Here is a 71,131-nt window from a genome sequence, read left to right on the forward strand (position 1 = left end):
ACCAGGTAGTGTCTGCCAGCCCTTCAAAACACACAGTTTATACACAATTGTCACCAACAGCCTTTTATGCTCAGAAAGGAAAGGAGAAGGCAGTGCTGCAGGCCAGTTTTCTGGGAGTTTTCCCCCATATCAACAAGCCCTTACTGGAAGTTGAAGAGAAATGGGATGCAACGTGTCTTATAGCGTGAGGACTCCAGTGAGCAGGGGCCCTGCATCCAAAGTCCACTAACGCTGATGGATGGCTCCCAAAGCTTTTGCAGATTCCTGATCAGCCCATCGTACAGTCAGCTCCCTGCCTTTCTCAACTGCAGCATACACCTTCTGCTAGTTCTAGCTGCTTTTTTTAGTAGTGAAGAATCATTTCTCAATACCACTAAAAAAATAAAAAAAGCCGTAGAGTCTTTATTGCTAACGTAGCCCCAGAAGTGGACAAGAACCATTTGCAAGTCTGACATGGGTTTCTACAGCAACCCGTTCTCACCTTGGCATTTCATTCAGACTGCTCTAGAGCACTCCCAGCTGCCTCTGGAAAGTGAAGTGATTGTCTTTCTGGTAATGGAAAGGGATTTGATACACGCCTCCCACAGGACAGGCGGATGAAAATGAGCGTATCTGAAGGCAGTCGATGCAGTCCAGCCTCCCGAAATACAAACCTGACCTCAAGGCAAAGTCTGAGGGGAAAATGGTTCTTTCCTTTTCCGCAATGATCACAACAGACATTATTTCCGACTCCTGCTGCTGAATTCAGAGACAACTCTCCCCTTACCACACACATTGCGATGGTCACAGTTTCCCTCCACTTCTCCCCTCGACTGATTTATGCTGTTTCACCCTCCTCCCTGTCCTCCTTCAAGGGCAAGAAGTCAGCTGTGACGAACAGGGGAAAATAACTACATAAAGAGATCTGCCACTTCTTAGCTCAACGAATGCCATTGAAATTTGCATCCTTCAACTGAAAAACAAGTATATGAATGACCAGCCTTTGAGTTCCAGTACTGAATGGAAAACCGGGACCCAATCCAAGACGTGTTAGTAAGATTCTGCTCTTACTTGTTACAACAAAGGTAGACTATTTTTATTTCTTGTCCCCACCCTCAGCTGCTGGGAACTTGCCACCGAAGGCTGGTACAGGGGGACAGAGAAGGAGGAGACGAAGAAACCCCCAACACAACCCACCCACCAAAGCGGTTACCCCAGGACTTACTAAGCAAGTGCCAAGCGCCATCCAGTTTCCACAGAAACAATCAAGGAAGGAAGCAAAGTTAATATTTTAATTAGAATAATAAATCAACCACCTTCTCTTCCTTTCTGAAATGGCTTGATATAATTCTCATTAACAATATTTTTGCTGTATCAAAAAGGGGCCTGCTCATTTGGCAAGGATATTTATTGTGCTCAGCAAATGCTAGCACATTCCCCCCTTTAACACACATAACCCATCTCTAAAGACTTGTCTTCTCACTGTGTCCTCAAAATTACTGAGTGGAAATTAAAAAAAAAACAATAAAATAAGGACATAACAGACTCCAGTGATTCAGAATAAGCCACTCCAGCTTGTGTTTTTAAAAATAGCTTTAAAGTCACACCAGATTTTTTTGTTTCATTTTTACCAGCAAGCTCAGACTTGTCTCAAACAGTTTCTTGTTCTTCTCCCATTCAAGCCTATGGAAATTTTGCCTTCAGTGTCACCAGAAGAGGAGATTCGGTCATATTCACTTCTCCGGGGGAAAGGAACCAGACAGGCACTAAAGGGCACGGCCTGTGAGTGCCCTGAGCGTCTGTAACGTCACGTCACAGCGGTCCTTCCCCAGACTCTGCCCATGCTGCGGTACAGAACAGATCTCAATTTCTGGGACCTAAACACCACCAGGTGCCTACTGAGCTCGCAGATTTGCTCGGGATCAGGAGATTAAAGTCATGGCTACAGCCCTGCACAGGTCATCCTTGCAGCATCCTGTATCCTCATCACCCTGAAAACCCCAGCCCCGCAACGCGAGCGGCTGACATCGCACCCCCGAGCTGTCAGATGGCACATGAGGTCTAAGAATCGCACACCGTCCCCTTCCTCTCCCCAGGGCTTGCAGGGTTTGGCCCCTGAGTGTTTGCAGAGGGGTCGTGCTGTGGTGATGCGCAGCCAGCCCCCCGGCGCCCGCAGAGCCCTGTGCGATGGGCAGTGGTGCTGCTGGGGAAGCCTCTGCTCCTCAGCAGGATGCTCCGCTCTGTACCTCCTCCTGCTGCTTCTGTGCACAGAGCCCCGACGGCCTTCAGGCAATTCCCGGAACAAATCGGATGGTATCTATTTTCAGCAGGAGCCACTGTCATTGCTTGGACTCACGTCAAGGCAATACTTTTCTTATGTTTTTTCCAAGTCCCAAGCGTAGGGAAAGAAGAAAGACATTATCCTCTATGTAACTTGTTCAAACTGATGTGCCAGGTCTTAAATTAAGAAGCGAGAGCTGCATTCCATCCCAAATACTTTGTTTAAAGCTCTTCCAAGCTGACCTGTGCAGTCAGTGGTGCGTGAGTAACCATAGCAGCATATTTGAACAATGCCAAATACTTGTGAACAGACATACAAAAATTAAAGAGGTGGAACACACAAAGCATGGATCTCAGTAAAAAGCAGAACAGCCACTAGAAAAAGTACGGGAGCTGCTGACGAACACGAGAGTTGGAGTCAGAGCTGCTGCTCACCAAGGCCAAAAGGAGAGTCACGATGGCTGAGCGTGCTAGTGCCGCCTCAGGACTGAGGTGACAGCACAGATACAAGTAAAACTGTGACCAAACCAGCTCTGGAAGCGCCCTGAATTGTCTGGAAGTCTGTGGCTACCACGGTTACCCACAGCGCAGGTTCTGACCCCTTCCTTGCAAAAGCCTTGTAGGCTCTGGTTCCCACTTGACAAGAGCCCCCAACAGGCCACAAGTCCGAAGCACACACTGACAGTTGTTTTCCAGCTACATTAAATTATACTTGTTGCAGAGAGGTATTTACCTACTGCAGTTATCCCTGGAGCTGGAAGTAACTCCAAGACCTTAGAAGCCTTGAAAAAGCTAATTAATGCACTGCCATAAATAATTTGATCTCTTAGGAGGATATGTACTGTCTACACAGTAAGTAGCAGCTTTCTTTAATGGAAAAAAGATGATTTGCCAACGCATATCTCTATTTTATTATATGTGTTTATCAACTGTCTCTAATTTGCCATAAAGAAAGCAGAAAGGGAAAAAAGAGGAGCCTTAGCCTAAAATGCAGCACATCCCTGTGAGCTGCACCGTCCCTGGAAAGCAAATCTGGGTCCGTCCTGTTTTGTCAGACACAAATATCTCCCGCAGGGAGCTCTCACAGGAAATCAAGAGTCGGCGCAGACCACTTCTCCCAGACCCTTCTGCGGTTGCAGAGGGAGAAGGCGGCTGCAGAGGACAACCCCTGCACCAGAGAGGAGCCACCGACGGGGGGGCACCAAGGGCCGCCTCTGCAGAAGCGACAGCAGGAGGGCACAGCAGGCTTCCACCGCAAACCAGCAGCCAACACCAAGTATAAGAAAAGAAAGGAAAGTTAGAAATCACCTGCTTAGCTAGGGCTGTTACCCAGGAGGTCTTGGCACACTCTGTTTAACACATGAGGTTGCCCTTGAACCACGTTTCCTTTTGCCCGGGAGGTCAGACCACAATCGTTTGCTGTGCGGAGAAGCCTGGGTGACCAACTCCGTTGCAGTAGCATGAGGATTTTAAGCTACTCATAAGCTGGTTTAAGTGTTTTGAAAGATATGAAGTAAAAGAGCTTCTAGTACCTCAAAACCCACCTAAACCCTCCTAAGAAATATAGTCATCCAGTTACCTTTCTGAATCCTTACCCTCAATAAGCACTCCAGAACGGCTGGTGGGAACAGCTTGGTGATCTGAAAACCAGGGCAAAACGCTTGCAAATGTCTTTTAGCGCAGAAGAAAAGCATACACCGTGCCACGGGCGCTCAAGCCCGCCCTTTGCGAGCAAGATCCGCTCCCCGCCATCAGCACAAGCTCACGGCGGCAAGGGGAGAAGTGGGTACTACAAGACGACCGCTCCACATCCTTCGCACGGTGGGGGCACCCGGGGACAGCCCCGCCAGGAGCCGGGCTGCTCGGAGCCACCTCAGGTGAAACGCCAAAGCGCCTTTAATAAATAAAACAATTTCTCTCAAGTGGCATCAAGCCATCAGGGAGCTTCTGTATTTGAAGCTTTGTGAAAACATCAGGCCAGCCCTCCTGCGGAGAAAGAAACGACCTTTGTGCTCCTTGCGTAAATTTATACTTTTCTAAGTGCAGCCTTTTACAAACAGCTATAGCCAGGGGTGCAATTAATTCAATTCTTTCCAGAAGATTTTTAGCTCCATAGAACTCATGTATTATTTAAGCCTTATGGCTAAACCATGAACATTATCAAGGTCCAGCTTTTTCTTTGTGCACGCACACACAGAAAAAAGAACAAAAAAGTTTTGGTGAAACATCTCTGGAAAAATCCTGCGACGCCTTCAAAACCCCCAGATTCCCTGGCTACCAACAGAGACCTTTCACTTCTGCAGTGAGTCTGATGGTACCAGACTCTCCATCAGCAGCTCCCCGTTCCAGCAGCAAGGGAGCATCACCCGTGGCGACGCCTCAGCCAGGTTGTTTTCTCCCGTTCCCGGGCTCCTCGCGAGATTCAGGTCCCCCCAAGGACGACACAGTAGAAGGCGGCTGATCTTCCCTCCCAACCCGGGTAACTGAAACCAGCTGGATGAAGAATCCTTATACATAGAGACAGGTGCCATCAGCAAACATGAAATACATCTACTCTGTAGTTATATAAACACTTTTTTTAGAACAGTTACCCCGATCGAGACCGCACCAGCTCAAACACCCGACACAAGCACCAGCTCTGCTGCTGGCCCGCATTTCGCCCCCAGGAGAGGCCACAGGGACACCGGCTCCCTGGGGCAAAACAGAACCCGCGCTCCAACACCGGGGAAGCATGTCTGAAAATGAGGGCAGAGCTTTACTGGCAAGGATTTCTGTGGTCTTCCTCGCAATTTTGAGACCTAAACCAACAGCTTAATGAGGCAGCGCTGCCTGGCAGAAGGTCACTGCAGGAGGGGGTTGGTCTCCCACCCAGAGAGGATCCCAAGGGCTCCTCCACCCCTCAGCAACCTTCGGCTCCAGTCAGACAGTGAGCGCGGAGCTGAAGCCTTCAAGCAAATACCAAATTATGAGATGATGTTATATTTTCTATCTATTATATTATATTTTCATTACATTTTCTAATGGCCAGCCACTTAGTCAAAAAACTTGTCTTTGAAGAAATATAACCTGGATTTAAACATACCAAACGCCAGATCCTTTGCTGCTCAACAGCCACCAAACGCATCGCGTGTGTACAGAGAAGAGTGCAACAAAGGGAGTGACCAGGATTCACCCCAAGAAGCCACCCCGAGAGCCAGCCCGTTCACTGCTCCCAGGTGGGCGACTCGTCAGGAGCCCTGATACTGCTTTCAGGAGTCCGAGCTCTCTCTGTTCTGAAACAGCAGCAGATTTTCCAGAAATCTGCATTACTGCATGTTCCAAGTGCTGTAGCTGTCAGTCAGCTTTCCACAAGTTATTACTTCTGTGTATTCAGAGCAGTTTGGGAGCTGAAGGTTGGCTTGTCACTTCCACGCTCCATAAACACTATAGATGCTGGAATATGGTAATATTTACTCCTGTTTTGCCATCTGCTTATATATGCACATAAAACATGTGACTCCCAGAACGGGGAGCAGCAGAATAACAGCCGTAGCTTTTCATCGCAAGATAAAGGTACAAAAATCAATACATGTCTTTTCTTTTTAATGAAAAAGGTGCTATTGCACAAAAGAAAGAATACCTATAGTAAAAAAAAACAAACACTTTTCAAGAGAATGTATACTCCTTAGCATTGGCTTTTACTAAAGAGTCAGTGCCTAAAAACAAACCAAATGCAAACCCTCCCCCAAATCCCCACCATCTTGGTTGTGTAACCAGCAAAAACCAACCCCAAAACCAGGGACCAAGTTGTTCATCTCTAGAAGAAAGACCCAGCTCTAGGTCAGGTTCGACAGGATGAATGTCCCCAAACACCCTCTCACCCTGACATACCTTAGAAAAACCCCACTTCCAGCCTGGATTTCCACACTGAGGAGAAGCTTGGCTCCTGCCAGGCCGGCACAGGGGGAGGACGCCCAGAGCCAGCCCCCAGGTGAACCCACTGAGCTCCACACACACTATCACCCCCCAGCAGGGGGCTTGGCACAGGTGCACATTGTTCAATCAGAGCCAAAGGCAGCTCACCTCAGGGCTGTGCTTAAATAACCCTCTAAATAACAACCAACGCAGCCAATTGCAGTGTAGAGTCCCTCTGCTTCCCTCAACCTCCAGGTGAAACCAAGCACTCAATTAGTGTTTGAAACGACAGACCACGGCCGCCCCTAGGCTCCTCGCCGTACAGGAAAGTGTCCAAGCCAATGTCACCATTGCCCCTTTCAAGCACAGGGTCAAATCTGTAAAAGCTATTTCCTGAAAGGGCAGAACCCACCACAGGTCGCTCCAGAATTCAGTTTATTTTGAAAAGAGCTGATAAAGAAAGGTGGATTGACTGGAGGGCTGATGCCTCTGCTGGTCTCCAGCCCATGTGAGATGAGAATTCTGCATTCTCCCTGACCTTAGGAGACACAATCTTTGGATATCAAGGGCTTTTTAGTTGTGGTTTTCTTAGGGCAGGGAAAGTACTGTTGTGGGGTCGTGTGTCTGCTTTAAGGCCAATGAGAAGGGGAACGCTTGAAATTGAGTTGTGTAATGTTTCATGGAAACCTCAAACTCTCCCTGGCCAGAGACAGATGGCAGAGCTGGACAAAGATTTCTGCCCCCGCTGGTTCTTCTCTTACAGACAGCACCCTCAACGTGTTAGTTACCAAGCGGAGCATTTGGTTACTGTCAGACCCCACGGACACTGCACTTGACAGCTCGCAGACATGGTGTGCCAGGCTATCCCATTGCAACGAGTCACCTCACTGTTGCGCGGTTCTGTTCACAGTGGTTACCTACAACCAGTACTTCCACCCAGAAGAGCTCATACTTTCAGTTTCCCATGGCTGTAAAAATAAGTACAAAGACGTGTTACTGCTGCACTCCAGGCCCCGTGCACACCAGTGCCCATCGCAGCAGCAGGAGGCAGGTCTTGGGGGGAGCCTCACCCGCTCCCCAGATAAGGTCACACACACCTCAGCCCCTTCGGGTTGGAGACTGTGACTTAAGACGCTTAGGGAATAGAGACAACTTCTTACAGGTCTGCACTTCTGTCAGTCTAGAGAGACAGTTGTGTGCTTGGAACAGCTATGAAAGAGAACATCTGGTGTCTTGTGTGACTATAAAGGAATTAAAAGACTCATTTTACAGTGCATTTTAATTAAAAGTTCATTATAAGAATTTTCTTTTAAGAACAGCATACTACATATTAATGGAAATATGCAACTTTACCCTACAAATGGGACTGTCACCATATTATTCTTACAGTTCAAACATATGAAAAATAAAATATGATATTTAGCTTTATAAATTCCCCCTCCCCCCCTTAAATCCTTTTTCTTTTAAATAACAAAAGTACAACTCTTTCCCAGTACAGTGCATTTGCTATCTGCGAGCCACGAACCAAGAAGTCACATCAATGTCAAGGAAACAGCAACATTGTTTGCAAAATATTGAGAGAAAATGATAAAAAAAATATAGTAGTCAGCCCAGTGCTTACAGAAGAGACAGTCAACAAGAACTGAAAAAACAGCACATTTTCATCTTACATAGGACCATTATAGTAACATAGAAAACAGTGCAGAAGACTTATGCTGGAAAAATATATAGCGATTCTCAGCAAGCAGAAACTGACCTTTGGCACTTGCTCATAAAAAGGCCTTTCAAAGCAAAACAAAATGGAAATTCACTTAATCACAGCTTGTATATTTTCAAAAATAAAGACATTGACTAAAGCAAGAGAAACAATAGAGAAAAGTTTACAAGCCGGGTCACTAGGAATTCAGTACATTCAGCCTACAGAAAATACAAATACAGTCTCTGACCCACCTACGCTGGGATCCTGGCTGGCGAAAGCCAGGCTCTGGGACAGAACCTCACCTGAAGCATCTATTTCAATGGAGCCGTGCTGCTTACACAGCCCTCTCTTCTAACTGAGCTAGAATACGTCTCAGACACATCGCCTCCTTATCATAAAATAAGGGTTTCTAGTCTGCAAATTAAAAAGCAAGACCCTTGCACTCAAACAGTGGCTGTTCGGCTCTGCCCATAGTTGCACCATAACCACTGTAGTGTAAGGATTCATGTCTTTAAAAAGGGCTAAAAAAGAATGGCTTTGATTCAGTGGGGAGACAATAGACTGGAAGGAAGGATTCACATTCAGCCTGCTGATCTTAGCACTTTGCCAGCGCTGCAGATTGTCAAAAGGAGTACTATGGATAACATGGATGGCTGTTCCCCTCCCTGCCAGAAGAACTGACACCCTATGCTTGGCCCTAACCGAAAGGCTGCTGCTGGCCAAAGCAGATTTGGGATCAGGCCATAAGAAAGCAAGGGCTGCTCTAGCCAAAAGTCCTTCTTTCAGTGTCAGGCCCAACGCCCCAGACTAGAAGCTATCTTTGCGCTGAGGCAGTTTACTCAATTTCTTTATTCTTTTGAGGAGTTAAGATTGGGGAAGGGCAGAAAGAAAAACAAGTGCTTTAGATTGCACAGAAGATTGTCCTACTAAAGGGGGCACTTGAATGGGAAACAATTGCAGCTATAAATCTAGCAGACGCTCTTCGCATGTCTCCACAGGCCATTTCGTAGCACCTCCAAACACATCAACGTTGTTATCGACCCAGGGTATGATGTTGCCAGGCATGTTGGTAGAGCAATTAGCAATATTCGTGATGTCTTCAGCTTTTAAGACCCTGTCCCATATATTGAACTGGCTCATCTCCCCAACGAAGGCTTGAGTTGCATCAAATCTTCCTCCGACTGTGTCCTTTAGGCACACAAGAGTTAGGATTAAATGAGAAGGTTAGTCAGCATTGTCTTCTGCAAACTTGAAGACCCTCCCCCCCAGACACGCTGCTAGAAGGAGATGCAGAGCCAGGTCACACAGACCAGCAACCTCAAGTTTCCAGAAGGGCTACTTTGACTGAGGTGGAACAGTTAAAAGCTCCAATCTGAAGTGTGTCAAAACAATTCGAAACAACAAGTAGCAACTGTACAGCATCACACAAAGGCTGTGCAGAACTAACCCTGCCCCCAAGCAGTAGAACAGGAAGGCAGCTTTAAATATTGAGGTTAATTCAGGAGGCATTTTGCAAGCCTGGCACAGGACAACCTCAGAAAGAACTGCAAAGATGTGTGAGACTACTCCCAAAGCTTTATGGCTATAGATTAAACTGCAACTGCAGCCCTCGTCAGCAGGGCCATAGATGTGACCTTGGGATCTAAAGGCACAGGCGGCTTCTGGTTCTATCAAATGACTACATCGAACTGCTACTGCATAAGCCTAGAAGTGTTTGCTCACTCCATCCACTACTCAAGGACAGAAATCACACGTTTTGTGGAATCACGCTAACATGAAACTGATGGCATAGGATAGACCAAAGCATAGTACAGGCAAACAGCACGAGAGAGTTACAGAAAAGCTGCCGGCCACTTGATACTGAGCTGGAGTATCTGCTCTGCAGAGTGCATTAGGATTCTGAATTTACCATTCTGTCATGGATAAGTATCTATTAAAATCAATATCAGGACAAAACTATTTTTTCATTGCCCCACTTTGAACCTGGGAATCCTGGAGAAAGGCTATTTCCTGCTACTCATTACTTTTTTTTTGTATATGTATAATCATACAAAGAACAGGCAGAGAAAAAAACCATGAAGGTAAGAGTGACACGATTCACAGGCAACAGCTTAGCAAGATGTTAACTGGAAGAGTGAGATTCAAAATATTCAAAAAGGACTTGTCCTTCACCTCATGAATGCTTTTTGTTGGCAGTACTAATATTCAAACTCTATTAGCATTTGCATTAATAAAGTTATTTACCTACATTTTTAATGAGAAACCAAACATCTGATTTGGAGTTCCTCCCTTTGACTTCAGGCTCTTTTTTAAAGTAGACATCGAATTCCAAAGGAGTGACAGACTCCACTACTCTAAAAACGTGTTACATACCTGAAAAGCTGTAGAATTCAGTCTGGAGGGAGTTTGGCAGAGCAAGCCAAATTACAAAAGATTCTGATATACCCACATGCACTCCAGTGCACATAGGTGTTGATCCCCCTCACGCCCATACGCACGCTTTCCTTCATCTATTCTGGGGCTCAAGGACTAACATTCTTCCTATTCTTGGGATAAAGAGGACAGGAAGGGGAAAACCCAATAAACTGCCATGGGGGACAGTCAACTTGGCTTCAATTAAAAAAAAAAAAGTTAAATCAAAGCAATTTTACCTGGTCTACTTTCAACAAGCTCCTTTTTGACTGCTCATACAACGGATACACCAATTCTGTCCTTTTCTGTAACTTCACTGGCCACATTGCTAGTTACCAGCAATCTGCCTCAAAGGATTTAATTTAAGGCATTATTCAGGTCACTGATGAAGCTGCACACTGTAGCATTAAGAGTGGGAATAGGAATAACTGCAACATTAATATTCTGAATATTTAAGAAGTGAAACAAAATACACCAGTGCGTGATTGCATTACATAGTTCTTGCTTTGTTTTAATCTTTCTGATACTGTGTATACAACAGGACAAGTGTTTGCCAAAGAAATTTCTCACGGCTGCTGTTTGCTTGGGGAGTTTGCGGTTTTTTTGTTTGGTTTTATTTTGTTTGGTTTTATTTTGTTTGTTTGAGGTTTTTTTGTTTTGTTTTGTTTTTTCCAAACCCTGGAACACGCTGACATTCACTGACCTGTTCCTGACCCAGGATCAAGACTCCTCCAGGTTTAATCGGGTGCCAAGGAGCAAGATTCTCCCCAGTGCCAAGCTTCTCTCCATCCTGAAAAGCCTCCCACATTCCATCTCTGGTTGTCCACGTTATACAGATATGATGCCATTTTCCATCACTAATGAAGAGAGGGAGCTGGGCAACCTACGAAGACCACAGAATAATGCATGTTGCAAACCAAGTGTCAAGCACAACATTTGAAAAGGGACAGTATTTACTCTGTCCTCAGAAGCAAAAACTTCAGAGGCAGAAGTCACTCCGCATCTTTCTACTTTGTCCCAGCTGTCCCATGCTCAAGAATACAGCCATGCTTTTATTCTAGATGTGAGCTTTTGTTTCATCTAGAATCAAACGACCCAAGTACCAGAGTCTAAGCTGCTATCACTCCACTGATCCTGCGCATTAATCTGTGGCATTTGTTGCTTGAATCTCAGTGCTTAGTCCTAAATTTCCAACCGCTGCTCACGTTAAGTTCCTCTTAAAATCTGGGGTTGCTCATTTGCAGTAACAACTCTGACAAACAGATCTGCCTGCTTCCAGTAAAACTTGTGGGAACTGTTATGAAGGGCTCCGAATAAGGAGGAATGAATTTGATCTGGAAACTTACTCAAGTCAACATTAAGACAGAAATGCAGCCGGCTATGGAGCAGCTGTGATGTGGGAGAAAGAAAAGCCCCACAGAACATTAATAGTCCTGACATAACATTGAAGAGAAAAAGTTACTGCTGAGGATAAGCAGACTCAAGCTTCCTTCTCTTCTACGAACCATTAAAAATAATCAGCTTTTCACTTTTATTGATTTGTGAGGGTGATAGGACTGTCAGAAGTCCTAAACTAGCCACACAACTGAACCACGCGAGTTGTGTTGTAGATCTGTAAACACCTGATCCCTCAGAGAGCAGCAAGTTACTAGGAAACCTAATCGAAGGTGGGAGAAAGGAAGTATTTATAACCTGGTTTAACCCCAAATTCCAAGAGGTCTTGTTTTCCTCAAGCCTCATTCTGAAGCTTGTCCAAAACCATCAATGGCATGAAGCAGTGCAAGACAGTTTTTGCTTTTGTATCTGAAGTCTGAAAAAAGTGTATTTAAACTGATGTTCAGTCATTATGCATAACAAAGCCAGCTACAATTACATGCTCTCTGTCTGCTGCAAAATTCATTTTAACATATCGTAACTTCTAGGATTAGAAAGACAGAAATACTGCAACTGGCTTAAATCTCATAGGTTTTGCAATAGTGTGGCTTCAAATATTGCTTCTGTTTCATAAAATACTTGTCTCAACACACAAGTACCATTTGACTTTGTTTCCAGTACTTTTATGAACTTGCAACAAAGAAATGGACAACAACAGGCAAATAGATACTACGGTCTGAAAGGCCCAGAGCTGGCTTCTCTCAGAGAACGTGAAAGAGTTACTAGACAGGTACCAAGGGTTCAAGACTTAACTTGATTAAGTAGAAAATAAAGACTTAGTCGATTCTCACCTTGTCATTAATTAGCAGTTCAATTGGATTATTCCCCCATTCTATGAGGACAATTTCATTAGCCTGCCCAGGAACAGCGTACGAGAATGGAGTGCCGATTCCAGGAGAAGCACTCGATCTCAACCACAAGCACACAGTAAAAGCATACAGCTCTGGCAGAGTCTTCTTGATCTTCCCATATAAGTAGTTTGTGCGAAGAGGAAGGGAGACTTTGAATTCATCGGGTGACTTAAACGCACTATTGCCTAGAATTACATTGAGGAAGAAAACATTAAACAAAACAATGTATTTGTAATTCAGGTTAAGAAATAATATAACTGATAGTGAGAATCTTTGGAATTTTAATCACTTTAGAGACGTACACAAAAAACATATATCAAAGTAGCATTACTGAATGTTGATTTTGCAGCACAGAAAAATACAACTAGATTTTATACACATAATGATAATTACTTCGTTTATTTCTCTTCCTCACTTAGAGCAAAAGAATAGACAGCACACAACTAATGAGAAGCTGTTAAATATTTTCCTTCTTCATTGCTTCGTTCATGGATTGCTTAGTTCATGGCTGGAGGCATGCCTATTTCAAATAATTCAAAGTGTTTTAAAATATATTTACTGTTACTAAACATGGATTCTCTGGTATTCTCATGATTAAAGCATCACAGTGCTTCAAATCATAGCATCATCAAAACCAGTTTTTCTTTTCCTACTACTGCTACATAGGGAGCTAGCAGCAGCATTCCCATTTTACAGAGAGCAGGCTGAGAAACAGCTTGATGCTCTCATTTTGGGTGGCCAATCTGAAATAAGTAAAAGCTAACGTATTCCAGAAAGCAGAGTCAAATTCAGTAGAACTGATTTCTGTCCCATAGACAAATCTGGAGGAGTTCTGAACAAAAACATAACGCTGAAGTTCAAAGTGTCCTGAAGAAAAATGCAACATAAAGTTATGAACGATGAAAACATTAGACCTTTTTTTAATATAAAAGCAGAAATTATTATTTAGCTTTTTCTAAAAGATATGATAAAAACCAGTGAGATATTCCAGAGATGTTTATGAAATTGAGAAGTCTCAAAACCAAAACTTTCTGAAGTTGCAATACTCTGTATTATACAGTTTGTGTGTAATTTTGATGTTTGTGTGTAATTCTGATGTGGTTGCTTACAAGTAATTTTCTAGAATTAGATATTAAGAGAGGAATCTCGTGCCACAAGATTAAAGCCCACAGTTCTGTAGTAGAGTGTCACCCTCAACCTTTTAGCAACCTGTTCTTTTGAGTCCCACTTGCTTCCTTTACTCACATTCCCAAAACAAATTCAATCCCCTTGCCAAACTTCATGCTCCAATGCAAATGAAGAGCTGTTGTCACAAAAGGTTGCCACAATTCTCATATGTAATTTTTAAGCCATTCGCATTCTCTCACTTCCCATTCTGAGAAGCAACTGGTGTTTTGACTGCATTTTTCACAGAACAGGGGGTGGAAGAAGAAAAAGCTTGTCTGATGCTTGCATCTGTCTTGAGGAACTTACAGACCAAAAATTGAAATATTCCAAATTCTAGGCAAAAACCACCCCAGGGTGTTAGGGCTAATCTTGAGCCACCTCCACTAGGCTGGTACAAACAACGTCATGTATAAAAAAAGAAACATACTCCATTAAGAGCATTAGTCACTCTGTGAAAGAACTTAAGGAAGCAATAATGGGTTGGAAAAGAACAAACAATATTCATCTTTTTTATATTTTTCAGTTTGTTCTCATGACTTTAAAACATCCACAATTCCAAATGATAACAAGACCCTCCTGTTACAGGCAACGGGCACATGCACAGGATAAGACAATCCTTTTCCTAAAGAATCTGAATTATTTTTTAATAAGATGGGCAAGACATATTGTTATTCCCTTTTAGAGATGAAGAAAATACATTTAGATGTAGCAAGTTCATGTCTCCAGCAGAGCCAAGAGCCACACTTAAGTCCAGGCACTAAGAGTTGCAGGATCATTCCCCCACCCAGTCCTGCTTTTTAATGCATCACCTACTGCTGTCAATGGAGACAAGCAGTAAAGGAATTACCAGAAGACTTTGGGAATCAGAACAGTTGTACAAACTTCCAACTCTTCTGCACCACTGGTAACTAAGGCAGCTGTCACAACTACAGATAAAAAAACCCGAAGTTGTAAGGTTAGGTTTTTCCTCCATTTATTTAGTCTGAGTACAATGAGGAGCTTATGACACTCCAGTTAGTTGTCAGGAAGAGATGCTAAACAATATGGCAGTTAAAATAAGAACATAATAGAAATACTATTTTCAAAAGAGGCAGGCAGTATTTGAAGGCATCTGACACTTAATCTACAAAATCATTCTTACCCTCACTTTGATTTGACAGAGGAACCAGAGGCACAGAACAGCTAAGCTGTGCTGTAATAGACAGCAAGCCACAACTAAAAGCAAGCCTGTGTCTCGGTTCCTGGCCCAAATTCTTCACTTCCCTGGAGACTTAAGACAGCCCTCTCTCCCCACACAAAAAACAAAGGTGGGAACAGGCTATTTTTAACCTAACTAAATTACGCATTCTTGTTCTCCCACCACTCTCTTTCTGATGACTTGCTGTTATGAGTCACATCTTTCAGAGACAAGGACTAGCAATACTTGCCACATAAGACATTAGCAGGCCACTAGTTCTCCTGAACTTTAGCTCCAGTTTAGGCTTTATCTTGGCTCTCAGGAGATACTAATGGCAGAGCCAGTACAAGATCTCCTCTTCCTCCTTCCCTTTTCCCCTCCTTCACACTTTTTAAATGAAAAAAAAAAAAAAAAAGATACAGTATCACACAAATGGATCCATTAGACTGCATTTTAAAATTCATGAGATATGTATGTTTGCACCATTTTGAAAGCGTGTCCATTAAGCTGCTTTTAAGCAGAGAGCCTACTCACCTCGGAAAATCATTTAAAGATTGGGCAGTGATATTTACTGGTACGCTAGTCCTACACAGTCCGCTCTGTCGGTGTATATAGTCAATACAGAAAGACAGTTCTGGTCTTTAGGTCATTTCCATAGGAATTTGTAATTCAAATAAACAGACTCTACTCAAGCATAGAGATCTCAGTAATAATTAATCTAAGTATCTGAATAAGTGACATGGATTAAGAGAGTGTCCCCCAGTGGCACCACGTGTAATCTACTGTAAACTCTGAAGACTACACACTTGGGATAGGAAACAACTCAGGTACCCGCAGTTACCCAAAGTCATAACCAGCAACAAAAGGAACGACCACCAGCAATACTTCCAAAGCAGTAGCAAATGGTTCTGGCATAAAATGCCATTCCTTACATCAAAGGCAGTTATGCTAATTAAATTTAGCCCATATCATTTTCAGTTCAAATAACGACAGACAGCCCTACTCAGATGTGTACTTGACATTATCTAAGTATTTACCTGACACCAATGTCATACTTCTTCCTGTTTCCACTTGCCTCCTTATACATCTTGCCATCCCACAAACACTAAGAGTTTCATGCTAACCACCCACGTATGCCAAATTAAGAGAGAGGAAGCCAAAGCCATGCAGAGGCCTGTCAAGCAGGAAGCCTGTGACAAAAGCAAAAAGGGAATCCAAGTATTTGCACTGTCACCTACTATTTAGTCCAGCATCTTAACTGTCTTTTCCTCAAGGACCACATTTAGACTACTGCACCAGAAGGAGGGAGTAAACAAAATTAATCAGCATGAGGAAGTGTTTAGACTCTGTGCATATTACCTTTTTCTAACTCAGACACTCTTTCTAGCAATGCATTCAAGGCTGTCTCTGTCTTCTGCCGATGGGCTGACGTCTCGTTATGAAGCAAAGACTTTTCATCCTCAAGCTCAGCCACTTTGCTTAGGAGTTGGCGTTCCAGGTCTCCAAGCCTCCGTTGAAGCATCTCTCGAAGGTCATTAGGCAGTGCTGCATATGACACATTGGCTCGGAGCTGGTGCTTTAGGGAAAACAAGAAAAAAAAAAAAAACAATAAAAAAAAAAGATTGTGATTTCTAAAACAGAAACTGGGAAGTGCGGATATGCTCCTGATTCAAAGGGAAGAAAGCAAGATCACCGAGTTCTCCAGCAAGTACAAAAGAGGCATTGCTTTTTAGCACTTGTCATGTTCAGTGCTTTTATCAGCGCTGTAGCTAAGCAGGTCCTGAAACAAAAGGGCACTTTTGTTAGAGGCTTCCAATGTTTCATATGAAGGAGTCTTCATACATTTAAGTTCAGTAAAATCAATACAGGGAGCCAGGTCTGATGCACTTCCATTAGTATGGGTACATGTGGCACATTAGTCAATTTTTGCTTTACTTACTGCTAGTGTCATTGCCAACCTAAGTAAATAGAAAAACTGTTACTTCTTTTTAAAGAAAAAAATAAGCTACTTCAAAAGCAAATTTACCAAGTGAAAGTTTCCTCAGTTCTGATTTGCAGAGTAAGGAAATCTGATGTTCTTTAGATCAACTGTAAGTATTAGCCAGGGAAAGTACCTATTTCAGCTGAAAAAAAAAAAAAAAAAAAAGAAACCCACACTCTCTGAAATAACACTGGTATCTTCAAGGGTACAAAGAAACCAATAGTTCCACCTACTGTATTATTCTAGTGGCATTTCTCTCCTACAGCCCTAGAAGAAATGCCTCAAAAAGCCAGCAACAGTAATAAAAGGATGTTACACTACCAGATCATTCAAAATTGGTTTTGAAAAGCAGTCCAGAGTGTTTAGACCTCACAGAATAACCTTTAGGCAGTTACGTGCCATCCTCACATCACCACTGACTGTTTGGAGGACAGGCATGTAGCTCTCAGGCTGTGGAACACAAAACAACATCCAGCACGATTCCTGTGGGAATACTCTCCATGCAGTATTTCCACGAGCACCACTCCACCACAAGTGCTGTCCAAAGGCTCACAGAAATCGCTTATTGGTGGGCTTGGACCAAATCCCCTTTCTATTCACAGGCATACAGAATCGGGTTCTTTTCATTCTATGTCAGCTCTAAATACATCATCTTATCTTCACAATCTGCCTGACACAATCTCCTCATTACCACTGGTCTGTTCAGCACCATATGCCAAGCTCTTACTGCCCAAGACGTCAGCTTTATACCTCAAACCCCATGAAGTCACATTCCCAGAAAGAGAGATTTAGGCATATTAATACAGAAACTAAGCTGGTGACAAGCAGGAAAACCATAATCTCCCCCCTGCCCCTGCTGTGGGAGAACACATTCACAGAAGAGCCTTTCAGGTTTTTTACCAATAAAGTGAGCAGATAAACGCTCAGGAAAACAAGACAAGGCAACCAAGCAACTCACTCCCAGGGCCAGGGCTCGGCCAGTCTGGATTTATCTCCACGAAGGAAGAGTAAGCGCACTGGCCATGCCCACCCCATGGCCCAAAGCCCCCGTTGCAGCTCCAGGCGCTCCGAGTCCCCGCAGGGAGCACAGGGAGGCTGCCCACCCCCAGCCCTACCTCCAGGCTCTCCAGACGGTCCTTCAGGGTCTGCATGGTGCGGCTCAGCTGGTCGATGACCTGCGCCGGGTCCCGCGGCAGGTCGCCCATAGTGTCCTTGCCCTTGCCCAGCTCCTTCTTCCACGTCCCCGGGGCGGACTTGCCGTCGGCGCCCTCACAGCGGCTCAGCTTGCCGGTGAGCTCCCGGATGGCCTCCCGCTGGCTCCCGATCGTCTCCTTCTGCTGCAGGACGGTCTCCCGCAGCTGCAGCACCGTGGCTCTCAGCTCCTCCTCGGGGGGCAGCGCACCGCCCTGCATGGGCACCGGGCAGCCCGCGCCGGCGGCCTCCAGCGGCAGCGAGGTGCACACGAAGCGGCTCCCCGGCGGGCTCTCCTGCTCTGCCGACGACGACCCCCGGCCGCCCGCGGCGACGGCCAGCAGGAGCCCGGCGACCACAGGCAGCATCCCGGCCGGTGAGCGGGGCGACGGCTGGGAGGGAGCGCCGGACGGGACCCGCCTCACGCCCCTGCCCCGCGCCTCACACCACTCCCGCCTTCGCCGCCGGCCCCCGGCTTTTATAGGCAGGGCGGGCGCGTGCGGGGGGGCCGGCTGGCGCCGCGCGCGCTGGTTGGCTGCAGCCGGCGCTGACGCCGCACCGCGCCCCGGGCGAGGCCGCCCCGCTCCCCTCAGCGCCGGGCGGGCGCCGGGCTCCGCCGCCGCTCGAAGCGGCCTCGGCCGGAGTCGGGCCGGGGGCTCCGCGCGGTGTCCCGCCGGGTCCGGGAGCCGCCCCGGGCAGCCGGTGCCTCGGGCCCAGGGTCCCCGTCGGACACGCTGCGCCTCAGTCTGCCCTTGCCGTCCCCCGCCGCCGCTCCGGGACCCGCCGCCTGGCGCCCTCCGGCCCGTCGGTGCCCGTCTCCTGCGGGGGGTCCAGCCCGGGGACAGCACCCGGCGGGGCCCGGCCGGGGTCGCCGCGTCCCGACGCCAGGCTCCGGACACCGGCACCGCCGGGCAGCCGCCCCGCCCGGCAGATAACGCCGTCACAGAACCGAGATACGGGGCAGGCTACGGACCGGTACCCGCACGTGTGACGGAGGGGACAGGGACGGGGACAGGGGCATTTTACGAAGGAGCTTCAGAAATTCTTGTCGAGTGCCACAGGACTGTAGAGGTCCAGGACTGGACCATAAAACCATTGTGGTTTTAGCCATATGGTTCACAGTATCCAATATTTTTAATGCTCATCACAATTACTTTAAATTTCTAATCCGTGAAGGCTTGTGTATTTTTCCGAGTGCCATACAGACATCAGCTGAGCGTTCTCACATACTTCTTACAGATATGCATTGAAAACAGTTACCTCTGCTGGAAAAACAGAGGAACAATTTCCTTATGCATCAGCAGAGACTGCTCTTAGGGCTCTAAAAGCTTTGAGTAGAATTTCAGATTTTTAGGAAGTTCATATATGGACATTAAAGACATTTTACCAGAGGGGGCGTAGCTCTTACAATGAAACACAACTTTTTTTAATAATCATGAATAAAAATAAGGAATAAAGGATACATAATTGAAAGATTTTTAGCTCTTTTTTCAGTCAGCGTGCAAATGGCTTTGTTACAGAATGAGCTGACAGGTTTCAAGGACTGTGTATCACACTGACAGCTAAATCTGACTCTTTTGTGACATCCAGTGATATCCTGTTAAAAAGTCACGTTAGTCAGAGCCAGCTGCAGACGCTGATACGCCACGCGAGATGCAGCTCTTATGGGTCATTCAAGGGAGAGAACACGGAGGACAGACGGAGTTCAGTAAGCGACCGGCTCTGAGTTCTGAAGCTCTGAGTTCCTTTTGTCTGGAAACCAGGTCTCAAGAGAGGGTACTGCTTCCAGGCCGCGTGGAAAAGCAGTACCTGTTCCAGTGCAGAGTTCCAATTAATTCCTGGCTGGACACCCAACTCCCACTGAACTCAGCAGGGTATCAGCTCAACCGTTTTGCTGATGCAAATTCTGGATGCTGCAATGAGCAGGACCACGCAGGTACACCAGGAACATCTCCTCTGTCCACACCGTGTCTCGCCAGGCCACATAAATACAAGAAATATTAAAGTCTATATGCAATAATGTACCAAAATGTTTGCTTTACATGTAAGATTGCTCAGTCACATTTCTATCACATTGTAGCCCATTTCTCCTGAATGTCAAGTGAAGCAGCATGAAAAAAACTTAACAAAGTAATTGTAGAATGCTGGGTTTGCCTGTCCTTGAGGCCTGTCACCCTACTGTAGGACAACAGCAGTCTATTGCTGTTATACAGCTCGAGTCCATCCTCTATAATATGGATTGGGATCGTACCCAACGAAAATAACCTCACATTACTTAAAAATAAACTTCAAAATTCTGATCCCGATTTTAAAACCCACTTCACAATTCACAGCTGCTCCCAAACACATTTTGACTCAATGCATGACAGTGATAAAGGCATTGCTCCTTTTTAAATTCAAGCAAAATATAGCTTGAAGGTTTTGCTTAATTATAGATAGATTTTTGTCATAATCTCTTACTCAGGCAGGCTGAGAAGTAATACAAGCAGCAGCAAGCAATAAGCATCTGACTTCCAAAGTTCTGTAAGGAATATGGTGGTAAATTGCTTGTGACAATAAAAGTGTTGTCCTTTATTACTATACTGTTTCTTTTTGACAGGGGAGGTCAGTAAACAGGAAAGAATCCCAACACAGACACTCAGAACTGTCTGTTACTGCAGAGTGGGGGCATGCCCGCGGAGGAGGGCGGGCGGAGATGGAGCACGGCAGGTATTACCCCTCGTCCTTCTTAACAGCCTCAATATTTGTCTATGGTACTTCACTGCTTTCAAAAAAAAAAAAACAAACCCCAAACACCACAAATTACCCCACTCTACCCCACTTCCAGATTCTGAGATCTAAATTTAATGCATGTAATAATTTATTGAAACACCGCTGGTGACCGCAGCCAGTGTTTTTTCATGCTGAAGGCCATATCAATCTTCATTTTGAGTGACTAACATGCAGCAGTACATTTTCATAAATAATAAATCACAAATGGTTAAAAAAATGAGAGTCTATCACTTTTACACCACTATATTATATGTTAAGGCATAAGCAAGCTTAATACTTGATAATTTGAGCTGTTTAAAAAAACCAAACAGTTGCAAGGAAGTGTTTTTTGCTTATGTCCAAGGTGAAGCGCTGACAGGCGCAGTGACTGTATTTCACTGTCGCCAGTGGCTGACGGGGAGGAGGGGAAGCCCAGCGTGTGTAGGTAACTCACTATTGCATTTGAGAGGTTTTTAAAACTTCTGACTCTGGGGCTGTCAGGCAGCCTAGTATCTCTGCAGCCCACAGAATGGATTTTTAATTTTTAATTTAACTTTGACAGTTTCTACTGCCTTCAAAAGGGCTTTATTCTCTTTGGAAACAGCATTTGCATGCTAGCTGCCATCCGTCTTTATCTTTGATGCGCAGCTGTAATATCTAATACTGGAACTTCAATATGTGTGTCACGTCCAGTTGGATTATCAATAATATAAAGTTTTTGTGTTTAGGATGAAGGTCTGGAATGCAAGAGATCTGACATAAAACTTTGCTACCACACTTCTATCTGGCCACTATCACTAAGACAATCTTGCAAAAACTTTTAAATAAATTAGGAGACGCTGCCTTGTTTCTGAAGTGTAGCTTAAGCACTGCAAGGCAGTGTACAAGTGACTTTAGATGAAAGACAGGCTGCCTTTTTTTTTTTTCCCAATACTTTGATTTTGTTCCACTCATTATTGCCCAGATGTTCAGTGAAATATTGTCCTAATTATCTGAAAGGCTCAGCTTAGCCTAGACCTACAGATCCAGGTTTAGAACCTTTTTATCTGTGACTTAGAAATTCCGGTCTTATTGTACGGGAAGTTAAGTATTTTACTGCCCAGCGAAATTTTCAAAAGTACTAACTGCCCAACTTTGTCAGTAAGTACCTGCATTTTACAGCCTGGCCCTAAGAACATTTGAAAAATAAAATATTTCATTTTTCTATGCCTCCTTTCTCTGTTTATAAAGTGAACATTCTATTCCTTTTCCTCTCTAGCCTTTCTCAGATTATAAACTCTCACTGGGCAGAAACTGTCTGTCCCTGGGTGCTTGTGCATCCCGATGCTTATTATTTGTATCAGAGCGGTGTTTATATTAGCTAGGTTAGACTAGTTTATTTAACCCACTTGCTTCTAAGGAAATGGTACTTGGGCTGCCATTTACAACCCCCAGAAGATGAAAAAAAATAATCATTTGAGTGATTCCTTAAGAATGTATCACTTGCTCAAAAAAGACCAATTTCACTTGTATCATAACAAGTCAGCAAAACTATAGAATATTCACCAGCAATGAAGCCTCAAATGATGAACTTTGTGCGGTGTCCTTCTTAACGTTTGCTGAAGCAATCGGATATGAACAAACTCTTTACTTAATCTTTAATATCTACTTCTGACTGCATGAAAGTCTCCTGGCTACCAATTAGAGATGTGCCACCAACCCGAACTCTGACATTTTTAAGCACATTTCAAGAAACTTGGTATCTGGCACGTGCTGGTATCAGGAAATTTAGGGGGTAAACAATATTCCCACCTTACGTAGCTTTCATGGATAAAATACAGATAGAATATTATTAGAAACCAATCGCTAAGAGACATACTCCCTTTTTCTTTCCATATCCAAGGCTCTTCTATGAAAATCATAAATGAAAAATGTATTTCCTTTTAAGTCAACAGGATTTTTGCCATTGATCTGAATAAATTCAGGATTTCTCCAGATCATCTAAATGATACATCACTTTTCTGAGAATCATTAATTAGGATGGATCTTCCTTCTGGCAGAAGAAAAACAGAACTTAACTGTGGAGGTACTCACTGTAAAAACTAACTTTGTCAGAAAGGTTCGCTGCAGGCACTTTGAAAGAACATCAGACACTTAAAGGAGCACGCGCTGGCTGCAGCATTCCCCGTGCCGCTGGCGACGAAGGGACAGGAACAGGAGACTGGCCTGGGAAAACACACGCTGCCTGTTGCCCCGACAGGAACCACTGGCCAGAGAAGAGCCTGTCAGCTCTGCAGGACCTGCTGTCTTCCTGGTACTCTGCAGCCTTTGGCCCAAAACGCCAGGCTTAGAAATACATTTGAGAAGTGAAACGGGTTAGTTGCATGGAGAACGATCCCCGAGACCTTTGCCTTTATTACTCAGTTCTAATTAATGCATATCTCCCTAAAGTTGAAACAATTTTGCCCGATTCCAACTGTAATTCAAAACACAGAATTTGACCAGAGATATGCAAAATACATGTCAAGATATACTAAAGTCTGCATGTATATAAAATATATTGCAATGCATCAAATGCTTTGACATGTTCAAAACTGGCTCTTTATTGCTCAAGTTTCTTTTCAAAACTCTTAGTCCATTTAGATTTGGTGTTTTTGCAAAATAAGATGCTACTGTGAAAAGACCTAATACTGCACTTCTTTCTGCAGCAAGGGAGACCGTTTCCTCTCCGCGGGCTCCAGGGACACCCTTTCCCGCGCGGAGCACAGTGCAGTAGCGCCCAGAGACGGTCATTAAACTCCACTGCGGGAGTCCTGGGGCTTCGCACAGGAGCAGGACAAATTACCTGCTGGAACATCTGCAGCTACTGCAGAATGGGTAATTAGCGCAGTCCACACCAGGGCCTGCTTTGGTGGGTTTCTAGAGTCGATGAGCCTACGGGAGCCCCCTGGAATCCTCTCGGTCCTATAAACCTTAAAGTCCAGCAGCAGGTGAACAGTTTCCCTGTTGCTGGATGGGAAATTGTGTCCTTTGACCAGGTGGTTCACTCTCATTACAGTATTGGAAAGTTCTATTTTCTTTCCGTGATACCACTCCATAAACCGGGAATGCAGGTTTGTATCAGTCATTTCTATTACTGCATGCATGTACTAGATGCACGCACACACTCACATATATATGTTGAATCAAAGATATTTTTGAAGTCACCACACCAGAAATACACACTTGGATTTAGAGCTAGAATTCACAGAATAGAATGTAACGCACCCGCCTTGTGACACAGACAGAAAGAAAAGAATACATGAGAGATGAGAAATCCAGGACAAAAGGCAGAGCAGCTTTCAGTGCCTTTCCATAGAGAACGTGGCTATAGAAGCAGCTCAGCCTTTCATGCCGGTGAGTTAGTTTTTCAATTCTGTCAGAATTGGAGAGATAACCTTGAGTTCTCCCCACAGGGATTTCCCCCCTCCTTTCACTATTTTCGTGTCTCATTCTGTGGCTGACAATTAGAAACGCTATTATGTCTTGACCCACACGACATGTGAAATGCCCAAGCACCTGGTGTTCTGAGATGATGTTAACTCACCTCAATAGGTTTCATCTCAAGTTCTAATGAGTGTGACAAAGTAACGACCCACGGAGAGACTCCACAGAGTTCTGGTAGGCCAAGGGAAAAACAAGTCGTTACCTGTGGAGATAGCTTTTGCAAGAAACAAGATTGCGCACAGGTGGAAGACGACTGACACAAGAAAATGGCAAAATACAGGGTTACGTAATTTCAGCTCCAGATTCTGCACCACGTGTGTTTCAGCCAATACACCTGGGGCCAGGCTGTAGCTTTGACAGTGCATCTGGCGATGAGGTTCTGTACCCCGGCAGTCAGGTTGTGGAGCGTTCTGCCTTCACTGTAATCAGCAGCAGCTCCACGGCTGACCTGCGCAGGGTGTGTCATGCCCTGCCTCTGGTACGGTTATTTGCACTAAGAGGTACTTGTGTGTGAGAAGAGTCAACCAGCCCAAACCTTCTCAGATCATACTTGTCAAAAATGCACTTACTTGTCATTGTGCTACCTCTATTTGGCCAGGCTGCTATCGTATTTTCCGAGGGGTAGATCTAAATAAACTTATTTGATTTTAATGGTCACGACAGATTTACCTTACCCTTCCTGCCACTCGCCCGGTTCCATTTTGATTTACCTGTTCTCTTTTCATCGTTTAAGATGACAAAGGGATTGTCCGTTTTCTGTGTGGTTTACCCTACGCAGCTAACTCCCCACTAACATCCAATACAAATACTCAGTATTGTAATGGTATTACCCCATCTATATTTTCATTATCCAAGATCTGAATTCACTGGTAATTTTATATTTAATTCCTTTTTTCAGTATTTTTCACACAGTATGCCATCATGAAACAACGGCGCAGAGTAAATGTCTTTCTTTGCAGAATGATTGATATTAATTAGAAAATATATACCAAAATAGTAGTAATGCCATGTAAAAAAGTTTTCAATGCTTTACATTTAAGTGGTTAGCAATATTTTCAGTATTATAAAACAAATGGCATTAAGGGAATTCATTTGTGAAACAAATCCTGTGTCAATGTTTTCATTCTATAATGCATGTCAAAAATTTGCAGTTGAAAATGACATGATTTCATTTTCAAATAAAATGGAAAATATTTTGCCCATAAATCCTTTCTCTTCAGCCTGTGAAAAATACCCTGGACTATGAAAGAGCACGTTCTACATCCTTGCTGTGCCTCAGCCAGTCTGAATAAAGGTTTAATGAGCTGGTGAATAGTGTGACCAAACCACTGATTCTCTGACTAGCGGACGGTAAGGCAGGAAACAGTCCTATTCGTCTGGGTTTGACTGAAACCTGAGTTAACTGCCAGTGCCCACACAAACCAGAAAAATAGGATTAAAGGCCAAAGAGATACTAACAGTAGACATGTTGTACATCTGCTTTGACAGATGATTTTCACGCTTCACAGGTTTAACTAAAGATCACTTCCGCAGCAGTTCTTATGAAGCTAAACCCCTTCTAAATGAAACGATTAAAAAACAACTGAGGATTAAAGAATCAAAATCTAAGCTCTCGTAAAACTCTCCAAAATGTTAATAGTAATGATAAACAAAGATGAAGTAGAGCACCTACATACAAATTTTCAAAATAATTAGAAGTCTATACACCAAAATCCAATCAATCTGTTTGCACAAAGCTAAGAAGAGTCTTAGTCATCTATTTATTTCACTAACTCCGTGAATCATTAAGCACACACCAAAGTAACTTTTATCTGTGACTATCAGAGTACAGTATGCTTTCACAGGCTGTGAAAATTGCAAGGATGAGACTTGGAAAATCACCTTCGCTTCTTTCTGCTTGTAAAATGACTGCAACCAGGTGCCTTCCAAAAAGCACGACCTGAGGTTAGCGAGCACGCGCGAGCTTACGTACGATGATGCTGTTTTAGTCTGGATCGATGGCAAATAACACAGATCCATCGAGCTACCACAGTCAATTAAGTCAAGGAATTTCTTTTCTGTTGTTTGATCTGATAAAGGGCTTAGTGTAAGAGCTGTTCAAGGAAACGCTACAAATCCAAAAGGGTAAGTTCAAATCCTGCTCCTGGGTCGACGCCAAAGACCGCACTCACTCGGAGCGGTGCTGGAAGCGTCCTCAGCCGGTTGAGCTGGAAGTCCGAGGCACCAGGCACAGCAGTGTGCCACAGGGTACAGATGTGCCTGGCCTCCTGTGCCACCACATGCTGTGAAGAGATGAGGGACGGGCCTAAAACCAGGAGGAAATTCTGGAATCTATTCCCTAATATATGAACAATATAGCAAATATTTCTTTTCCTGCAAGAATATTTGTAACCTTTTTGTAAGTGCCACAAACATTAGGCTGCAATAATATTTACTAATTTGCACTCACATTTAATTTTTAGCATCACCCTGTCATACTTACATAAAATATTATTTATTAATGAAAGCCCCTGAACGCAATATTCTAAAAATAAAGGGAAAAGTAAAGGGAGTATTTTTAAAATCTTGTCTGACTTACTTGCCACTGTGCCACAATTCAGAGTTGTGCTTTCTAACACGCTGCACTGGGCTCAGTCACCAAGCCTCTTCCTCCATTTCCCCAGCTAGAAGACAGAGTTAATGCAACAGTGATGAAACTAATTGCTGGGAAACCAAACATCTTCTCTTCTGATGATTAAAGAACTCTTGTTAGAGATTGTAATAGTTCTGCGTAGTCAGAAAGGTAGCTCCACTGAGGAATTAATTACTGGTAACTGCTTTTTCTTTTTATTCTAGATAGATCTGATACAAGCTCTTGATGCTTGGGATCTACGAAGATAAGGCAAACCAGAATGAGAACAAGTGTAAGCACCGCTCCAGAGAAAGGCAGAGGGAGGCAGCTCCTGTGAACGAGGTTCATTCCAGAGCCAGATGTGCTCCACACTTTGCCTCCCACTGCAGTAACGGCGAGGCTCGCAGGGGTGTATCATTGCTGCACCGCGACTCCTGAGTAAGTGGCTTGATCTTCATAGTAAGTCTAACCCTGATACAAGAAGGATTGCTAAGCAGCAACCAGAGGGCTCCGGGTTGTGACAAGAGATTATTCCACTAAGAACCACTGAACAAGTAACTGCCATCTTCAAGACTTTTTATCTAGAGCACAGTTATCTGTGGCTGCTAAGGAGGCCGGGCAAAGTTTGAGATATTTAGTAACATAGAGGAAACATCACAGCTTAGAATTCAGAGGCTTTAGGAGGTGTAGGCTCTCACTCAACATTCACTCAACATTACTCTCCTGAGCCATGGTTTTCATTATTGCAGTTGTTTATTTTCAGTTTGATCCAAAATCATGAGAACTGCCAAACGGGACGCCAATGTCCCGAGGAACTATGTAAAAACGGGGGTGTATTTCTCTCTGAACTGTGCTCATTCAAACTCAGTGCATACTGACGCGAGTACGGGTCCCTGAGCGAGCCCCCAGGTCACCGCAGCACAGAGCTGCCAGTCCAAGGCCAACCCGCAATCCCTGTATCTAACCTCAAATCAGAGCTTAGCTCTTTTAGTCAGACACATTGTTTAATAATATGCTTTATTTACCTACTGCTATTCATTCAGCAGCACTCCAGTCTTCTAAAACTAACTCGGTACATCGTGTACGTTTCTCCACAGACGTTGAACGAACTTAAACACACAACATAAGAAAAGCAGGGTAAATCCAAGCTCAATTGGGCAAGAGAAAGAGTCCCGAATTTGTCTGAAATTGGTCTGAAGCTAACCTGGAGTAACTGGAAGCGTTTGTTGAGAGAGGTTTAAAAATGCAAGTACTATTTAAAAAAATCACACATGAGAAAATTCTTTTGGAATAATCTGTTTCACAGGATACAGCCTGATGCATCCTAGGTGCATTACTGAACTGTCAGAAAGTACTGAATGTACTGCGGTGGCAGCCTCTAATTAATCCACTGAGTGCCATTAATCCAGCTGCCGATGTGTGTGTGTTGCTTGCGTAACAAATACTCTGGAAACGGCACCTTGCACTTGAGCATAACGATGTGACTGCATGAGATGCCTGGTACGGCTTTAAGAGGGCGAGTTTATATTTGAAAGCTAATACGTGTCATGTTAAGGGGGCATATATTTTGCACGTTAGTTTTCTGGAGGACAATCCTCCACATTTAATTGAAACCCCTTCCTGTTTCTGTTGATTTCTTAACTCTTCCATAGACAAGTCGTACCTGGAATTCATGCTCTAGTTGTGATTTCTTTCTTCCCGAGCAGGCATGGTCTCGTGCAGTGGCATTTATCTGTCAGCTCTCCTCATCCCCACTGACTTAGTCGTGAGCCATTTTTAGAATTTTCTTCCAAGTTTTTAGCATTGTAAATTTGACTCATCTGACTTCATTCTTCAAAGATATGTTTTCTTTTTCTTGTTGACAGGGTGAAATTTATAACACCGAATCTTCCATGTGGATGCCGTATCTTATGGAGACTATGCAGTGCTTGCAAAGGTTGTGCTGGGATGGTTTTGGTGAACATTCCCACTCGTAAATCCTGCTGTCTAGAATATTTATAGAAAGCAAATGCAAGAAGCGCCAATATGGCTAAAATAAATTCAACTCCACATTCAAACACTGTCGCAAAACACACTTGTTTAAAGTCTACTCAGCTGCATGTGAGATTTCTGAAGCACGTTGCATTTCTGTACAGTGAAGTCACGACACTTCATTGTTTAAATCACTTACAAGTTCTAGTTATTCCCCCATTAAAGATGTATTTCAATAATCTGGCCAGTCTGAGCAGGTCCCTTGTTAAGCCTTACCCCCGTGTGCTATGTTTGAATGATCTGTAAGCATAGTAAAACATTATTTTATGTGGCATCCATAATATATTATGCACATAGCTGAAAGTGGGAAAGGTTTTAGCCTCATCAATGAAGCCTCAAAGGAGCAGTCGTGGTGTACCTACATGGCCTCAACCAGATGTAATCCTTTGGGCTAAAAGACAAAAAAAGCCACAACGTATTCCAAGTATCAATTCTCAAGTCTGTTGCTGTAGGGTTCGAGTGTATCCAGGAAATAATTTCCTGAACCAGAAGTAAAGGGCTACAAATAAGATATATCAAGGGGTCCTTGTTTTGATGCAAAAATACATTTATCCTTCAATTTCAGTTACAATTATTCCCTTGGGAATTAAGCTTAAGAGGGAGATTCGGGATGTCAGACACTTGTTGCTTCCAAAAACCAGTTTTCCAAGTGACGAAAATTAAATGTTTGAAAAGTAATCTAGAACGAGAAGGAACGTATGTAATTTATGGGAGACCAGATCCTTTTATCACTTACACTTGTGTCATAATGAGAAATTCTACTTTGTGACCAGTGTAATATCCGTTCTGAAGAAGTCCAAAGTGGAACTAAATATAACACACTAAATTTCAGTATAAAAATAGAACCTTCTCAGCCTGGGACACTATTGTTATTCCACATCATTTGCAGGATTTTGTAGTTGGACGAATTTAACTGGATGTAATGACTCTTGACATAAGAAAGCATTCTGACTTACTGCTCTGGTCTTCAGTGAGCGTAGCTCCATTGGCTTCATTTTCCGCAATCAGTTCACTAACTTCCCTCTGCAAAACGAATGGATGATTTTATTTGGGTGGGTTTGGTCTGCAGAGCTAAATAATCAGTTTCTTGTACCCCTGTGGATAAAATCAAAGTCCTCTCTAGTCAACAAGAGGGAGAAGAGGGCTTTGAGCATACAGATAAGCTTCTTACATAGAACCTCTTCCCAGGAAGAGTTGTAGAATGTGCTCATGCACTTATAGCACTTGATAGGTGTCCATCTCCTCTGCTGCCAGGCACTGAAGCCAAATGTACATCAGACATTTTCCTATTATTTAAGACTTTAAGTACATATTAGTAATCTAATTACTTTCTACTTAATAGCACTGGGACAGCGTATTAGTCTATGCAAAAGGTGCCTGTATAGAAGACGATCTAGCAGTTTTCTTTTAAAAATATTTAAAGAAATGAAATTGTTCAACTGCCAAACGCGGCTGATCTCCAAGGGTCGGTACAGAGCCTGGTTCTGCCTGCGGCTCTGTACCACATCGATAACGTGTCCTCGTGGCTCTGTCCTAGGCCCTAGCAAGGCTGCTCAACGCTCATCCTTCCACAGACTGCTTTGACAGCTCTCAAAAACGTTTAGCTTTTTATGTATTTCATTAAAGTATTTTAAAATATATCTGAGTGGAGACAGACAAAAGAAAACGTGCAGGAAAACTCTCCTTGATGGCGCCTTTCGTTCAAAGATTTAGGAACACGTACAATTATAATTCCACGTGGAAGCTAACGACTGAGACACATCAGACTGCATTTACCCAGAGTGTGAAGGAAATCCCAAAAGGGGAAGGACAAAAAAATTGGGAATGATCTATCAAGCATACAAGCATATCTCAGAAAGCAGTCTGGTAACATCTGCTTTTGAATGGCCAAACAGCAGGAATTCACAGAGAGCCAGCAAATAATTCAGTTACCTGGAGAAGTCATCTTAATGTAGGGAGGTACATGCTGTCCTAGGGGAGAACTGGGAGAGGACTCAACTATACTTCTCTACTATTAGTTTTTCATTCTCTAACTGCAGGAAATATGATAAAAACTATGATGTCCAGACCTCACAAAAAAGAACATCCATGTAGCAGCGGCAGAAAAGCTGCCAAGGTCTCTGAAGCATGTTGAACAGAGCAGTCTATTCCCTAATCCCCAGCCGTGTGCCGGCTGTTCGTGCTGCGCAGGATGGCCTGGTACGCAGGCCCTGTGCAGTCACTGCCTGACTAAACCACACCGGCCTTAACTCCTCCATTTTTAAGTTAAATTCCCACAACTATAAGCCCTCAGTCGCTCGTATATCATACTGATATAAATCAAGACTTACAGGTCTTACTTTCCATTTCCAAATATGCCTCAGACATCCTCCTAGCATTTAAAAGGTGTTTTTTCACTGTACACATATTAGCATATTATGAAAGAAATAATTAGCATATCAAATGCTGGAGATCAATTAGCTGTCAAAGCACCAGCCTAGACACAAGCGCCTGACTTTCGTAATAAAATCAAAGCTGGGCTGGCCAAACGCTGCTGCGCGCTCTGTATGGCCGCTCAGAACCGAGCAGGAAAGGTTCGTTCATTCCCCTCTGCCCCGACAGCACAGGAGCCGATTATCCGCTGCTTCCCTTTCCTGCTGCGTGGAGCCAAACCCTAAACGAGATCACCGACCCAGTGACTATTCTGTCATTGCAGACATCTACCGACTGCCTGGCTTTACTCCACAGCCGCCCCTCGGTCGCGGCACCTCCTGCGCCGGCTCCCCAGCTCCCCTCAGCCCCGGCGCGGGGCTCTGTCCCGCTGCCCCGGAGCCCCCGGCTGCACGGCACCCTCGGCTCCAACGTCCCGCTGGGCCCAGACCCTCCAGGATTTGAAGGAGTCTCGAGAGGATTTCTCTCATGATGACGGAACGGGGCCAGCACACCGCACTGCGCAGAGCGGAGATCAAACACATCTGCCCTCCAGAGAAGCAGCTGCGGAGCTGCGACGGCTCGGTGGGCTGAGAAGGAGCAGCCCGAGGCAATCCATGTCCAGAGAGCGGCAAACACGCAGAACAGCCACTCCGCACCTCACTCTGCAGGCTAACCAGAGCCGGCCTCTCATGAGATTTCCCTGTACCTAAAAGAAAGAGAGAAGGAAGCCTCTTCTTTTAAAGGAAATCTAATCAAATCAGAGATCAAATGTCTGCTCTGGATTCACCATACAGCTGTACATCAAACGCCTTCTGGCAGCAAAGAGCCTTCATTCAGCACTGAAGCTTTGCTGCCTTTGAAAAACTTCCAGCACTTCTGCCTGAATCGCACTTCCAGCCATGCAGATGGCTCAAACACCCATTTGCTTCCGTGGGATGATCATCTTTAAGGTACCGTTATCAGATTTCTATCTGCAGATACTATTTAACACGGCGTCATGTTATACGACCACGTGTTCAGGAAACAAAGGCGACTGTCTCCGACTGGAATTTCATCCTTGTGTTAAAGCAGAGATCATTCAGGAAAGAAACTGCAGACAGTGCTTTAGCAAAAGATTAATTCACATTAAAAAGGGAAAACCATGCAAAAGCTAAAGCTTGCTATGACTTGGTTACTTTATGACTCCCACAAAATATTCTCCAACACACAGCATTTTTATCTTACCTTTTTTCCCTTCATCCAAAGAATAAAGAGCAGTTCAGCACAGGAACTTAGCATTGCCTTCTATGCTTTGTTTTGAACTATATCTCAACAGGATACTGACAGACAACAAATACCAGTTTCTAGTCCTCAACTGAACTCCCTTCTGAAAAGACTAGTCCTACAAATTGACTACTTTGGGAAAATAATTCGCTTGTTAGCCTTTATTAAAATGGGTGATGCCCGTGTTTTTATTTTTATACGCTGCAGACCCACCTCACCATCTTACCAAATGCCCTGTATGTATATTCAGTATTACGTACTGATAGCACTACCGGGAAACACAAAGATGAGTTACTTCCACCATTGACCGACTCTCAGATCTATGCAAAGAAAGTTTTCTACAACAGTTGCCAAGAAAGTCCAAGGTTAACCCAGTCTTTGCTCCTAAGACGTCACTTTGTGGTTTTCTGACGGGCATTGCCTCTCTCACTGTTAGAAGAGTGAGTGCTTGTCTCCTAAGTGACAGCTGGAACCTGATAAAGGTTCACACCGTGATTTTCAAAGGAATTGATGAAGGATAGCTAATTTACACTTTTGTCTTGTGCCTCAGATACACTCACATGCACCTTACAGACCAAGGAAGCCAAGCTGGAGGGGACGAAGGTCTCCCAAAGGAGCAGCAGTCAGCGCCCCAACACGTCTCCAGTAACTGTACGGTTAGAAACGCTGGGGCGGAGGGAAGGGACGCACTTTGATTTCACTTACTATTGTCATCAGTGTGAATTTAATGTAGTAATTATAACTCAGGTAAGATAAATTCACAAACACTATCCTAGTAAGAAAACACATAAATATATTCATAGTTTAGACATTTTGAACAAAATCATCTATTACTTGTCAAGAACTGAGAAACTCCTAACATCTGCACTGAGCTCATACGAGATACTACACATTGCTAAGAATTCCCTGAATATTCATTTCATTTGTTTGTGTTTAATTTGCAGCATATGATGTTTTATGCTAGCAATTACATAAAATCAACAGTTATGAACACAGATAAAGGCCTTCACAGAGGCTAGCAGAAAGCAGAGTACTATGTAACAATCTAACCCATTTAAAACAAAAAAAAAATAAGACTGGCATCATTTCAAAAACGTAAAGCGCTCTCTACAGCTGGAAGAAGCATTTATTATTTACACTCCAGAGGCTTTTCATTCATATCTACCAACATGTTCATGATTTGGAATGAAGACAAATTAGCAAGGCAATAGTCAAAGATTATTTTTTTTTCTCCAATAAACTCCAGATCCAGTAATATTCAGGCTAGTTCTTCACATTCTTCCTCTAGCAACTGATGGAGATGCGAGAGGCTTAGTAAGATATGCCTGGATCAAAGTGGCAGATGCTATGTCACACTGTCATTTCTGGATTTGGATACGTATCTGAGGTTAAATGCTAGCAATACATGTAAAGCTTGTCAAGGCAGGTTGGCGTCATGAATAACGTATTGCCTTCTACAACACAGAAGCCACTGTAAAGCCTTCGGCTTCTATCCATTTAACGGCTGGTCCGACATACAGAACACGGAATTTTCACACAAAAACCTGCCCGGGGTTTCTGGCTGTGGACACGTGGCAAGTGACTGCTCAGAGCACCATTCTAAGTCAACAGTATAAAAAGTTATCAAACTTGCAGAAAACCACACAGTTGTTTTAAAATCTGCCTCCATAATTTGTATTATGTTACACTTTTATCAGCCACAGCAATAACATACACGCACTGCAACTATGGATGTACCCAGGTGCACAGAAAATAATGTTTCAACAAATTGTTGAGAAGCATTCAACTATCTTGCAGTGGAGGTAACGGCTGCTGAAAAGCGCTTGTCATCTCAACTAGTTAGTCTTCACCCTAATTCACACCTGTAAAAATGCAAATTCTCCTGTGATCCTTAAGACAGCAGTGGAATACCCCAACTTCCGTAAAAGAAGTTTGTACTATTTGGAACGATTTCTGCATATACTTCTCAAACTAAACCAAACCAGCCCTGCCGCAGTTGCCCCCCTCCCAGTGCCGAGGCTCTGCTCCCCGGGCACCACGCTTCTCACCCGAAAGCTCGCAGCCTCTCCTCTCTGCGCAGCTCCAATTGCCCACCCCCGGCAGTTTGGCAATCCAGTCTGCTGAGGGCTCTAACCGCAGGGTGTGTTCGAGACATCCTGTGGTAAAACACAGTTGGTAAGTTTTTCTGCTAAGATACAGGTGCTCGTGTTGATACGGGTATTTTAATAATAGCCTGCAGATCAGAAAACTCTTCCAAGTAGGGGGAGACCCGGGTTCAATTTCCTCATCAGCCTGACAGGCTGCAAACCGCATCTCCCCCCTCCCAGGACAAGCTCCCAGGCTCCCGCTGTCTCCTTTCCTGTGCAGCCATCGCTCTGCCGCGCTGAAAGGACGCGGCATTCACAGATTAAAGTGACAAAGCAAATGTACTGCTATTAATATAAGCTATTGAGTAGAAATCTCAAGCTATTTAACCATTCGCTATTTATCTTGCACAGCCAAACCATGTGCCGGTTCGTATCTGCTGGAGGAACAAAGCAACCATCTCACAACCAGTAACGCTGCCAGGGCCAACGCTCGGTCCCAGCTTCAGCTAACGCTGTATGATCAAATTCCTGTCAATAGGTACTAACGAAGAGATCCGACTGATGGTGCCGAAGCTTCTCACTTGACAGCAAGCTGCCTCCACAAAACCAAAATGCATATACAAAACACGCTGAGCGTGTATGAGAAAGTATCTGTTTACTGACTACTACTGAATAAATTAAAAAGAAGTAATTGCCCTGTCATGTTCTAGTTTTGATGTACTTCAGAAAAAAAATTTCAACCTTCAGGCAGGGGGAAAAAAAAAGCCTTAATAAGGTATGGTTTCCCTGAATCTGATAAACACAATCCCAAAAGCATCTCTTAAAAAAGTCAGAGCCTGTACGTTACGGATATCTGTGCTCCTGGCAAAACACCAAGTTATACTTAGCTGGAAAGCAAAATCTACACTGGGCATCAGGGACTAACTTAAAGATGTAACTGAAATACTTCCCTAGGAAAAAAAAAAAAAAAAGGGAAGATGTGTTATAAAGAGAGAACAGCCTGTGTTTGGCTTCATTAGTGCTCGGAAACAATTCCCCCTCCATCGCACGAACAGTGGATGAAAAGGACTGCCTCCAAATACAACATGCTGTCAGAAGGCGTCTGTAGCTCACGTGGTCGGTCTGCAAGGGCTCAAGGTGCAGGAGAAGGGAGCTCCTTCCGCAGGTGCCCCTCCCTCGCCGACGCAGGGAAGAAGGGATGGCGCCGGGGAAGGGAGCTGGCAGGCCCCGGTCCCCTCAGCAGCACCCCATCGCCAGCAGACGGGCTGCAAGGAAGGGACAGGCCCAGCGCAGGGCGGTTTGCTCTGCCGAAAACAGTGAGCTAGCAAAGAAGCGTGAGAGAGGAGTCTTCATCCTCAGCCGGCTTCTGGCATAGCAACCCCTGGGCGGCACCGTGCCTCAGAGCTGACAGGCTGGTACCGGACCCTGCGCCGCGCACGCGGGCTCCCTTCCTCACCCACCCCGTTGGGTACATACAGACACGGACTTCCATCCACCGAACAGAAAAGCTAGCCTGAGCGGCTGGGATGCACTTCAGGTAACAACGGTTCAGTCCCGTGAACTGAAAAAAGAGGCTGGCGGTGGTTCCGCTCACAGTTCAGCGTCAGAGGCCTCCTGCGTCTTGCTGCGCGGGAGGTGAACATGGGAAAAGTATTCCTAAAACCTGCAGTCCCTGAATGGGACTTCTGACACCAGTACAAGGCACAACAGCCTTCTTGTCAGGGGACAAAGGGTTCAACGCTCGAACAGCTCCAGGACCACGAGCTGCGGCTGTACGCAAAGCTCCCGTCTGTACCCCAGGGGTGCTGAGCAGGGTTCACAGATGGGTCCATGGAGGCTCCCGGTACAGCTGCGCTCCAGTCTGGCGCGGTAAGGGATGCCAAGTGTCCAGCAGCTCTGCCTACCGTATTTCTCACCAGCGAAGAAAGGTAGTTGATCTTCCAGCTCAGGGATTTTTCACTCATCTATAGGAAAAGAATACAGTATTTAAGGAACCTTTTTTTTTTTCCCCACGTGTTAAAAGAAGGAGGATATGGGAAATCTAGGGAAGCTGGATATCCCAGGGAAGGCAGCAACGACTGACATATATAGGGAGGTCGGTATCTCTGTGCCTTTCAAACTTTGGCTTCAACCGCTGTTGACAGTCCAGAAGCACAAGTATACAATGCCAGTTTTCTCCCCCTTCTCCAGATTTTGTTCTCATCACCTATAAAAAGGCACCATGACAGTTAAGATTATGGCAACACAAATCTGCGACAATAATACTAAAAATTAATTAATGATTAACATTCCAATCCATTCAAAAGGGCAGGAGCGAGCTCGCCTTGCTCTGGGAGCCCCGATGAAGAGGTACGCTTTGCTGCATTTCAAAACGTGGCCTCCAGAGCAGCGGCGTCCCGAGCACCCCAGCACCGTGGGAACCCCTGCCAACAACCCTTCCCTGGGCAAATTTACCAGTGCCAAATCCCATCCAACACTCTCTACTGCTGCGGAACACCATCGGGAGACAGGCAGCATCTGAGACTTGTCTCAAGCTATATTTTTTCCTGTTTATTCCATTTCAGAAAACAGCTATACTTCCCTTGGAATAAATCTATCTTTGAAAAATCCATAGGACTAGAAGAATTTCATTGTTCTGCCAATATTTCAAAAGAGTAAATAGCGTGACTTATACCGCTATGAGTCATCCACCTCAATATTGATTTCAGGGAAAATCATGCAATATCTGATTAAAGATTATTACTTACTCTTAAAGGATTAATTATATTTTATAGTAGTCAACAGGTTTTGGGGGAAGATGAGTCTTGTCAGATCAAATACTCCCACCAACAAACGACAGCAACTGTTAACATATTTCTGAACATGTTTTAAGCTTTGAACTCAATACCACACAAGTTTCTGAGTCTGAGAGACAGGAATATTCAGAAGTTATATGGCAATACTAAATTGGAAAATGCTTTCTTGATACTACATTTCCTAATAAGTAATTATCAATTATTTAGGGTGAAAAGCTACCTAGAGAAGTGATTCTCAGCCCATGACGTAACGTATTCTTATAGTACAAATACAGAGCGAAAGCTGATAATGTTTGCACAAGGAGTAAGGCTGGAGAGAACAGAAAAGAGTGAACAACACCAGAGCCAAGGGTTTGCTTGGTGAACTGCATTGGAGGGGTTCTTCTGAACAGCCAAGTACAAGGCTTGCGATGTCGAAATTAAACACTGCGATCCCTGACTCTTACAAGGGCCGGGAGAACTGTCAACAGCAAGTATCTGAACCCGAACTACCAATAGCTGGAATTCATGATGGGTGGTTTTGCAGAGAAGCATATTGGACGCTCATTATTCTGAATGTTACCGCTCGTCTGTAAGTAACAAGTGCTACAGAAATCATTTGTGCTGAGTTTCCCCCATGTAATCTGAAAATGTATTACATCAATCACAAGGCTGCTGCCACCATTATTGACGGATCTGTAAATTGGAGTTCATTCTTTAATGGTTTTGCAATTCTACCTCTGATACCCGGAGCATATCAGGAAAAAATCTATAACAGACAGCTATGGGCTTGTCAAATCTCTCACATTTGATTTAAAACAAAGCTGCAACGGGTTTGATCAGTGATGTACTATGCTGCTCTTGGACACAATTAGTAACGACACCACTAGCATTTACATAAATAAACTTTCGCAATTTTCCAAGTAAAATTACAAACTTGTAATAACAAAAACTTCTAGGAGCCAAGTCAATGGCAGCTTACGTCACCGTACTTCATGGCTACGCAGGGCTCGTACCGCTTCCCTGTAAACACTCTGTTGGCCTTGATGCAGTGTGGCTTCCCACAGCACCAAAACAAAAACCTTTTTAATTATCACAATGAGAGGCAGGAGTAAGGAAAAACAATGCTACTCAGTAAACCTTCCCTAATTAATTTTTACACTTTTTTTATACCCAGTAAAGTGCATCATAAAAGCTAAGTATGACTATTACTATTATTCAATTTTAAGATTACCAAGTAAGAAAATGTTGCAGAGTTTGTATCAGATTGAAGAAAGGATGTAGAGCTATTTTCTGACACATTTATGGCATAAATAGAAAGAAATACAGACTAAAAGACCAAGCTCTGCAATTTGCAACCGTAGAACAGAGATGGATTGAAGAATTAGGTGGGGGGGGAAAAAAACAAACCAAAAAACTTTCAAAATCCTGAAGACTGTGGTTTGGAAGCATCTTTCCGGTTAATATTTCATACTACAGTAGATATTTGGAACAATGACACAAAGCAAGTCTGTTCTTTTTCCTGGACGCAGGATACAGAGTACACCAGCAACGTTTAAAAAGCAGATCAGAGCATTCTCATCTTCCATTTTAGGAAAAGGCTAAAGGGATTTGTTTGTCTCCAATGGCATCTCCACTTTTTGTAATTCTATTAACTGAGCTCTGCCAGAAATGATATATAACATAATCTCACCTACGAGGGGTAAACGCTGTCTTTGTAATAATGCAGCATACACAATGTGCCAGGCATTTTCAAAGCGTTTTTCCGGGCACATCGCTTCTACCCAGTTCCACCTCACCCTGTTTTCCAATTCTGCACGTTACAGGATCAAGCGAACCACGACTGGTTTCTGCAGAGTCCACAAAACCGTTCACTTCGGAGCACTGCTGAGGGTTATGAAAGAGTGTCTTCGTTTTAAGTGGAAAAACAAACTCACTGTTCAGTTCCTTTCTTTCCTCTGTAACTGGATTATAGCGGTTAATTTTGTTAAGAACTATTTCTAAAATAGTGGCATTATCACTTCACGTGACGAACACAGGCGGCACGAGGTGGAGGGGATGGAGAGGACGCTGAGGAAGGGGCAGAAGACTCAGCAGAGCTGGAAACCAGAGCAGTAACCGAGTGACGCTGGCCTGGGCAGAGCAGAACGTGCTGCCCGACACCTGCGGTCACTGACCTTTTGCAGCATCTTTCCCACACCCACTTCTGCTGAAGGAGATTTAAGAAATACTTGTCCTAAGTTCTAAAAATAAATAGCTTGAATTGTGAGTTTACAGCAAAAGATTTTAAGAAAAGAGCACCACTGATATCAATAACAAATGTTTGAATCCCATCAAATTCCAGAAAATACTGAAGCATTTGTTTCATTTGAGTAGTTTAAATCAACATATAAAAGACATGTAAAAAGCACATAGGAGGAGATTCTTAACTGGTTTCCTGGCAAAGGAAATTATCTTCAACCCAGAAACAAAAACTAAATTCCAGAATAGGCATAATTATAGATTGAACGTGAAAGCTTAACCTCAAAGAGAAACCATTTTCAATCTGTAAAACAGAAAATTGATCCAATCCAGCTGCATTCATAAGCAATAAGCAATCCAAAGTTTAAAAAGACGAAACGATCACAAGAACCACTTGTCTGAGGATATTCTCGTGCAATGAGAAGCAATATTTCAAAGGAGATAAATAAGAACAGGATGAGGATTTGTTAGAACAAGTATGTTGGACACTAAGCAACAAAATTACAGAACGGTATCCTGTACGCATATTTTTGCCAGGATCAATGGGGATTTCACGCAGCTTTGTCCTGCTACCCTTTTGGTCACTGAGTAAACTAAATCCCAGAAAATGAGGTGAAATGCCAAAGCACTGAGCAGAGCCAGGGCTAGTGACCTCTGCTTCAGTTTAGTAGCCAAAGCCGTCACCCTGCTGCCTTCCAACGCTTCTTACCAAGCACTAACAAAGGGCTTCAAGAGGCTCCTCGTGTTCAGTCTCTCTGAACAGAGTTCATTAACACAATAGCTTTTATTTTTAGAAGTATGAACATCTGGTAGTAGGCTTAATAATACAGAGTATCTCACAAAATTACCGTCTTTTTATTGCATGTTGGTAACCAGCACTTACATTGATACCAGAAAACTTTTCTTCTTTACATATTACTTTTTCTTGTATTTCCACTTCTTTGTTATCACAACGTAGCATATTTCTAGAAAGCATCAACTCCTAAACTAAAAACAGTATCCTAAAATACAGCAAATAAAAAGTACCTGGCAATTGAATTGAAGAGTCTACGCTACAATTATTACGGAACAACTTTATTCCTAAAAACAATAACCCTTAAATTCCAACATCCTGTAATTAGATTATGTTCAATTGATTATTTTGATTGATAAGGAAACTGTAACCCATTAAAATATTAATCTCATCAACTAAAAAAAAAAAAAGAAAAAAGAAAAAACTGTATGGCATTAATCTCATGAAAAGATTCTAAATTATACATTTTATTTTCCTACGGAGATTTATACTGCCATTATCTCTTACATCCACATAAGATAAAGGAAGCGTGAATCTGTCTTTCTCCATGCAGGGCACTTCATAACGCTGCATTAGAGAGGGGATTATTCTGTCCTCACACTTCATGACACTGTTTTCTTAACAACCAGAAGCACTCTCTTTTAATATTAGGACAGATGTTTTGATTGAGAGCGACTATGGATATGTGCTGAAACCAAAAATGAAAAAAACGGATGAATAAATACTGAAATGTTCATTAATCCTTATTCTAAGGGTGATCTTCCACCACCAAGTAAGATGCTCAGCCAGGATTTCCTCTCAATATTGGCAGCAGCCAAAGGGAATACATTTTTATGCAACTTCTAAAAACTACATTTACTCAAACTGCAAAACATCCAATTGTTTCTTCTTCTGTTAATTGTACACAGGGCAGGGCCATCAACATCTGTGCCAACCTACGCTCATATAAACAACAGAAGTGCAGGCTGATTGCATCTAAATTTAGGCACGACTTTTAACAATGCAAATGGTATGAGAAGAAATTTTTGTAAACATGTCGAATTTGGGTTTGATATAGTTTCCTCTACCATCCCACAATATGACATACATCGGCAATTCAGCTGCGAAGGGCTTCGGGCTGGAAAGTTAGCTGCCGTCTGTCTGCACGTGGTGACCACTTGCTCAAACTATTAAACATCTTCGGCTGTCAGGCTGTTCCCTGGAGAACCAGCTTGCGTCTCGGGTAGACAAGGTCAACACTTTTGGGTCATTACAGATTAAATTCATATTGTGACTTAGAGATGTAATGGGTAAGCCAGCTTAACCATCAAAAAATAATATGAAGAACTCCTAAAACATTCTTTATGGGCATTGGAAATAGTGGTAGGAATAGTATAATAAACCAGCAATATTCATAATTTGAAACAGCCTAGGTTTCTTTCCATAGCACTGAAAGGCCGTTCTTTGTTCTGTAACACTTGTTAGATTTGCAAATTGCACAGTAACTGAAATGTACTGCGCCATGGTTACACACGCCATTTTAGAGACGTATGTTACAGGTTTTTATATGAACTAACATTTTCATGCAAGAGAGCAGAGTTTAATGAATTGCAAAACCGTGTACTCGAAGCAGCAGTAACACACCTTAGAGAATACTCTCATCTTGATGCTTGAGAAGGTTTGCATACAAAACAGTACTCCTCAAAATGAAAATACAAAAACCTGGCTTTTCAAGTAGAAATTACGATTCACATACTGAATTTTCCATTGAAGCTGAGCTGCACCCCACACAGCCAGGAGAAGAGGGGACACGTTTTCCCCGCTGCCCACTAATCCCACCGCCAGCTCGGACCCAGCGCAATAAAGGAGAGCTGGGGGGGGCTCTACATACGCAGCCCCCAGGTCATTCCAGCAGCGCACCATCGCCCAGCCATACGCTGGCCAAACGCCTTTCCGTACCTCTCCAGCCAAGCAATCCCTGGGTCTAGTTCTACGTCTCCCCAGGATAGTCTTCCATGGGGAAATACCCAACCATCTGGTTAGCTCCGCTTTCAACTAGCTTTGATCCAACAAAGTGGCTCAAAGCAGGAAGAAAAAAAAAAAACAAAACAGACAGATACGCCTCTCGGTGTTTTGCATATATTGAACTGGATTCTGATCCTAGTTTGACTAACGTAAATCCAGAAGAACTTCACCGAGGACAGGGATACAGGTCAGGGACCATTATTTTGCTGTACTGTCCAATACTAAGCACAGCTGGTTTTTAAGTGAACAAAGAAATACCACCACTGCACAAAAGACATTCAGCTCCTATAAATCAGCGTAGCTTCACTGAAGTCAACCGAGTTACGAAAATTTACATCAGCTACAGATTTCCTCTAGTATGCAACGAACAGCGCTCTGTCTGCTCCCCTGGGTCTCAGCTCAGGCTCTATATGAATACAACAGATTTGTTTTTCCAAAATGAGTATCAACACATTTTCTCCTGAGCCACATATTCTTAGCTTCTATACACTGCACATTGCCAAGATGACTAAAAATGCTTTTAAAAGTAATTAAATGGTTTTTCAATAAAAAACATCAATGACACAATCTTCTTACAACCTAGAAAACTCACCTCATTTTATTACCATTTATTGTACCAAGATACTAAAAAAGCAATTTGCTGTAGAAAATAAATCTCAGGATAACATACAGTACTGAATAATATGAAAAAGGAAACTTTGAGACGGAACAAAGAGCACCTCTGAAAAGGCCACACAAAATGATGTGGCATGACTGATTTTAGCCAGGAACCTTAAGGAACAAGATACCAATAAAGTTATGAGGAAAAAAATTAAGAGTCTGAACACATGAAACTAACTGTGATCGTGGAACCAAAGTTGTTCTTATATTAATTTTATGGATAGAAATTTACATACAAATATTTGGATTTCAGCAAAGAAAACAGACTAAGATCTCCTCCACTAATAAGCAGGACACACTACATCACAGTCCTGAAGCTGGAAGCCTGCTTTTCAAAGAGAGTAAAGGTCATAGCTGGATGTCAAAAAACATCAGGTTGTTATGTTTTCATATAAAAAATTAGCATTAATATTTTCAAAGCATATACAATACATAATTTGCAAATTTCAGGAAAAAGTATACATTTTAACAAGCCCAGACACTTCTGTGTATATTATTGCATTGTCTCATGGAAAAAACCCACTCTTCTAAGCAAAGAAAGGCACCTAATTCCATTTCAGATAATGTACACATAGTCTGTCTTGAAAAGTATTATTGACTTGTAAAGTCAAGTATGCACAAGTTAGAAAGCATCAGAATTAGATCCGTTTGTGTTTATTCAACTTAGCAAATCGTTGTGTATATGCTGAAACACGGGCTTGTTACCTTGCTTTTCAGATGATCTCTCCGTTTAGCGCACACAGCAGCCGTTCCTCATCGTTTGGCTTGCGGCACTGATATGAAATAATAACACAAAAAACGTTTGACTCTTAAAGGCCTATTTATGCTGCACTGAAGCCATTACCAAAACGTCAGTCAAATCCAGTGGGATCACAATTAGTCACATGAAATCCTGCCTGAAAGTCTACAGATCTTTGTGGCTGGCTAACCCTGCTTCCGAGAGCCCAGCGGCCAGTGCAGCGGGATAACCTTCCCTTATCCCGGGTAAGGTCCCCCGCAAGCCCCGAGTACGTGCTGCGCCGGGGCCAGAGCGACACGGCTAAGTAGTCGCAGGGACCTGGAGACTGAGAGACCAGCTAAAGGACAAGAAGTTACCAGCTCCATTAGACAGCTGACGGTGACTTGTTCGAGGATTTTCAACCAACTCTAATCAGCAATGTTTCCACCAGAAAGTTGAAAATACAAACGCAGTTTTTGTTAATGTCATAGCAAGAACAGCACTGTCTTGAGGAAATGGACCTTTTGAACTTAAGATTTCTAATGACAGTTCCAGGAATTCACCAAGGAGCAGGATACCATTCACAGAAATAAACCGAACACTTTCATGTCAAGAATTCTGAGACAAGTAATTCCATTTGTCCTTTTCTTTTTTTTTTCCCTTTTTTAATAAAGTAAATCTGAACAAGAACTTCACACAATGTAAAGTTAAGGCCTTTCCTCTAATTTTGCTTTTGGTATAATTCTTATTTATATAAACAGATTATGAGATATATCGCAGCAGGAGGCAAATATCTCTTTAAAGACAGAACATCAGGAATTCTAATGTAGAGAATTCGGGCAAAACTACCTTCATCTCCATCGGTAAAAATATACAATAACTCAATTTCAGAAAACAAAATTGGAATTACAGTGGCATCAACAGTAGAAAAAAATAGGCTTGACGTGGTTAACAGTATAATGTTGCTAGAAGGAAATAATAAAACTAGAAATTCATAGCAGTTTTCTCGGAATCCTTACCACATTCTGTTTGGGAACTACAGTGGAGACGTCCGTTTTCCCCAGGGAACTAGAACAGCTGGGAGCAGAGGAGGCAGCACGACCCACCGACAGGGAACTGGCCCATACCTCCGAGCTCACTGGTTTTCCCTCCAGCCACATCATCAGCTGCCAGGTGACCTTGGATAAGTCGCTTCTTTTCTTTGGTATATGATGTTTTACTTTCACTGTTTCTGATGATAAAAATAAAATTTTGGTCATTTATGCCTAAATATTAATCGGTTTACGCGCATCCTTTGCAAATTAAGTCTACAAAACCATTTTAAAATAATTTATTCTTAACATTGGTATTTCTTCCCTCTGTGAATTATTCTGAGAAAAAAATGTATGCAGGAAGGAATACTCTCTAAAACACCCACATCTGTAAAATGATTCCGTAAGGGGTCTTACACGGCACTGAAAACAAACTGAAACGAGAGCCATTACCCCCAAAAAACCCCACATGTGAAGAAGATCGAAAAGTAATTTTAAGCTGCTCAAGGTTTTTAAGCACCCCGTAGCCTGTACCAACAGAATTGTTTAAAGCAGTTAGGTATCTGCTGAGATGCTTCAAATCTGAAAAGAAAAAAAGATTTCCCCTTTTATCAGCATAGGCAGGTAAAAATATTAAACTCCTTAATGATTTGGCAGTTGTTGCAAAGCAATTATCAACCTCTGAAATTAGGCGTCAGAATGAAAAAGCAGATTACTGTCCAATACTCAGTTTTCAGTGGTTTGTTTCAAAAACTATAATGTAACGGTATTTTCTACTTCCAAACTAAAAATGTACTCTCATCCCACCTGAAGTAAACAAGATCTTACCAATATACCGATCTGGACTTTGGGGAAGTCTTGACTCTGCTTTGAGCCACTCTAGTTACTTCGTTTGTCCTACGTTTCTTCAGAACTGCAGTTTACATCATTCATTTCAGTTCCACCATTATAATTTTGAATACTGCATAGAATATCTTCATGGAAAGACAGACCTTCTAAAAAAACTTCAAGCTTGCTGCAATTGCTTAAGACTCAGGAAATCAGGTTTGTAACTCATAATCAGAACCAAAAAGAATACTACTTTTCGGTAGAAATAGGGAGGAGGTAGGTCAGAAACATCCCATTAGGATTTGGAAGAGATTATGGGATCATTTGCTGAGATGAACTGAAATTATTGAGCACCTGATATCAGGACTCTTCACACGGTGCTCTTTTTTCGCTTGGATGTCCAATTACAGATGCTGCTGTGGATGTGTAAAGTCTAGGCAGAAAGTTACAAACTGGTTTTGGCACAGAACCACCAAACTTGGAACATTCTCTGACCCAAATTTCTTAATTTTCTCTTCCCAGCATGAAACCCATCTCCTCCCCAGAATTTTGCCTGACATGGATTTGGATTGGAGGCCAAAGTCGTGATAGCTGATGGCAGTTAAGTCATCTTTTGCGCTTGTTAAAAATAGAGTTGAAGGATATCTGTTCTCACCACTAACAGTTGTCATTTTGACATAACACTTTTTATGATGGGAAAGTGCTCACAGAATTGGGCAACGCTTCATTTTTTTAATACGTACAGAATCAAGAGATACTTCAATTTCTTCTTTAAAAGGATGAGAACTATTTCTAAAAAGCACTAAAAATTAATTTTATTCTCTTTTAAAAGTGCTTTCAAAGAGGGTGTTAACAGTTGATTTACTTTATTCCTCCTACATTCGTCTGTTTGTCTTCATCATTACACTTTAAGGCAAAGCTGTTCCACTGTTTTAACTTGTGGGCTGTTATTTTTTTTAGACTGACTAGTGTTGTCACATCCAGTTTCTCTGTAAATCACTCCATAAGGCTCTGCACCTTGCATGAGTTTCACTGCTGCTACTGTTATCTGTAAAGTCTGTATCAGAACAATGATCCTGCTCGTCTCATTTAAACTGGTGCACCATATGTCCGTGATATGGTTCCAAAACACTTTTTAAGCTTTGCATTCTAGATAAATACTCTCACATGTGTTTATTCACAGCAGCAGCTGCTTCAAGAATTACTGTTGTGTTGGGCAGCTACAAGTGTTCAGCCCTAGACAGAAGTGCCCGGGGTACCTATGTATTTCCTACCTGCTTGATGGGAAATTTGCTGTCACTTCTACTACCCATCAGCAGGCAAGCTGAGCGGATTTAAAACATCCATTCCCATGTGCCCTCCCACCTTCTGCTGTACAGGATTGCCTCCACGAGGAAGCGTCATTAGCCTTTCGTCAGGCAAAAGAAGACAATGCAGAATTCAGGAGAGCCACGTTGCTGGGAAATGGACGCAATTCATTGGAATGGCAAAGCCCACAGCAGCAGTTCCTTTATGAGAATATCTGTTCAGTGATACTCGATCTGAACCAAGCTAAAGAAAAACCTCTGATTTTAGTAAGCTTTACAAGTACGCTGGTGTTGCTGTGAAGAGCACTCTACTTAGAAATGCAGTTTTTATTACATTATTTCACTTGATTCAGTTCTGCTTTTGAAATAAGTAAACGTTGTCCACATGGACTTTTATCACAAATATGACAATGATTTTGCCACTTTTGAGCATTAAAGAAGCTGTTTTCTAAGTGGGATGGAAGACATTGTCAAGAATTAATAATAATAATAATAAATTTCACTTTCTCGCTCCAACACCAAAACTACACTATATTCAAGTCATAGGACTTCTCTTTGCCAAGCTGTGAAAGAAACAAGAAGTTTCTGCACTTACCACATAGCACTACTGTAAGGCTCTAATTCAGACCTTGTTTCTTCGTTCCTTACAGTAAGTATCATTTCTACCACAAGTCCCGTTAATTCCAGTGAAAAGTCTCAGGCGCGCTTCTATTGCTCTTTGTGCAGGACATGGAAAACTTTTTATTAAGCTACAGCAGTTGCTTTCCCCCCTTCAATGCTTTTTCTAATTAGATGTATGTTAGCTACTTGAGAGCACCTGAAATAAAATTATGTTCTGCTCAAGTTGTATTTCTTACCTGCCCTTCTTAAAGGGGGAAAAAAACACCTTACAATGAAGTTGAAGCCCTGGCAGCAGAAACAGAAATTTTCCTTTCTGCACTACACTTACAAATATATACAAGTTCCCTTTTCTTTTTGCTTTAGCCTTAGGCTTCCAGTATGTAGAAACCTGCTGCCTAAAATGAAACTTATACATTTAATAAGAATTCAAGGCTGTCTGAAGAGAATTGGATCTTTTATTAACGACATAAGTCTGAAACTCAGTCAGACACTGTTCGGTGTTCTGTAAATATAAGTCTATATTTCACCCTGGACATGTTCAGAGATTTAACAGCAACATAAACAGGGTAATTCCCAAATGAATGTGGCAACTTTTTCTCAGTGCAGTCATATCCATCCCAGTTACTGAGTACTAGACTTTACTATACCTTATTTCTTACAATGTTCTAGCGGGGGTTTTTTGGCTTTGGGCTCGTTGGTTTTTTTTTTTACAGGAAAAGAAACTTGCAAAGAATAAGCAGCATGTGAATAGCAAAGTTATTGCTCATGTTTTTATACGACATCCAAAATTACAATTACTATATAGACAATGTTGGTACAACACATTGTGTTGGTTATGAATAGAGCTACATTTCTGTGATACCTAAAAATAAAAACAAACTGAAAGAGACCGCAAAGGGAAAGAAACTCCTTCCCTGCCTACACTGCAGCGCCATAATGGCTCCATAGCAGGGTATCCGGCACACGCCATGTCTTACTACAGCAGCCCTACCTTCATTTTTTAAAAAAACAAATACGAAAGAGAAACTTCTTAAGCCTAACGCTTCAGACAACTGTTGCCATCGGCAAAAACTCTTTGGGTACAAATGCTGAACAATTCTTAAATCTAAAAAGCCCCTCACAAGGTTCTCTCAGAAACTCAGGGAAAACCACGTTTTTTTTCTGGACACACTGAACTGGCAAAAGAAAAGCTCTGAATCTGCAAAAGACACAACGCCTTGACCCACAGCCAGAGCCTGGGTCCGCGGAGGAGCGACACCATGGAAGCACGCGTTGGAAAAATGACAGTGCAAGCGCTGGCACAAGCATTCGACCAGGCTCCGGTGGGTTCTGCAGCCTCCTCGGGGAACATCTCGCTGGCCCCCTTACAGACCCCTCGGCAGTTTCAAACTGCAACGGTGACAGAAAGAGGCAGCACCTCCCAGTCCCACGAAGTCATTTCCACCCCTGGGCCCCTAATCTGCCTTCCCGCTGACATGAATACCTGCAGCAGTCAAGCACAGCCACACGACAGGTTCTGGCTGACGAGCCGAGTCTGCTCCCGATCCGCTCTCCTACGTGCACGCTGTCCCCCACCGCAGGGAGGGAGAGGCGAGAGGGTGGGATTGCACAGCCAGAACAGGAGTTATGCCGGGCTGCAGCATCCAGGAGCAGTGCTGGCTTCATCCGCATGGACCTGGAACGACACACCAGAGTCAATGAGGAGAGGACCCAGGGGTAAGAATGACCTGACCCTCAGGATGTGAAGAGGCACAAAAGTTATTTCCATAGAGTCCAAAGAGAAAAGGATGTCACATATGCAGCAAATAAAAAGGGCATAATCAGGGGCCACACGACATGGAAAACATCTGGGGGCCATGAGATTCACAACGTTGAAGGACAAAGACTGTAGAAACTATAAGAACATACATTTCCTACTGAATAATAACAAATAACTGCAAAACGCAGACCGCCCTGAAGAGTGATATCAAAGGATTTCAAGTAAAGATAGAAAGGATTTGTTGCTTCCATAATTTTACAACAGAGTTATCAAAGACCATGTGTAAGGACCGAAATTGTAAAACATTTTAATGCTTCTGAAAACAGACAGAGAGGAAACCTTTTTCCCCAGATAGTATTAAAACATGTAACAGCAGCGGTCTATATTAATCCTCTGTGTTGCAACGCAAGCTGGCCGTCTATTATTTGGGAGTGAACGACAGATTTAGCTGTGCTGGTGAAACAAAGTACAAAAGCAAAGAATTCCATCACAATTATGTGAAAAGGCAACCAATGTCTTTTAAGACGGCATCAAAACCTTACTTTAAAAACTGTTCCAAATTTTTTCAAATATCCAGAGACAACCCAAAATAGAGACTGAACTTATTCATTATAAGGCTCTGGAACTATAGCCAAAACTAACTGCAGTGACTAAGCACACTTCTCTTGCCAGCAATGAAAATAAAAAAATGGGACATCCTTTATCCACGATGATTTGAGGATAGTTATTATTAACACAGAACTCAAGTGATCAATGTCCTCTCCCTAAAATACAGAATTTTTCATATTTACGGGTGATAAGCATTTGACGAGGTGAGCAATCTCACTGGAGCCCAAGTAGAAATGGGAACCGAGAGGGAATACTTCACACTGAACATGAACTGCAAGGGCAACGGGGAGGCTGCTGGAGAGTTTTGGAGCGCAGAAGTCCTCTCCAAGACTTTTACACAGGAGGCAGGGACTGATAAAGCAACGGAGAAAATGTCGATGTCAGAATCATCAACAAAGACAACAAGCAGGCTATTACTTCTTCATTAGGCAGCAGAGTAACGTATATACAAGGCTGTGTGATTTAAGGGTCACATTACCAAAGAAGCTATTATCCTTGCTTAAATGATTGGGAGTTCTGGAATACATCGTGGCAACAGAATTACATGAACACAAAGGGAATTTCCCAATATTTGTTCCTAACTGTATGTTTTGGCCTTCCTTTTTAAACCCATCATCTAACTGCGACTGTCTCGATCTTCAGTTTAATTCATTTCTTATGTATAGATTAAATATATTCTGTCGCTTAAAATGCATAAAATCACAGCTAAATAAAATATCAACTGATAAAATCCATTAAAAGTTTCTAAACTTTTTTCAGTTTCAACTATATATGCCCCCACAGCACACATACTCGTAAGACTTAGAAAAATGGGTATCATGTCTACAAATTAGCCTAAACCTGATAGGGAGTCTGAAAACCCTTTTCCCTGCATTTAAATCCAAACTCTGCAACTTCTGAACTAAACTAGGCCAAAATGCTTAGCCTTTATGTAAGATTCCAAAAATTAAACTCAACACGCAGTCCTACCTTAGCATTGTTACTAAATTCTCTTGTGAAATTCAGTTTTAAAAGGAACAATCCCAAATGATTTTTCAAGCCCTTGGTTAATTTTCAGCCAACGCTACAATCTTCAGGAGGTACGTCTTGCTTCCAAAGGCCTGAGACCGGCAGTACCACACCTGGACCTGGCATTAGCCTTCTGACGACAACCACGACCCGCAGAAGCACTTGCATTATCCAACAAAATGCATCAGATGGAAAAACTGAGCTGGCATTAAATTCTTTGCTTAGTGCCAGAAAAGACTTATAGCTCCTGTCCTAGATTTTGCAAACTTAAGACTGTAATTTCTCCTCAGCCACATTCCTGTCTGAATTTATGATTTTGCATGAGTATTTTTTTAAATGGTCGTTATTTCTTTCATTGTAGAAACATCAAAATCTGTTCCTCCCTTTTGGAGCTGTTGGTTTTACAAGATAACGTTTAAAAGTACTGTTGTTATTTCTCGTAATTATCTCTGGTCCCTTACGTTTTCTAGTGATGAATCAGGTCAGCAGCACAGCTCCTTCCCATTCTACTTACAAATTGGAAAGCTCTTCTTTCCCTACAGTTTTGGATTTGAAGGTTCTACCAAAAGAAAATACTTTTTGAAGTTACTCAGTTTTTCATCATCAGTATAATATACAGAGTCTTTTGGACAGAAATATCTTCAAAGACTTAAAGACAACCAAAATTTGATTTTTCTACTGTGTAAATCACTGTAGGTTGAATAACATTATTGCCAGAGTAATAATCTTTGAGCTTGCTTTGTCATGGCTTGTTTCCCCGTTGTCACTGTGCTATCAGCTCCGCTTTATTTCCATAGACTCTGTTTGATATTAGCAGATTAAATATATTAAATATGAAAGACTCTACCACAACACGGGCAATAATATCAAATCTCCATACTTTGCACTTTTTGTACCATGAATTATGTTCATATAAATAAGCAATAGGCAGGCAAAAACCTAGAAAAGATCTATATCCTACAACTGCAAACAAGAAATCAAAGGGAATACATAAGGAACTGTCTGATTTTTATTTATTTATTTTTTAAACAAGATTATATCATTTCATTATTTATGTTTGGCAGTGGTAATTTTCTGATTCTGCAACTTTTGCTCCTTTCTACGGATATTTTAAGAAGCTGGAAAGAGCCAAATGGCAAATAATCATGTATATAATGCCTACACATATGTAATAAAAACATTTCCTTCTGAAACCTGAAGGGACATTATAGTCCGGTCAAATTTGTGTTTTGGTTCACTTAAAAACACTTTCCTCAGTATATAAATATCTAATGTAGCAAGCAGCAACAGGCATCATAAATGAGCAAGCACTAGGCTAAATGCTATCTAAATCTCTTGATATTGTTTTTATTAAGATAAGATCATTCCACAGGCAAGATTTTAAATTGGATTTGCCTTTGGCCTCCAGAGGAGCTACGCTATATGCTAGTAGAGAACTCAGAAAAGACTCAGAGTCAAATCTGCAACTATTTAGTTGTAAGCGCTCTTACTGCAGACACTTGAGAGCAGCCACAATACCTAGATTACATCAGAATTTTCATTATAGCACACAGGTCTCTGAATCTTGCAGGTGACACCCTGTGCTCACCATCTGCAGCAGTTTCCAGTGGTTTCAAGAAAGCAGCAGAATTAAACGAGGCTGAAAAACACTGATTTTCACCAGGTGGGCTGAAATTTCCCAGTCTTGGTTTCAGTTTAGAGCTGTTGTTTTTAAGCATTCAGAGATATGAATTCAGCCATCTTTTCATTACGGAAGGTGAAAAATGACACTTACAGTATTACCGTGCACTTGTAAGGCTATACCCTGCTCATGCAGCTTGACATCCTGGCACTTGCACGTCTTTACGGAAATAGTCTCCCCAAGCTTGGTGGAATCCAATACAACTCAGAAATCTCTTCTCCAACAATACTTAAAAAATGTAAGCACTAAATTCAATCAACACCCATGCTTTGAACACCAAAACGCAGATAGGTTCAGAAGCATGTCAGTGCCTATTCCTAGCTAATTCCAACTCAGAAACGCTACGTGCAGATGCTGTCACACTCACCACAGCCCTGCAGAAGCCAAATACAGCAGGAGCCCCTTTCAGACTGAAGCTCGGGGAGGAAGGGAAGGATGCTGGTTGCACTCCCAGATCCCCGGATTATTTGGGCTTCCTGACCACTGAATTCCGTGCCCACATACCTCCCAAATAAACAGGTTGCAGAATCAAGTGCTTCTGTTCATGCCTTTTTCTGGGCCCCGTTTGCATCGTGGCCCAGCTTCAGCTCCGGCCGCTCCCCACACAGCACCAGCCCTCGCTGGACCGAAACTGGCCTCCTTCGGGCAGCTGTGAAACAGCCTGGTGTTGTAACCAGTCAGTATAATTGAAAACCACAAATATCATTTTCAGAACAGGCCTGTTTTTCTGGTTCAAAGATTATGACAATCTGTGCATTTAAAGCTTTCGCCAGTGAGGTGATATATTTTCTGTTTGGCTTTTTAAGTCTGCAGACCGAAAGGCCTAACATCCGTCCGTCCACCCAGGAGCCAAGAACCGAGTCCATGTCCAAAATACAGTCGCAATATAGTTGGGATTTTTAATTTTTTTTTTCCTTTGTGGGGAAAAAAAGACCAAAAATTTACATTAACACACAAACCTGTGCTTTTAAATCTCCAAGCTTGCCGAGATGTCCATTGTAATGGGACTTCTATGTCTGCCCCGAGCCACTTGGATCTGGCAGTGCCTCGTGCACCTGGAACGCTTTATAGAATCACTGTAATCAATGATCAATAATCAAGAAGTGCAAGAATACAGCCCATATAATTTTAAAATACCTATGCCTTTATTGCACTTTTTACTATAATCCTTACTTACACAATCAAAACATTGTTTCTCAAATAATCCAATATAACATCGTGCACTTAAGGACTAATTTAAAAACGCACACGCTGAAGTGATTTATATTTTAATTCCCACGCACTCATCTAAATTGTATTTAATCTGACATCTTATTACCAAGTTCTATTACGTTCTCCTGGAGCTCTTCATAATCTTTTCTAATATTGCCTAATTTAAATAAGTTTATGCTATTATCGTGTATTGACACCCCGCTTTTCACCATTACTCTAGGCAGACAACATAGTAAAATATCAGCTGGCGTACAAAGCCCCAAATAACCCCGATGTTTGACTTCTTTCCAGTCCTTCCCAATCAGAGATCTTGCTCGTTATGTTCCCTACCTCTTCACACATTTTGCCTGACTGGCAAAACTTTCCCCCTGCCTTAGTTCCTCCAATTTTCCTTAATAGTTTTGTATGAGTTACTTTAGCAAAAACCTTTCAAATGTCTAAATATGTTATAGCTCTCAGTTCTTTTTTTATTCTACGCTTCATTAAATCCTTCAAGAATTTGTAGCAGTTGAAAAAACATCATTTAACTTTATAGAAGCTATGCGGATTTGTCCTTTGAATAACTTCATATAATATCACTCATAAATACATATATAACGGATTTTTGTTATCTTTCACGATCAACTGCCTTCCTGGTTCTGAACAACAATTCTTCATCTTATTCTAAGAGGAACGGCTACCTTTTAAAAGGATGACTACGAACCTGAGTACCCGTCAATCTCTGGCACAGACGTAACCAGTAATAGGAAGTTATGGTCTTGCTATGACTGTTACTCTGAAAAGTCCTGTAAGATTTCCACCAAAAGTCCCACTAGAAATTTATCACAATATAGATTTGAAGCCTAATTTCTTCACATTTTCCCTCTTTTCTCCATTTGACTCTCAGCAGAGTAAGTACTATCTTTTATTCTCTTTAACGTGCTTCTTTCATACCTGCTATGACTTGATGAGCGAACAGTCTTCGTATCACGACCAAGCGCAGCCCCAGCTGATTGCTCTTGGAACAGACACTACATTAAATAAGCCTATTGGGCCCACCTTTGAAACAACTAAAACCTATGGATTTACTCTAAAATTGCATTGTTAAAGTGACAAACTGCCTTCTACTGCCATTTTTAATTAACATATCTTAAAGTTACCTTATAAATGACAAATTTTCCTTAGCTAGAATGCAACTTACATTAACATTATATAAAAAAGCCTCTAAAAGCACATCACTGGTATCATTGCTACTGTAATTATTGGTTAACACTTCAATGAACAGAATAATCCTGCTACAAAGCTTTAACGATGAAAAAGAATTTCATTTGCAGAACATTGAGGCAATAAATGTTTTATATGTATCTGGAAAAAAAATCTTGTTTCAAGACTACCTGCTTGAGAAGGATCAAAATACTAGCAATTCAGAGACAAACTGTAGGTAACACCGTATGCACAATGCTGCTTTATTCTGCTAGATATTAGATGGCTTGATGAAAGCCAAAGGTATTGCAGGTTAATAAAGGAGGAAAACATGTTAGTAGGGAAGGATAGCAACCCAAACCATATGCAGCTTCTTCTAATCTAGACGTTAGAAAAGAATATTCTTTTGAATTATGTAACTGTGAAGGCTTTAACCTTTACTAAACATGAGAGATGATCCCACATAAATAGAATAAATTATAAAAGATCGAGAACTTACAAGTTCCTTTTCTTGTTCTTGTCTTTGCAGTAAACTTTGTACGAGTTGTGTAAGTTGCTTAAAATAAGCTTTACATTTCCTACCTTCACAAAGGCCCTGAAAGGCCTAAACCAGATTTTGATTGAAAACATCTGCATTTGTAATTAAGATACTACAGGAGCGTGAAGAATCACTTTACTGTTTCTGTCAGTAATAACAGAGTATTTCTGAATTAATACAAATAAATGGATTAGGAACAAAGCTATCCTACAAATTCCAATGAGAGAGGACAGCAATTTCTTACCTAAAATATAGACTTTTAATGAATTACTGTATGCTCTCACCAGCAGTTATAACAGTTTTGGCCCAAAGAACAACTGTATAACCTGCCTCAAAAGGTCTCTTGTTCACATGGCAACACGTTGTCATTAACTGAAACACAAAACTATCGTCCAATAAATCTAACACTACTGTAACAGCTCATGCTGGGTTTTTAAAACTTTCATATGAAACTACTAATAAATATGGACAAGCAAAACACTATCTTCCTAGAAAAGAGCGTGCCTGCAGTACAGGTAAGACTGTCCCACAACACAGGGCAGATGCCTACACACAGTCGGCACTGAAAAACACACGCACTTGGCTTTAAACACTACAAAAGCCTGTTAGAGGAATGATTCCTCAGAACAGCAAATACCACAGGTGCTATACTCATTAGTCTAAGATTGAGCAAGTAGGAAATAGAAAAGGGAGCTGTACGACAAAACAGGCCACAATAAAGGAGAAATGATGCAATAAAGGACTCGGGAACATAAAACCTAAGCACAGCTAGCTTTTAGGGGTGACCTGTGTCCTACATAAAAAATTGAGGGGTAGTTAGACCCCTCAAAATAGCATGCAGTTCAGCAATATGCGAGGCACAGAGATGTCCAAAGCCAACACTCAAAGCAGTTGTCTAGAACAAAACGTTGGGACGCATCAGGATAGGTGCAATCCCTGTCGAAAACACTACAGCCGCAGCCAGGTTTGTAACAGGAACGTGACATTACATGGTATTCATGAACAACAGGTACAGAGGTTAGAGGCACCAAGGTACTTCTCTCATACTTTCAAAGAAGTATCACCTAAATCCTGCTGGGTTTCTTTCAAAAAAAAATAGAAAAAAGGGCTATGTTCATTCTTCCAAAAAAAGTTGGAAACACTGTGCTCATTCCACTTCCAGTTTTACAGCTTTTACCCAACACACAAGAGCCAAGTGCAGCCTCAAGGTGAAGTAACACAAAGCTCTAGTTGACGTCTCTCACGAGAAAACCGTTACGCTCAATTCGAGTATCAACTCTTTCTGTATTTCATGTAAAATAGTTACTGGATAAGCATTAAGTAACTAGACAAAATACAGAAACAGCTCTAGTAACAAGGTCCAGATCTGAAGGCTCTCAGTCACAGCTGGCTTTATGAATCACTAGAATATTCTGATCTAGTTCATCCAATCCCTACGTTCAGTAACAATGAATCTCAAATATTTTTCATGGATAGCGGCACACTTCTGACTGAAAGAACTGCAACGTCAGCTGTCCTAAAGCTGAGGCCTCGTAAAGTTTTAAGATCACGATTTTAGACAGGAGAGCCTACACTATAGCTAAATTTACTCAGCTTAGAATCTTTTTTGGCTCTGACATTATATTCCTGAATAACTGAAATGCATTAACTGTCATTTTATAACACATTCAAAATAAATGTCATATCTAGACTTCATACCATTTGAAGAGTAGAGTTCCTCAAAGTTAGTGGAAGTTGTGACATGCGGCACACTAAAAGACGGCTGGTAAACAGGGGCTGAAATTGCAATTATTTGCCTCCCCTGCTCTCCTCTCTTGAAAAGACGCACGGTCAATGGCAGTTCTTCGGCTTATTGTAAAGACGACAGACATCTGTAGAGAAATGTTCCCCCTGGAGTTCTTAAAAATCCACCATAAAGAAAATAACAATGAACATTATTTAAATATAAATTGAAAAGCGTATTTTGAGTTCTGTAAGTTAATCAGACTTAAATCTCCATGGGAAACTTGCAACACCGATCTCGGTTTAAATGCTTCCCAACAATTTACAGCTTCATTTTGCACTTTTCCCCAAACCAAACTCCCCTGAATTTACACCACCTAGAAGTCTATTGATACAGCTGCACAAAGCATGTGGAGAAGAGGTTTCATACGTTGATGAGAAATAGCGCAGGAAAAAGCGGCATCGCTTCCTGAAGAATTGGAAGATAATACGTTATCATAGTAAGCATATTCAGGTAGATTAAGTGACACCTAAGTTTCAGTGCGCAGTCACCGCTGAAAAGCAATGCAGAGCCCAGGCAAAGCTCTGAGCAGGAGCCCGCCTCCAGCAAAGCCGCGTCCGGCACCGAGGCGCGGCTGGGATCAGACCAGCCCCGTACGGGACCTTCTAGGAATAAACCACACAGCAGAGAGTTACTATGTGATTTTCCTGCACCCCAGAAGATGCTATCTCACCCTCAAATGCCACCTACGCGTTTTAATCTACATCATGACAATACTTATGCATGTGTTTATGCTTACACAAATTATATGCACAAATTTATACTCAACTGCATTATAAAGAGACTGACAAATAAGAACAAGAGATGTAGGCAGGTTACAGTGAGCGTGATCTCCTAGTCGGGGGTAGGCCTGGGCCCTTTCTCCTGCCTTCCTGCCACCGCACTGGGAATGTGTCCATCAGGGCCACTGGCTGAGAGAGGACAGCAGATACATCCCATATCCCAGACGGAACAGCAAGACACTACAGTGTCCTGAAGAAGGGCTCCAGACGACCACGACTGGGAGCTGTATCTTACGCCTGTCTTTGCCAAACAAGAACAACCTGCCTCTGACTTCAGACCTGATTCCATGCAGAGTGGCCTTCGCTACACGTACAGACCACCACAGAAGTAAGCACTGCAAAGAAGTCAGCGGGCTCAGAGATTAAGGACCTCCTAGTTAAACAAACAATGAATTGTCAACTTTGGCAAACAACAGGAAATAATGTATAGACATTATCACAGTGTATTTTTGTTACACTGAAATATTTTTTAATGTTTTCCATTTATAGTCCAAAAATACTAGCACATCTCTTAACTTACACAAATACTATTTATATTTTACACAAATATCTAAGTTGCATACTACTTTTAAACTACAATTCTAGGTGCCAGCAGGTCTATCCACTTCAATTTTAGGTAAAAATCAAAGGTCCTCCTCTTTATTCAGATGGGATACCTTAGTAACGCATCACTACTTTCTACATTTTCAACCAACACTGGCATATAAATTTTCTCCTTACTCTTGCACATCTCTCTCTGAGCAGAAATGCTAACTACCATGGGGTTTCTCTGACCTAAAGCCCATCATTTGCATCAAGGCGAGAAAAGTATTAGAGAGGGGGACAGACGGAATGACGCAAAAGCTATTTAAAAGATGAACAGAACTTACAAGTTTCTCGCACTTTGCGTAGATCTGCTAAGCTGATCCGGGTGGTGAAACTTTTGTAGCGTTGAAACTATTCAAAATCTCTGTTATATGGAGACTAGATAAAGAGGAAGTGGGAATCAACAATATACTACCTATTTTCCATTGTCCTCTCTGAGCCAAAGCATAAAACCGGATGATGTTGGAGTAAATGCCAACAGCGTTAGCTTCAGTACACTTTACATGTCAAGTACATCGGGCTTTATGGTCCCCACGGGAAGGCAATGCTGCCAGCAGAGCAGCGAGCTCCGATGAGCTGCGCTCCTCCCCAGCAAGCAACACGAAGAAAGAGCCACCACGCGCTGAACTGTCTGGGCAGGCCCCAAAGAGAAGTTAATTCTAGAAGATGAGTTTTGCACTTAAGTACTGTTTCAGTTCATGAAAATATGAACCAAATCCTCAGTGCGGAATGAGTGCTGTGAATGAGCGGGCACCTGCACCGTGGGATCTCCACGTGCGGCACTCTGCGGGGACGTTCTGCCTCCTCCTCTCCTCCCGCTCCCACACGCGGCCAGGCTTCCATTCCCAGCACGGGCAGTCGTCTGTAAACGTCTACGTGTGGAGGGAAAGGGATACGGCAGGAGTCACGAAGATGGATCAATATTAGGATGGCATCCTTGAAGCAGTTTTTGTGTTCAGTGACACACATACATGCTTTGCAACAAGAAGGAGTATTTTCACTACAGATTTTGGGGACTAAAATGCCTGTTTCCATAGTGAAACAAGACAAAAAGGCGAAAATTAAGAGGAAAAAAAAAAATGAAGCAGGAACTGAAAGTTGTGTTCCCAGCTGAACAGAACTGTATCAAGCAAAAAACTTTTGATGCAACATAAAATGTTTCAAAATGTTTATTTCAGATTTTTATCTTCTTTTGAAAAATATGCAGAAACCCAAACATAAAAAGATTTTGTTTCACTGTAATAAATGACATCTAAGCAATTTCAGGACTAAAAAAATGATATTTTTTTCCCCCAAAATTAAACCATCTCTCATGTAAAAGTTCAATTTCAATTAATTAATGTTTCTAAGGAAAAAAAGAAAAGGCAATCAGAAAAAGAATTAAGTGTTCCAGCTACCAGTAGCTTACACACAAGTGGCAGTTATTTGACGGCTTTCTTGGCCAAGATACTGGGAACTTCACGTGCATCCACTAGTCCCTCAGTGTTACATGCGGCTCTTCTGGAATTGCATTTTCATGCCAGTTCCTTCAACGAAAGACTGAATTCTATTACCTGCTTCATCGCTGGTTGTATTTGGTTATTACTCTCACTTTCTTTGCAGTAACTGTACTTAAGCTGAACTAACTTGCCTTCCCCAGGAGCAACTGCTGCTGCAAGGCAGTCAATAGATTAAGTTCCTTAAGTCTCGTCTTAGAAACCCTGTGTGACAGCACAGCGTTTATAACTGCAATCCAAAGGTCTGCATTTACATACGGTAATAACACTATTGCGCTGACCTCTGATGGTTACTTTTCATTTATATACAGGTTAGTCCTTTTTCACCTTCTGGTCTTGTTTAAGAGTATAACAACACAGCAACCTTGACAAAATTGGAATCAACTGTTAATTAGTATTCCATTTAATGGAGATGAAAGCCAAAGCGTTCTGACTAAGAGGATACCGCACAAGGCATTCTGACTAAGAGGAGACTGCACTTATTACATTACATTAAGCTATATATAACCGCATCAAATGGAATATTTAAGCATTTTAACTTGAGCATTTTATGCGTTAGTAATTCACTTAATTATTTTCTCTAGAGAACAAGTGGTAAAATATCACGCTGATGCATGGGGAGTTATAAGAATAAATCTTCAGGCATCAGGACAGGATCAGATACCCAAGAGCCCCGCTTAAATCAATAAAAGCAGGAGGAAGTAGCGGGAAGGATGCTGCTTCTGGCTCATCTCGCATTGCTGTATGTACAGCAGGTAGGCGAATCCTGCTGGAGACCTAGCTGCCTTAACTTAATAAAAATGTAACTCAAACTTTCACACTTTCATAAAAATAAAGAGCTACCTATCTATGTCACGTTATCATTTAAAATGCATCTGCTAGCCCTCTTGCTTCGTGATAATCACGTTCTAATGAATTTGAGCTACGTAGGTCACATCATATTTCTGCACGGTCACTACAGTCTCGGAAAACCGGTGAGAATGAATCAGCAGAAAGAGTGAAAGGGCATAAACAAGCAACTCCACTAACGGTTCCCTACAGATAAATAAATTAATGTGTCACTACTCTCCAACTGTGAGAGAGTTGTGGCCTATTTTTATAGCTCCGAATTTGATATGGGAAATATTACATCCGTAATCAACAACTCTGGAGAGAAACAGAAATGGGAGAGAGCCATAAAATGAGCAGGAAAGGCAAGCAGGAAGGGAACATAGGGTTAGAGATCTGAAAATGGGGAACAGGACTTCTGTTAGCTTGTGCGCATGTGGTTTATTTTATACAATATTTTCATTTTATTATATCAGTAAATATTACCTGTAGTGGGGCAGGAGAAATTGAAAATTAAAGAAATAGAGTAAGAAACTGACTCAAAATTGGCAACAAAAAGGAGCTCAGAATTTGAGGTGTACCCGATCCCAGCTGCAGCTGATGCCACAGGCTGGGCTGCAGCCGGGGAGCTCCATCTTCAGACCTCCAACTCCACAGCAGCTGCGGCAAAATCCACATCACAGCGTGAGTCAGACCAGCCTGAACATCAAACGGAATTCATGCTACCGCGTTGCCCTAATTCATATGCTGCCACCCCCCTCCTCGGTGGACTGTGCCCAGAGCCGAGACTAACTCAGAAGCAGAAACAAATGTACAACTCTTGTTTTGCTCAGAATTTCAACAGACCGGACACTGGAGAACAGTTTCCATTATGCTGCTGTGGTATTTGTCTGTTATTGCAGGATTCGTCCTACATAAGTGGAATTCTTACCTAGCCATTTTGTCTGCCTCTTCAACTACCGCTGCTGAAGAAGAGATGTGATTTTGGCCCGCATTATCTAGAAAGTAAGAGCTAACAAAATATTACACATTTTTACATTAACCCATTAACATTACTCAAACAGCACAAACAGTTGGCTGCACTTAGCAAGCTGAATATTTCTGAATATTTTGGGAAAAATATCCAGCTGCTAGCTGGTGAATCACCATAACAAAATGTTCATTTCTCTAAAAAGTTGTCCCAGCAATGTAAGCAATGCGTGGTTTTAAATTCCCAATTACACAGCCCATTTGACTTGGTCATTTTGATGTCGTTCCTGACGTGATGCTAGGTAGTTGCCATAGTTCTCTTGAAGTCTTGGAAAATTCCCCACAATGAAAGAAAAGCAAAAGAAATTAACTATCCTTTTTTCCCCCTCCTCCAGTAATTAGCTTCATTGTTGCTACTAATGAAGGTGTTCAACATCCCCTTGTCCATTTCCCACAATGCTGCCTATCTTTCACCTTTTTGTTTTCCATGAGCACAGATTTTGGTCCTTGACTGTCAAGGATGCTTTTATTCTTTTTATAAGCATTATTCCATTATGAATATGTAGCCAACCATAATAAACCCAGATTTCAGCTCTCCCCTTAGCAGCCCTTGTAATGTTGTCATTGTCGCACTGTTACAGCTCTTATCTTACCTCAACGATTCACAATATTCTTTTTTTGCCTAAAGAGCCTCCCAGGGATAGAGACAGACCTAAACCGGTCACAGTCCCCCGAGCACAGCCCTCACAGTGAAGTGGTTCTGCTGCTGAAAGAACACGGGCTTATAGAATAAAGTTTGGGGGGAAAAGGTTGTAGGCACTCTGGCTGTACATTTCCCCTGCAGTGATGAAGAAGCACTGCCTGGATGGATATTTTCACCAGCAGTATTAATTCCACACGCTGTCTCATCCTACAGAATTTTCCAGAAAGATCTGCAAACCAGGTTAATATTTGAAGTGTTACCTGAAGCGTTAGTTATGAAGTTGAGAATTAAAAGGGACTAGAGCTATAGAACTTCTTGAAAGAAAGACCCATCCGCAGTTCCTCAGAGTGTGGCTTTTGAAGGATTCAGAAACTGTAGAAGACAGAGGAACCATCTGTTCTGTCAACTGGGGGCGGAACTGGACTTGGTACACTGATCTGGAATAAGCTCCCAGTAAAATATTACATCTTCTCTGGGTATTCCAAAAAAAGGGGACAATCACAATCGTCTTTTTTTAATTCATTACTATATATGGCAATACTTTTGTTTCATCCTTGTGTCTTGGTCTGTAAATGCTATATACGGAACACCCAAAAGCAGAACCAGGTCGCTCTGGTGACTTTTCACACTTAAAAGTATAAAACCTATGTCAGATCCCTGAATTCCCTGAAATTTCAGATCCAAATGGAAATCTGAATTTTGCAGCTTAGGCCCTTCTCTCTATTGATTTTTTTTCCCATTGTTGTTTTGATTTACCGTTAGTTGCTAAGCAGTATTCCAATAGTAACAATGTGGGCAGAGAGATAAAACTTTATATAAGGCTTTAGCTGCAAAGTATGTATATTCTTCGATGTTAACAAAAAACAGCTTTACAAAGAAATTCCATCTCCATACACAGCACAAGCAACTGATTGATGAAGAGCAGGCAATAAAAACGTCGCATGTACAACAGCTACCTGCTGATATTTTAAGAGTCAAAGAAGGAGGAAACGGCATCAAATTATTTTTCACAAATCCTATCAGTGTAAGAGTTTCTGAGAAACTGTTTTCTCTCTTAAAAGTTCGCATTGCTCAAAGTTTAACACAAATCCAGTGAATAAAAATGAAAGCTAGGCTTCACTGAAATAAATCAAAAACTCCCATTGATTCTAGTTCAACCACAATTTTGCCCTAAATTTAACATGAATCTCATAAATAAGATTGGTCAAAAGAAGACCTACTGCCTGCCTTATTTCCTAGTCTAGACAAGCAGCATTGTACAGGCTTTCTATATGAAAAAGAGCTTCAACAGAAACCGTCCCGGTTCTGGTTTACCTCAAACCAGGACAGAAACCCATGAGGTTAATGAGAATCTCGGTATTCAATTCAGTGAATTCTAGGGTGGAGCGGCAGTAATAAGCAGCACAGAAGCAACTCCAGTGACCTCCTGCACCCAGACGCAAGGTTCTCCGGTTCCAGGACAGAGTTAGCTCTAAAAGATCCCCAGGAATCCCTGAAACTCGAAAAGGACAAAAGAAATAGTAAAATGCTTCCTCCTCAGAAGCCATACAACCAAGCAGCTGTAACATCTACATTGCAGCACAACACAAACAATTCTTACCTAACAAGTTATCTATAATTCTAATAATCCACTGGCTTAATATTCTGCAACAATTATGCCTTAGAAGGTCAGCGGCCTACCGCGCAGTTATCAGAAGCCTCCTGTGTCAGGTGAGGATGAGAAATAAGCCCCGTAGTTCACTCCTAGACCCCAGTCCCCCGATCACCTACATACTGTGTGCTGCTTTACACACAGGATCTCTTTTGTGGCTAACTTACCTTCAAAATGAAATTTGAGCCTGAGAAAAATTAATTGCAAGGACCCACCTTAAAAGCCAAAGAGGTACAAGCATATTGGATTTAGCTGCCTCCACTCAGCACGCTGTTGTAACGCTGTGGAGCTCAATTCCGACTCTCACACCCCCGGTGCTGAGCCCCAGGGCACGCACCACATACCTCCACTATCATTCCACGCAAATGCTACTCCTACCTCCCATACCATTCCATGCAAATGCTACTTGGGCAAGCTACAACACAGCCCTCAGATTAGTTCAGACACTTTGAACTGAAAAACACAAACCAAAGTAATGGTTAAGGGTTTACGGTGCCACGGGTGGAGCCCCGCGGTGACCCAAACCAAGCATTAGCCAGCACGGATGCAGTCAGTATGCCCGACAGCAAACCCACCAAGAACCAGGTGGATTTGAGCCATCCCGCACCACTTTGCCTTGAGGTGAGGAACCGCTCCTTGTGACATAGCCCACAGTGTTTATCTTCAAATTAGAAAGCTGAGCAGAAATGATGAACATCAAGCCAAACTCTTTCAGCAAATCCATGGGAACTGCACTGACTTCAATGAAGACAGTTAATCAGGAGCTGAAAAGCCACCGGTAATCACTCTAACTTCCCTAAACATGCTGTTTTCCCAGTCTCAATGTGACTGGAAGTGAGGCAGTTTGACCCTGGAGCTACCACCTTTCAGACAGCCAAATTAATCATCCTCTCCTTCAAAATCTCCAAAACTGCCTTTGCCAGTCTAATCTAATTGTCATCTCCCCATCTTTGCAGAAGAGCCCGCCGCCTCCTACCGTCTCCCTTCTCAGGCAGTTTGTAGGCCACAAAGGCAGCATAAAACAGAGGGCTTAATGAATTACAAGTTTCTTTTCAATATGGAAATGCACTTCTAGGATTTTTGTCATTTTTAAAGCACAATCAAATTACCAGTATTATGTACTTGTTCGATTTTTTTCTAGCTGTGAAAAGGAAGAAGTAAGGACGGCATCAAAATTTATGTTTGAGTTCTTGAAAATACTCACAGAAATGCTGCTTTACACCCGGTGCGTGTTTAGCTCCCAGCCCAGCAACAGTATCCCATCCCAGCTGAGATCTTTACGTTCTGCCCCATAACAAACATTGCTAATGCCTGCTCTGGCTACAATATGCCATCTACGGATGGTTCCCAGCCCAGCAAGGAGCAGACGGTATGTCGAGCTGCAGTTACTCTACCCTCAGCCTCAGGCAAAACCAGTGTAGCCATTTGGAACAGAGTACACCTGTTGTTAGTTAATCCCCAGCTGACAAATTACAAAAGGGAGAATAACAAATATGTAGTTATTTAAAATAGTGTGTTTTTGGCATGAGTTACCTCATAAACCCCTGGAACCTAAATGGATTAGAAGTTCACAACAAGAGTTTCACCAGGATGCTGGCTTGCTACTAGTGCTGACTTCCAAAATAAAGCTACAGATCCCAAGGCATATTTAGATTTCAGTAACATGAACATCCTAACAGCCCTCACACTCTTGAGAAAAAAATCCAAGGCTGTGTATGAGCAATATAAGGCTGTTCTATTTGCTTACCACTAATATCTATCTTGTTCATTATAAAGCACTTTGAGAAAGCCTTGAGCATAAAGATTATGCAAGCTTATTTCGTTCCATCGTACATAGCTTGCTTGCCATCTAGTGGACGCAGCGTATGAATTAAAGTAAGCATACCTACTTTTCAGCACGAAACAAGCAGTCCCAAAATACGTGGGTATAACAGTTTTGAATTAAATATTTCAATTAGCAGCAGACAAAGATTAGGATTGCTAACGGTACTGCCTATTAGATTCCCTAGAATTTTGTCTAAATCCTAGGCAATCTCAAAAAAAATATTTTAAAATGCGTTTTTCTATACCGTATATTCTTTCTGGTCTCAAAAAATAAACCACAATGAAGGAATTAGATTATAATTCATCTTATAATATTGCCAAAATAATTTACAACATGAGACGATTGAGACAGAAAATACAAACACCCAAAGCATTCATCTCCGAGACAAAACCATCATCCTGTTTTTAGTCTGGAGAAGAAAGAATTCATAAAAAGCATTTTGCACCTCCTTGATTTACCCCCCATAAACTACACTAAATTAATTACATGTTTAAATTAAGCATTTGATTAACTGTCTTCCTTGATCTTCTGTGGGTCTGAGTAACAGCTCATTTGCTTTGAAACCAGCTGAGGACAATGAACAGCGGGAACAAAATGATTTTGTGCTCGCTTGCACCTGTTTAAAAGTGGAGTAAATCCATTTAACTAACCCGAGCTGAATCAGACCCAAAGGTTCAGGAAGCCTTCAAAAGTTTTATATACTTCTTTCAAATAGTTTGTGTGAGTTTTAGTGCACTTTTATATTGTCAACTTGAAGGAAATTAAAATACTTGAAAAATTCCTTGTAACTGTCAAAAAACAAAACAAAACAAAAAAAAAATCAATCAGAAAAACAAGCTGGTAGAGTCACTTTAATTTCCTGCTCAGAAAATTTTATTCTGACTCTAAATGTTGTTTGATATCACTAAATAACATGCTGTGTACATATTTTTTTTTCTTAATTGAGTTAAACGTGTGCTAATGACCACAGGGAATGAAATAGGCCACAGCTGGCTATATCATGCATATGCGATTGCTGCTCAGCCACAATTTATGTAATTAGTTACAGTCATATTAAGCTATTTAAAACACATGTTAAACATCTAATGATGAGCTGACATTAATGGGTCATTACAGCCTGCGTCAATGGTTTCCAAAGAATATTTGAATATGCTGCTGATATGCAAATAGGACACTTACAGAAAACAATCATACATAACAATATTACTGATTTTAAAGAAATACATATATTCACTCAAAGGAATGTTTCCGAGTATGTACTTTTTCAACAGAGATACCAATGCTACCATTTTCCCATTACAACCTCAATTCTATAAAGCTGAGGACACATGGGGAAACTGTTACTGTTGCCACTCTTGTTCCAAAGCTTAAATGCTCCAAAGGAGAACTGACCTTCTGTATGGAATAAATATAAGCACTCCTTTGGAGTCAGTCCCTGGCCAGCAGTTTTGCTATCAAACCTATACGATTCCGCCTTTGGCCAGCACGGAACCGAGCGGGAGATTCAGGCCAAGGAACACAGGTGGGAGGATGGTTCCGGGTGCGAGCGCCCAGGCTCCGTCCCTGCCCTGAGCACCTGTGAGGGGCCAGGAGCCGCTCAACCATCCAGGGACTGCAGCAGGAGACGCTCAAGCCATCTCTTTTAAACTGCCGGTGCCAAGGGGGTCCCTGTGAGACTATGCATAATTACAGGCCTACAAACATTTCTGTTTGACGTCAGGAAAGTGTAACATGAGGCAGAATGACAGGTACTGCGGAAGGAGTTTTGCCTTCTCAACAGGCAACGTGTTATAGTCTAATAGAATCATAGAATCACAGAACCATAGGGTTGGAAGGACCTCTGGAGATCATCCAGTCCAACCCCCCTGCCAGAGCAGGGTCACCTAGAGCAGGTTACACAGGAACGCGTCCAAAGCTCTTGTTACAACACGGAGGATGTCTTCTAAGGACGGGCAACTCAGCTGGATGGCAACGTACCTCTGGGGATAGCCCCACTTAAAGCCTAACGAATACTGTCTCCTGCAACACTCCAGAGGATTTTCTTCACTTGCCGAGTTACAGGTTATTTCAAACAGAACTGTTTCAGTTATGTTCCTCAACTTTTGCTTCCTGGAGGCTTTCAAAATTCAACTGGATGAAGCCCTGAGCAACCTCATGCTGAAATGAACCCTACTGTGATGGGAGACGGGACCAGGTACGCACCTGACCTGCCAGGTTCCCTCTACCCTGAATTACTGCTTGAGATGCAGTACAAAGGTAGAGTCAACAGACATAATTATACCACAGGATGGGTTCACCACCAAAGTAAGAATATTTCCTTCTCCATCTTTTCTGGCCAATTAAACAATCTATGGTAAAAAGTAATCTGATTAATTTTTGTCCCTAGGAGTTCAGAGAGCATATACAATTAGTGATCGCAGCTAGACTCCCGCTCTGAACTCTTCCCAGAGCAAAGTTAGCAAGTCCTCTATAGAGTCTCTAAGAAAAACTCCCAAAATGCACAACCCTGAGTACCCAAACACTGCTGCACCCAAAATTCAGTGCTGTTGATGAATACAATCGTCTAAATAGAAATAATCTCATATTAGTATGTTTATTACAAATGCTTACAGGAGCACGTAGGCAACAGAGCATAAAGATGTATTCATTAAGGTTTCAATTTTGTAAGGTATCAAATACTCTGGCCCCATCAGACAAAACACTTTGGTATATTACCAGGGGACTACTGCACACGCGTTTAAATGTAAGAGCATCCTTCGGTAACTTGCAAAAACAAGATCTCACTCAAACATTCTAAATTCATGGCATTTGTACACATCAGGATTAATTCCAGCTAAGTCAGTAACGTAACACTAAACTTAATACAATGTAAGATCAAAAATCCCCTACTAAGAGAAGAAAATATTTGCATTTGTATTACAAGCTCAAGCAGACTTTTTTTCTGAATTAATTTGAAAATGTATGATTTACAGCAAAGGTCTGGATACTTGTAAATTAAGAATTGGATTTTCTTGTCAAGTTTCAAGTTTTTCAGTCAAACAGTAAAACACAACACTAAACTACAACAGAGCAATACTACTAATTGTTATGATTGATAGATAAATTATTTCAGACACCACAACAGACAGAAAATACAGCAAATGCTTCCGATGTATTATTACACTTGTAACATTCTCAAGATTTGGGAAAAACAATACAACACTATGGTGACAATGGAAAATGTGAATACAGATATAAAAACTATTTTCCACACTATTGTTTTTATACTAGCATCTAATTTCAAGAATAAAACAGGTTGTTGTTTTTTCCTCAATAAACATACAACCTAATCTCACCATGGTTCTGTAAGTTATTACTTCTAATGTTCATTTCAGAAATTTGAAAAAAACATTGTTAATTCTTTTACTTTAAAAGAAAGGTCAGTCCTGCATTTTCCATCTGTTAACTTTTTTCCTATATTAATTGTCTCAACAATATATGGTCATTTTTATTTTAATCTGTACACAGATGAACTAATAGAAGCAATAATTACCCCAAAGTAAAGATTATTCTTTGCTAGCTTTGTTTCCCACTTAAGTATTCTTTAAAAACTGTTTTTTCTTGTTTTCTTTTTTCTCCACTACTTCACAATTGTATTATTAATTTCAATTTTTATTTTCCATTGTTTTAATAGTCTACAGCACTAGAAACTTAGAAAAGATTACGTGAAGATTCTAAAAATGGTACATACATGAAGACCGCATAAACTAATACCAAAGGTCAAGGACACGAGAGTATGAAGTTCAGTAGACCTTTAAAATATTTACCTCTGCTTACAAAGTAAAAAGACCTTTAGAAATGTATATTTTGAAATGCTGAGCATCTCCACAATGTGCTAAGTATTATAACATTTTTAAACAATTCTGCCTACATTAATTATCCGTATTGTTTCTTTCTGACATGCATACTTTATCAACACTCGCACTGCCGTTTCCTATGACTGAACTGAGCACGCCAACTGGAAACACACACACTGAATCCCAGGTGAGCTCCCAGAGCTCTGCCCCTAAGGGGAACAGCACGCTCCCTGCTATACAGTGTGCTCCCCGCTCGTTTAGCGGGAGCCAGGAAAGGAAAAGTCCTTTTCTACATCGTCCTTTGGGTACCTGCTCCCTCAAATTCGAATGCCAGCCTGTCGGGGAGAAACACCCTTTTCAGGCATCAGCATATGGTAACACGAAGCAGCAGCACCCAGGCACAGCCTGTTTCCAGAGTTGTAAAAAACTCTTCAGACAAAAGACTTGGGAATAAACAGTGTGATTCTTCATCCCATGCTCAGGCAAGCAGCCACATCACATTCAAGAGGGCTGTTTGTAGGAGCAAACGCTGAGAACATAAATTGTAAGCTTGGGCCCAAAGTAATTCACTATACCTACAAGATAACATTATAAATTGGGTAATTACAGAAAGGCAATTAGTACCGTAAATACCAGAAGTCTGCAAAGACTTTACCTGGGACCATGAAGTCCCGTAAACGCCCTCTGTGCCGAGCATTACAGCTGTATGCAAGGTAACGCTCTAAGTGCCCACTATTTTCCCAGAATGTACATTGTAGTTCTAAAGGTACAAACACCTCCACGTGCTTGAATGAAAACATTTTTACAGCTCTCGAAAGCTGATAACAACCTCCTCCCACACCAGAGTCCAACATCTAAGGTTCTGGTCCAAGTCCAGTTTTTGTTGCACACACCTGCCGTGACTTTATTGCTGCAATAAAGTGGGGGCAACAGAGGGAGAGACAGAGACCAGCGGATGTCCAACGGGTAAGGACGCTGATGGCCTCACACAGGCAATACCTGGCACTGCGCCTGAGCTTTTA

General features: G+C 42.2%; 1 protein-coding gene and 1 long non-coding RNA gene across 3 annotated transcripts; both read right to left on the bottom strand.

The window, feature by feature from the left end:
• Positions 1 to 7,414: 7,414 nt before the first annotated feature.
• NPTX2 (neuronal pentraxin 2) lies at positions 7,415 to 18,533 on the bottom strand. The gene is made up of 5 exons (XM_063343893.1): positions 17,990 to 18,533; positions 16,253 to 16,469; positions 12,490 to 12,734; positions 10,968 to 11,147; positions 7,415 to 9,040 (listed from the first exon to the last, which is right to left on the bottom strand). Exons 1-5 carry the CDS (start codon positions 18,431 to 18,433, stop codon positions 8,813 to 8,815), a joined length of 1,314 nt encoding a protein of 437 aa, XP_063199963.1. The 5' UTR covers positions 18,434 to 18,533; the 3' UTR covers positions 7,415 to 8,812.
• Positions 18,534 to 28,383: 9,850 nt separating this feature from the next.
• On the bottom strand, positions 28,384 to 44,324 carry LOC134519542 (uncharacterized). 2 transcript variants are annotated; one of them, XR_010072246.1, is made up of 4 exons: positions 43,863 to 44,324; positions 34,647 to 36,649; positions 29,880 to 29,946; positions 28,384 to 28,878 (listed from the first exon to the last, which is right to left on the bottom strand). It is a non-coding gene; the product is annotated as an uncharacterized LOC134519542 (long non-coding RNA). The 2 variants fall into 2 exon arrangements; XR_010072247.1 differs by lacking the exon at positions 43,863 to 44,324 and adding an exon at positions 36,769 to 36,867.
• Between the last annotated feature and the right edge of the window lie 26,807 nt (positions 44,325 to 71,131).

Source organism: Chroicocephalus ridibundus, chromosome 8 (genome assembly GCF_963924245.1).
Source record: "Chroicocephalus ridibundus chromosome 8, bChrRid1.1, whole genome shotgun sequence".
NCBI classification, from domain to species: domain Eukaryota; kingdom Metazoa; phylum Chordata; class Aves; order Charadriiformes; family Laridae; genus Chroicocephalus; species Chroicocephalus ridibundus.

Bases quoted from the DNA above. Each gene is read 5' to 3' on its own strand.
- NPTX2 (XM_063343893.1), bottom strand. From the start codon at position 18,433: ATGCTGCCTGTGGTCGCCGGGCTCCTGCTGGCCGTCGCCGCGGGCGGC. The intron at 12,735-16,252 runs GTAATATGCACA...ATGTAATTCTAG, and splicing joins AGTGTCTGAGTTAGAAAAAG to GCAATAGTGCGTTTAAGTCA. The intron at 11,148-12,489 runs GTGAGAATCGAC...TGGTCTTCGTAG, and splicing joins AACTGCTAATTAATGACAAG to GTTGCCCAGCTCCCTCTCTT.